Consider the following 72089-nt stretch of genomic DNA (forward strand, 5'->3'; position numbering starts at 1 on the left):
CATTTTGGATGGTTAATCCATGTGATAAAAGATGTGACGTCATTTCTGAGTCACTAGCTTCTGCTGCTTTCCTTGTCGTGTGACGTGGCTTTCGGTGAAAAGCGTCTTTGTATTGTTGAGTCGTAGACACGCGAAAGATAGTGCTTTCAGAACTGTCGTGACCTGGGCTGCTTGGAGCAGCCAAACATCATACTTAAATGCAATGAAATCGTGTCCTCAAACACATGTCTGCGTTGTGTTCGTATTTAAAGGAATTGCTTGCTTGGCTGTAGATATCTCGCTGCAACATGCACTTCATATGAGGGAACCTCGAGCAATTTTAACCACTTATGCGTTGCCCTTGACGATACCTGAAAGGTCAGCCGTCCTTTACAGTCCGCAGGATTTTGGCGAGCCATGGTACGTACGTGCCGTTTCATGGGACAACCGCGCATTGGGTTCATTTAATTCTTAATTGAAACTGTAGTTGGCTAATGCGCGTAATTACGCTACTACTGCTTAAAGCTGGGCGACTTGATTATCAGCGTTGGGAAATGCGGTAACAGCACTGAACAGTTGTCATTACAGACAAGATAGTTATAGCAAGATAGCTACAAACAAGATAGCGCTGTACAGCCTATGAGTACATATGCCTAACATCGCCAGTAGAATAAACGGAAGTCGGCACTCTTTTCACACTGTCTCTATCGCCATCCCTTCCTGATTTTTCGCGCTGTTACAAAAGTTGCAAGTCTCTTAAATGAACGGGAACACACGTGTTATTACGCGCACAGTTCGTACAATACGTATTCAGACTACATGGCACAAGGAAAAAGCGATAGAAAATGGAGTGGAGAGCTAATTTCGAGGTTCCAAAAAAAAACGATTGCTTGCCGGCTCCTAGTCAAATCTTTTTGCAACTAATACTGACTGAAAGCTTGTGAATATCGTAGTACACTTCCAATTTTGTGCTTGGTATCGCTCTCACAATGTTGAACATGTTGATGATGCTGATAATCCTTTAAAACTGGCGCATACGCACAATGAGGAATCATGCTATGGAATCGGGTAATCACACGCACAGTTATTAACTATAAAATGAATTTTACAGGGTAGAACTGCGATTGTACTTGCGAAGTCTCGCCAGATGACTATAGACGGTGAAATTTATAACAAAATAAAAAGATTTATTGGACACTTCACAATGGAAGGAATTTTGAATATATATATATATATATATATATATATATATATATATATATATTGTGAGACTTCCACCGATACGATGCCTTTATTTCCGAGCAGCCGCCCGAGGCAGAGACGAAGCACCGCACGAGAGAAAAGATGATGAGTCGTATGTACAGATGACGACGACGATATGCACGAATAGCGCTCACACAAGATGATGAGTTGTATGTACAGATGACGACGACGATATGCCAAAAATGTGCTCACACTAACTTCCCTCTCTTCAGGAAAGCGGTCAGCAAGACCGCAAGCTAGACAGGGTAGGTACGGCGAATGTAGGGCTTCAGGCGAGATACGTGAACGATTTCCGTAGTGCGGCGGCGGCGGTCAGTAGCTGAGCTGACAGGAGTGACACGGTAGTTAACGGCCGAAGTTCTTTGCAAAACGGTGTAGGGGCCGAGTATCTGTGAAGAAATTTTTCACAGAGCCCCGGTGCGCGAACAGGTGTCCACAAAAGAACTTCGTCGCCTGGGCTGAACGAAGCAACGCGACGCGTCGCATCATAACGAACTTTCCTTTTGTCCTGAATGGTAGCGGTGTTGGCGCGGGCAATTTCACGGCAGCGGGCGATGCGAGCAGCAAATTCTTCAGGAAGAGACGCGGATGGAGCAGTAGGTGCGGAAAAGAGTGTAGTGTCCAAGACGAAAGACGGCGCAAGACCGTACACAAGGAAAAAGGTTGTACGTTGGACGGCAGTATTATACGCAAACGTCACGAAAGGCAGAATGGTGCCCCAGTTGGTGGGATCGGGTCGAACATACATTGAGATACATATATATATATATATGTATATATATATTAGGAATAGTAAGGAAAGTAGAAATTAGCATGGTATACGCATTGTTTCTTTGAAAAAAAGATCCCTCACTGCCTGAGACACGTCCGTGGGGCGAAAACTCAAAACAGGGGCCCCGAAGGAGAGTTATATTAGGTTGGACGTTAAGCGTCACTTCAGGTTTTCCTACCACTTGCCCTTTCCCGGCTCTCACTTTTTTGTCTATTTTTTGGCTTCACTCACCATCGCTTCATAGAGTACAACGCTCGCTAATGAATGGCGACTACTCTATTACCTTTCGACACCTCTAATGTCGTTTTCATGTCAGAGACCGGGAAACTTGTGCAAAATTCTTGCTCCTAGCTTGTGTTCATGCGTAGAAAAGTGCGAGATAAACAATTGGACATAGTTAACCTTCTTGACCAGATCTTTATTTTGGGTTAATTTAGATAACTTTAGCGGTGGAAAATTTCCGTCACGTGCTAGTGGATATTTGCCGAGCCAGGGAAGAGCTTTCCTTGCATGATGCGGAACAGAAGAAGAAGAAGAAGAAGAAGCGTACCCAGGTCATATTGTGCAAGGTAAGAAGTTCCAGCTCCTCCGATTCTTAAATATACATTTCGTTATGTGAAATGAAGCAACAATCTTGTAATTAACTTCCACCACTGTAATCAGATCTAACGCCATCTGAAGCCTCATCTTCCACATTCCGTTAATTATTTATCTTGGAACAGCTCCGCGGCGAGACGTAGAAAGGGATCTCACTCTCTGTAAATAAAAATGCAATCGGTTAGCGAAGCATCCTTAATATTGTGTTAGTTTGACTGCTTCATTGTACGCACGAAATTTGGTTGCCACTTGTTTCAGCCTGCTGTATTTGCATAATTCATGAATCTTCTCTGGTGCGGTTAACTGCTTGCAGAGTATATTTTTTCGCGTGCACTCTCCGCAGGGACTCCTGTTAATTGTGGTACTGGGGACAGCGTCGCAACAACAGCGAGACAAGAAAGCGCTAACACAACGACGCGTTTGTGTATATATCGTTTTCTGGTCCTTGACTTTCGCGCACTGTGAAATAGTGCACGCCTTTACCCTGTCACTGTTCTTATTGCTGTTTCTTGGCCAACAAAGCAAGAAAAGGATGTGATGTATCCGTATTCTTGTCTTAGGTGACCGGCACCGTCTTAACCACGCGGCGGTGAAGCTTTTTTGCGGCCCTGCAGTGGCTCACCGGAAACCTTTGCGAAATCTGAATACGCGCCATCGACTATTAGCTGCGTCATCAGGTAAGCAAGAGAAAGACGTGCCCTGACACGCTGAAATTGGGGTTGGGGTTTTGTTCGATTAAGCGAAGGCAACGCCCAACACATTGGCGCTCCGTGATAGGTCTCTTGTCAAGCTTTACCCTTCGCTCTTATTTATTCAGTCACACTTTATCCTAAACTTCGAAGTACACTGTATACCACGAACAGTCAGTTTTTCAAGAAATAATGCAATGCCGACAGCATATAAAAAAAAGCCGAAATACGCTTGGGCTCCCATAAGCGGAACCTTACTCATTCAAGCGAAGGTGGGCAAGGGTTTCAACAGTGTGTCGGAGTGACTGAGACAGAGCCGCATGCTGAAATCCCAGAAAAATACTCACACAGGGGATCTGAAACGTTTCTGGTTTTGTTGATTCATATGGTCGACATCGCCTTTACCTTTCTGGCTACGATTCCACTTAGCTGCACAAGATTCAGTCTTACTCTTGAAATCATAATCATTGAGCCTGTGACGCAGCTAGTACGATTGTAGATGGTTTGCGCTGAAAATATAGAAACAGCAGCTCGTTCCTGAACGTGCAGCCGATGCGTTATCAGAGGCCGGTTGCCATTGGACCAGAAAGTGTCTTTCTGATCAAGTCTGTCAAACTTATAGAGTTAAGAATCGAATTGATTGCGGTAACGACCAGTGCCATGTGCTTAGTGGTGCACATCTCCAGTTGCGATGAAACGCCCGCGTTGCAAGAAAACACAAGAGGAGTGACGTTAAGCGATAGTAAGATGTCAATCTGGTTTAGATACAAACACAGAAGGATATTATCAATGAAAATGGCAGTAAGTGAAGTTTGTAAACTCACGCAGCACAACGTAAAGTTGGTATTGTATTAAATAGATAAAAATGGTGGAGCGCTGCATGCAAGTAAAAGCGGTGATAAAATTAAATAATCAGCAACTTGAGGTATGGTTCGTCTTAACGCAAGACAGGAGTAAAGCCCTGTTCTTTTGATGCTATTTTGGTGATTGTCGTCGGGGTTTCAAAGGGGGCTTGAACACCAACCAGAAATAAGGGATCGAATGCCTGGTCAGGAGTGCCTGTCCACCTTATTAGTAGTGGGTAACCAGTCGCCACGGGATTTGAACTGACGAGCTTTCATAGACGAATAGATGTTGTCGGTATACAGACAATCGGGTTGATTCCCTGCTAGTTTGCAAAGGTAAATACTCTTAAAACAAGTGGGAAACAAACAATAAGACACTTCCAATGTGCGCGATGATCAGTGGAAGGCAATCAGTATACCGGGCAGGAGACCAGCTCGTCGTGTGCGACTGGTTTATGCTCACGTACCGAGAAACTTGACAATGTGGATGGATATGGATGGATGCTAGGAGCGTCCCCTTTGGAACGGGGCGGTATGTAGCGCCACCAAGGTCGTTGTTATATTGCCTAATGTCCTCCCTGTCATTAAAAACAAAACAAAAAGAAAACACGAAGAACTTTCATCACTAAACTTTCTGCACCCCTATGGGGAACTTTGTTTTTGTACGTTGTTTGTCGTTTCCCTGCTTTTCTTCCACCAATCTTCCAATCGCCTCCTACTAATCTCCATTGTGGACATGTTTAGTTTCCACCTGCTCTCGCTGAGCCCAAGGGCTTCAAGGAGGCCAGATGTGCCTACATCGACCGCTGGGCAGACATCTTCACATTCCGATAGAACATGCTCCAACTTACGCAGGCTGCCAGCGGCAGTCGTCATTTGCCTCAGGTTACCAGACACCAGGTCTGCGGGCTGTGCACGATGTACCGAATGAAGATAAAGGTCCAGACGCATCCGCTTAACACGCGTGTCACCCGATTGCTTCTGGCGGCGACCTGCCTGTTTACGACTGTCATCGTTGGCTTCAAGCTGTACCGCATAGCGTTCCCGCACGGCGAGATCAAGGAACGAGAGCTCTCCGGATGGTGAGCCTGGGCTTCATCTCAGAAAGCATTTACGTTACGGCGATAGCTCCTGCGTGCTTATTGACCTCAATGGGAATGATGACTGTGGCGTTAGTCGATGACGTCGCTAAATTCCTGAAAAAATAGCTGCCCCATGCGCAAAACTAGGCGGTGCTCCCGTGTACGCCGCTCATGCTAGTGCGCAGGCGCAGTGGGGTCACAAGGTCTGCGCATGTTAATCACGAGGTGATTAAAGGAGCGCTATGCGGGGTGATTCCTAAATATCCGTTAACGGCTCGCAGCTGTCGCTGCCTGTATTAGAGTACTGTGAGCTCAAGTTTTTTCGTTGTATTTTGCGGCTATGGTGTAAAGCCGGAGGGAGAGCTGTCCTCAGGGTCCTCTTCTTCTTTGTGGAGTTTTATGTGCCGAAACGAGCACTGATTATGAGGCGCGCCGTAGTGGAGGGCTGCGAATAATTTTGACCACCTGGTGTTCTTTAACGTGCCCAACAACGCAAGCACACGGGTGTTTTTGGATTTCGCCTCCATCTAAATGTGGCCGCCGCGGCCGGGATTCAATCCCGCGACCTCGTGCTCAGCAGCGCAAGTCCTAACGGTCGTATCTTTACTGGCTCATTTTATAAATTAGTGTTAACTTGTTACAAAACATAGGCATTCACAATAAATGCCGATGACGCACCACACCGTTCTCACCTCAGCAAGTCGCTATGTCAGCGTAATTTTACTAGCAGCATTTTAAGAGATCAGAAATGAAAAAGACGCCTTGGATCGATGATAGACATGCAAACTTAAGCTGTCTGCTACCCGTGACAAACACGCACTTTAAAAACCACTGAAATCCCAAAGCATTATGATCAGCGAGCAACATCGGTTCCTTTCTGCGAGCTGCCGCAAAGAAGGCTATAAGATTTGCAGGCCTGAACGGGCTTTAGCTTGAAATCGTTAGCGTGCAGAATTCTAAAGGGTTCCGAATATACAAGGGGCAGGTGAAAGCATTATAAATAAAGGTTAAGCGGAAAAGCGTTCGGTTGGCTAGCCTGCACAAGGAGAAGGACAAAAAACGTTTAGAGCAGAGAGCTAAAAGAAAGAGAGGGTTCCCTGAACAAACGCGCTTATAAGGAAAATTAAAAACCGATTGGTCAAAAACCAAAAAAAAGTGTATTGCCCCCGAGAGCCATCAGTACCGATGAAAGGTGAGGAGTTGCGCATAGTAGAATTTATTTTGAAGACAAAGACAGGTCGCAACCTTTGTTTTGCAACCTTTGCTGGCCACGTGACTACGCACGTGGCCGCTCGCAGGTTCGAGCAGGACCCCTTCGTACCTGACAGGCTTCCAAATGACCTCGTGCCCGACATGTACACCCTCTCGATCAACGCCACCAACGTCACTTTCAGCGGGAACATCACCATCAAGGTCATCTGTAAGAGAAACACCTCGTACCTCCTGCTGCACGCGGCTCCCAGCCTGCACATCTCGTCTGTCCAAGTCGAGGTCAGTGTCTCCGGATTTGGCTCGACAGCGCCCTATTGGCTGACTAGGGCGCGATCAAAGATGTTTGTTCGTTTCGCGTTCTGTTCAGTTGCTGCGACGTCACAAAGTGGCAGTGTGGAAAATTTTTTTGAGGACGGGAGGGAGAGAGCAGCCAATCATCAAGCGGTAAACCATGTCGTGGCCGCAGCAGCCGTTTGGATCCAATCCAATCCACGGGACGTGCCATGCGAAGCCGGTCTCGTAGCGAGCGAATGATAGTTCGAACTTCACATCTCTCGTCGCGTTCTGCTCCTAGCAGACGACGTGCTCGTAATCACAGGAGCGTGTCGTCATTCTGGCGTAACCAAAACGACGAACTCCACGGACAAGAGTTCGCCGCTTGCCGATTGGCTGCTCTCTCCCTCCCGCTGGCACAAATTTTGCCTACAGCCACTGCAACATCAACGGCAACTGCAACATCAAACGAACAAAGTTCTCCAATCGCGCCCCAATTTCGGGCAAACGGGCTAAGTTACTGGCTAGGGAAATTCAAGCGACGCTTCAAAGCCGGACAATTTCAAGCCTCTTTAAAGTTTGACTACAATTTATGTCAATGTAAGGTTAGTTGGACCACAAAAAGAGCACTCAAAAGGACCGCAGAAAGAGCGATGGAACGAAAAATGTTAGGCGTAACGTTAAGAGACAGGAAGAGAGCGGCGTGGATCAGAGAACAAATGGAGGTAGCCAATATTCTAGTGGACATTAACTGGACGAAATGGAGCGGGGTAGGCCATGTAATGCGTAGGATGCATAACCGGTGGACCAGTAGGGTTACAGAATGGATACCAAGAGAAGGGAAGTGCAGTCGAGGACAGCAGAAATCTAGATGGGGGGATGGAGTTAGGAAATTTTCAGGCGCAAGTAGGAATCAGCTAGCGCAAGAAAGGGGTAATGGAGATCACAGGGAGGGGCCTTAGTCATGCAGTGGACATAAATATAGGCTGATGATGATGATGACCGTCAGTTTTGTAGCCGCAGCGGTAAACCAGTGGCTATGGCGTTGTACCGCCACGGCCGCTGGATGAAAAAAAAAATCACCAGCCCGTCCTCTGTCAAAAAATGGGGGTAAGCGAGGCTTGTCGTGTGTGTACCTGACCTTCGTGGTGTTTTTCTTTCTCTTTCTTTCAATTTCTTTCTTTCTCTATCTCTCTCTTTCTTTCTTTCTGTCTGTCTTTCTCTCTTTCTTCCTTTCTCTCTCTCTCTCTTTTTTTTTGTCCCTAGTATGTGCCACCCTTTCTGCACTATCATCAGGATTGGCACACTTTTCCGCGTGACACCACCACCACCGCTTTCACTTGTAAAGTTTCAGCGGTGGTGGTGGTGTCAAACCTCGAAAGCTTCGCTTAAAAAGTGCTGCCTGCCTCGTCAGGCGGGCTGCAACGACACCGAACGTCACAGCCGTACTTGCATTCTCGGCCGCTAGGATGGGCCGAACGGCGCTAGCTGACGGGGATGGGACGCGTCGGCTTCCACGGGCGACAGCGTTCCAAGCGCGTTCCTGAGGCATTTTCCAGCGGCCGTGGCACTACTAAGCTCGATGTCATTCGTTCTATCCTGGCCGTGGAGGCCGCATTACGAGGGAGTAAAATACAAAAACGTTGGTGCGCTCAGATTTAGGAGCACGTTAACGCAACCGAGATGGCCAAAATTAATCCCGAATCCTCCACTACGGTGTGCATCACAATCATATGGAGGAGGTGGGGCGTACAACCCCAGCATAAAATTGAAAAAATTAAAATACAAGATTACCTGTAGTCCTAAAAGGAAAAAATTGGCATCCACCCGAAAGTATAACAGGAAGCTACAAAGCAAACGCGTGCGGGTTTCCTTTTTAGTTTTGGGCTACTTTCGGGTAGATGACAATTTTTTTTACCTTTCATGATACTTCCTCCCGCTTGAGGGATTGTGGACAACTGATTTCCATACTTGTAGTCCCATCAAACAACCAGTAATAGTGGCTATTGCATAAATCTTCATGCTTTCATCTTGGAAACTAACGTGTCATTAACTACAGCGTGTCTTTTTTTTTGTTTCACTTTAGAAGCCGACAACACAAGCCGACAAACACAAAGGCATCTGCATGTCTTAGAAACCATTGTAGACGCAATTTGGAGTCGACGCCTTTGCAGCCAAAGCTGGCCAAGGTGCTATATCCTAATTTTGTGCTGTGCATAGCAAGTACCACCATTTTCATTCACTCGACTTGGTCTGATTTGCTTGACAGTAAGGAGTGATATTAAAAAGCTTAAAATCGCACACTGGGAAAATATATCGATCTTTCAATCCGTTCTCAGCAAGCGCGTGTTGAGAGAAGTCGTACTAGGACTACGTGGCACCAGTTAACATGAAAATTCGGAGTGTGCGCACACTACTATAGTGCTTCAGAGGTGTCATGCACAGGATTGAGCAAACGCAATGTTGAAGGCACGATAAACACGAATTCTCATTACGATCAAACATAGTTTTCTGCCTGTTGCGTAATGAATGCGAAGTACGGATGTAAGTGATTTCAGCTTAGTCGTCGATGACGAAAGGGACGCGTTCTGGAGTACCCAGGCGGGGAGATCGGCAACGCAAACGAAGTGCAAACGCGGTGGATGCTTTAGCCGAGAGGGGAGCGCTTACGTAAAGGCGCAGTCGCGCATACACAATTGCACAGTCCATCGTGGGACTTCCCATCGGGAACATCCAAATCGCTTCCCGCTGATCTAGCGAGTACAGTTTGTTTAGCGTTCACAACATTTTTCACGAATTTAGAAGCATTGACATTGGATGCCTTCTCAAGAAATTACCATGAAACCCAAAAGTTACAACTCAGTAGAACATTACAAATGAATGAGGTGAATATGAGCGTTATGAGAACCAGTCCCCAAACGACCGTTAGAACGCCACAAGATACGCACTCGCACTTTTAGGGAGTAGATATGCGTCAATTTACCGAAATGCAGAACCGGTTCCATCAAGACTTATTTACGATCAAGGCTCCTGATGTTTTAATTAAGCATTGAGTTCGATAATGTGTTTGCTGAACTGAACCTTCGTTAGCATTACCAAGGAGGACTGCGCGCAACACGTATGCTGCGCACAAAAATCTTTCAAAAGTGCGAGTTTAATTTTAGACTGAATAAGAGAGCAAGAGAGAGAAAAGAGATTACGAAAGCTTTTGTAAAGCTTTAATGGAAAGCAAAGGCTAGCGAGGTCAGCCAGACGGACATAACTCTGGCCTGCTGCTACGCACTAAGGTATGAGGAAGGAAACGGACAGGGAAAGGAAATGAATAACCAGATATGCATTGGAATTTGTGTCGTAAGACTATGCCATTCATGAAACCCTTTTCCTTTTCACCCATATTCTCGCAGGATCGCACGGAGCCAAACTTTACGGTGAAGGTGTTCGACCGCCTACGCAGCAACGACATGCTCATCGTCAAGACTACGGGCAGGCAGTTCATACCAGCGCGAACTTACATGGTGGCGATATCCTTCGAGGGAAAGACGCTGCGCTATCCCGAACATAAAACGTGCGTAGGCGCTTCGAAGCGCCAGTCTCCGACGCTTGCACTGTGAGATTTGTGTAACGTGTTGCTTTGGGCTTACCACGTGGGAATTTTACGTCATTGTTGTAGCGCTAGACATACTGCTAGAGCCACAAGTGAACAGGCATGTGAACTTTGGGTTACGGAATGCGAGCGTCTGGGTACTGAATATAGGTTTTTTGAATGCACTCGATGGCACATAAGCTGCGTTCCGCTTCTTAATTGCAGAAAGCTGTAGGCCTCCAGTCGGTAGCCTGCGGTACAACATCTATGCAGAACACTGGCGTTGTGGCGCAAGCACACTCTGACATTTTGTCACGTATCCTGCAGTGGTCTGGTGTGGCTACAGCAACCTGGCGGTTACGAGAGCATCATGTTCCTCAACGAAGGTCGGGCCGCGCGCCGAGTGTTTCCCTCGTTCAACAGGCACAGCTCCCGCGCCGGTTTTAAGTGAGTCTGAGCTCATTTGTTTTTCAGAATTCAGCGAAGCTGTCGAAAAAATTAAATTTAATGTCGGAGTTTTACGTGCGAAAACCACAATGTGACTATGAGCCGCACCGTAGTGGGGGCCTCCGAGTTAATTTTGACCACCTGGGGGCCTTTAACATGCACGTAATTCTATATACAGGGTCGTTTTTGCATTTTGCCCATATTGAAATGTGGCCGCCGCGGCAGGAATCGAACACATGGCCTTTACCTGAGCAGAACGAACGCCATAGACACTGGCCTAGCACGGCCGGTACTAATACTGTCAGTTTATCAATACATTAACTGCTGTTTCCATACCTTTGACGACGCCAGTTCAGCAAACGATTCAAAGACACCTGCATACAGTCGCTGACAGGCTCAATCGCGTATTCATGACGCAGTATATTATTTGGTCGCGTGACAAGTGTGTTTGCGGTGTAATTACAACTATCCAGACACGTTTCGAACAGTGTGTAGGAGAACCTGTTCGCTGCGACTAGCGGCATTCTCGAAACTTGATTGATTGAGTCAACAAAATCGTCTTAACTAATTATTCTGCTGTAACCATCGCGTCGTTCACGATAGAGGAATGCTATTGCTATGGGGCCAGCGCACTAGTGGGTCCCCAAGGAGATTAGCATTAGTCTTCGCATGCAAAAAAATCTACTCTTTTGTTGAATAAAATCTTAAACTTCGTTCTCTTGTCTCGGCTAATCGACCATTCTATTCCATTGACTCACAAATCCACACTGTAAGCGACGTTCGGTTCTGTAAATCTGTCTGACTGAGCTACTTAATTTAGAAGCTTTTAGGGAATCCTCATTCCTGACGTAACAGTAAGAAATGAAGGAAATGGAAAATGGAAATTGACTCAAGCGCGCAACTCCCTTTCCGTTTCAGCCCATTTCGTTTTGCCCCCATGGAACTACGTAGTATCAATCGCCCACTATCAGAAGTAAAAACTCTAGGTCAGTGCTCCCAAATAACATCCGCACTGAAGGTCTTACTGGCGCTACTAAGGCCGGAGCACCAACAACCAGGAACAGGTCACCTGGTTACGGACTAAGGTTCCTGCGGTCTACGGGGCTTCACCACAGGATTTAGGAACGCCGCCCCCTACCGCTTTATATCGTACGCGGTTTGTTTGTGCTCGTCTCTCTTTCTTTCGCTCATCCTTCCACTCTGTTTCTGTTTTTATCCCCCTATTCCTTTCCCCCATGCAGGGTAGCCAACTGGAACCACCTCTGGTTAAGCTACCTGCCTTTCTATGCATCCATTCTCTGTCTCTCGCAGACTGGACGGCCTCGTGCGGCGTGGCATGGTGCTGTGCAGCAGCCAGCGTCCCATCAAAGACCAGGACGACGAGCTGGTCGAAGACCGCGGCGGCCCGAGGGACGTGTTCCGCGTGCGATTCCGAACCATCGACGCCATCACGAGCGACCGGCTCAGCTGGTTCCAGACCAACCTCGCCAACAGCGCTCTGGGCTCGGACGTCGTCATGTGGAACACCGAGGAACGCCTGAGTTTGATGACCGAGCCGCTGAAAGTTTTCGAGACGTCGCTGGCAGCAGTGACCCGTGAGTGTGCCCTTTTCCGGCGCGTATGTGGCCGCACAAAGAACGATGGAACGAAAAATGTTAGGCCTAACGTTAAGAGACAGGAAGAGAGCGGTATGGATCAGAGAGCAAACGGGTATAGGCGATATTCCGGTTGACATTAGAAGAAAGAAATGGAGCTGTGCAGGCCATGTAATGCGTAGGATTGATAACCGGTAGACCATTAGATTTACAGAATGGGTACCAATAGAAGGGAAACGCAGTCGAGGACGGCAGAAAATCAGGTGGGCTGATGAAGTCAGGAAATTTGCAGGCGCAAGTAGGAATCAGTTAGCGCAAAACAGGGGTAATTGGAGATCGCAGGGAGAGGCCTTCGCCCTGCATTGGACATAAAATAGGTTCAGCATGATGCGTCCGACGAATGTTTAAACTGCGGCTTATTGTCCCTCCATGAAGGCTCAGCTACTATGGCGTTCTGTTGTTGATCGCGGTATCAGGGGTTCAATTCCAAATCTCAGTGGCGTCATTTGTATCACGCGGAATGGAAAGGCAACTCTGTAACGTGCGTTTGGCGCAAGTTACATTGTTATGATCGTCATCATCCCCATAACCATCATTATCAATGTTATCTCCACTGTCAGACGAAAGTCTCGCTAGCGATCTCCAATTATACATGTCTTACGTCAACTGACATCATCCTATGCCCTCCTCCACTGTGTTTCGTTTGCCTTAGCACTCATTCTAAAACTTTGTAAGAAAACCAGCTATCTGCCCTACGTATTGCATAGCCTGACCTAACGCATTTTTTCTCGCTCTTAATATCAACTAGAACAATAGGTTACCCCCGTTTGGGCTGTATCATATTTCGCTCCGTCGCTCGTTGCGCGGCTCTTATCTTATTAACGTTACAGAACACCAGGCACCAGTAATCAAAATTGATTCGAAAGAGAGGTCTATATACTCGTACATATATTGTTCCACCAATATTAACCCAAAGGTAGTACTTCGGACGCTTACTAAAAGAAAGAGACATAGCTCTGGGGGAAACAACAAACAGTTCAAGCAATGATGGAGTGAGAAATGATAATACGACTTACGGTAAGGGACAAAGCGACCGCATTATGCATTGCCAGTGAAGCACTAATCGAACATTATTCTTAAGCAGCGCCAAAAAGCACGGACAAGCACGGGACCACGGGAATATAATATAGTTAATAATAGGAAGACGAAGTGAAGCTTTGGAAGTTACATAAGAAGTAAATGAGATAACCGTGTTTCTGTTACACTTATACAGCGAGTAGGAAACGCAGGGGGCTGAAAAAATAAATAGGCTTATAAAAAAAAACATCTTCGGGGTTGTATTGGCAAATCCGAGCATCCCATTCATCGAAGAGAGCGAAGCTATTTCAAGAAGTCTTTGCACCCTTCCGATGTCTTGGTTGTCACTCTGGCAAGCGCTAGAACAAGTATTCACGATTTTCAACAGGTTACCGTACTTCGAAAAAAAAGAGAGAAAGTTAATGGTGCCGATGTGAACGGCTGGGACGTATAGCCAATGTAAAAGGTTTGTTTTCATTAGCATAACATTTGTGCGTTTTCTTAAACGTGTTCTGAAATTAAAATGAAATAAAAGCGCAGGCTTAAGGGTAGAACTAAGAACATTGGTGTACGACAAAACCATCAGGTTGATAAGGGCCCTCGCAATATGCTTTGCAGATAAAAGCTGCTGATGCCGCCTTGCCTGAGTTTTGAATAAATTCGGCGCAGTCCATTATGTTGCAGTGGTGCCGCTGACATGATTAACGAGCCGGCGGTGTGTGTGTGTGTGTGTGTGCGTGTGTGTCGCAAGGCAAGGCACGTCTGCTAAAAAATTACCACTACAAAGAGGAATGCCTATAACCGAGAACCATTTCACGTGTCCTCCATGTACCTGGCTTCCGCCAATCGACATCGTGACCTCATCACGTACTGTGGCGGTGTCCCTCTACTCGGGATATTAAGCACAGCACACGCAGTGAGGCCAAACTCGAGCCTAATCTTCCAGGCAACTAGACCCTTTAGATTACGGACAACAAAAGTGTAAACTTAAAGTAGCATCACCCGCAGCACGCCAGGTGGTATGCTCTTACTAGCAAAGATACCTTCCTCTGCGGCGGCATTTTTTTCAGGAAGTCGAGGAAGTCCGAGAGGTAAGCAGCTTTGTAACGACCTCCTCCACCGTCACGCCTCCGAAGCCCTTCATCTTTGCGCCATTCTTCTTTTTACTGATTCAGGCCGCTACCCGTCTCTGACTATCCCCAAGCGCATTCACGTGGTGCACCTGCCGGACTTCAACCAGACAATGATTTGCTGGGGCATTATCTACTCGTCGCGCTTCGAAGCCAACACTGAACACCTGGAAGAACGCCTTAAGCTAGCGTGGAGGCTTCGGTTCCAGTTCCAGGTCGCCACTATCCTGGCCAGTTTCACCTTCGGCCACACCGTCACACCCCGCTGGGCCAACGACGTTTGGTTCTTCGCAGTGCGTACCGCATGCCTGCATTTGCAGAAATTATGTATCGCGTTATCATATTCTGACTCACCATTGGAGAAACATATTTCCATAATTTTGGTTTTCGTTTGCAACAGATAAAGTTTGCACGAATACGTGGTGCGGTTAAATACTGGAGAAATAATGCATGCACGACCTCGCTGCGTAATGCGCGTTCATTACATTTGAGAGCATTAAGAGGGCTTCCAGGTAGTCTCTTGAGCAATACATGAAATTGAGCAGCAGAACGGCTTTCAAGAGGCCGTAGTTGGTAAAACACATGTCTCGCACATAAGTATCTGATGGCAATAAATGCTCAACAGAAGAGCTATACATGCAAGATATTCAAGTGTCAGATTCCAAAACACCCTTAATCGTGGCTTTAAAAAAAACGGGATTAGTTGTTCCCTCTCATATTTTTTATCACGGGAAAATAAATTTGGATTCAGAATGAATTGGAACTGAAATTCCATTGAAATATTGCTCGTGACTAGAGAAGACGAAGGCCGGCATGTCCTCTGCCGAAGGTTCAATGTAGCGGTGTACAAATATCTTGATTGAGCGTTACGTTAATGTGTCCCACTGATATTGATTGCAAACTGCGTACAGGGCTTGTCAGCGGCGGTAGCGTACGACTCCATGGAGGTTCAAGAGTCGTTCGGGCAACACAAGGCTTGGCTTGTCAGCTACCGTCACCGATCCTTCAATTCCTGGGAGTATGTCAAATGTCTGCATATTATCCCCCATCAGTTGGATGCGGCCCTTGAAACTAGTGCTTATTATGTCTACGTTCACGACGGAGACTGGCCTTTCCTTATACCAGACTTCCAGTTTGTTTTTGCACCACCATCACGCAAGGCGAAAGAAAAAGGAATAAGATAAGAGAATAGAATAGGAAAGGTGAAAGCAGTCAATGTAAAAGCTTGATCTTGATAACGTACATGCAGTGGACAGGGACTCCCACACACAATAAAAGGTTGCGGAATAAAATGCAAGAAAATAAACTACAACGAAAAATGTATCGGAAAGACCAGCAAACAGAGTATGGCACGAATTCTATCACCCCCTCGTTAAAAGGAAAATTTGAAAATGTAAAAAAACAAAGAGATACGTGAAATATTATCAATTAGAACGCAATATACTCTAAAGTACGCTTCACGGTGTGCGGCACAATAGCATTCTTTATGTGAATTTTGTGAAAAGCAACTTGAAACTTGAAAACTTGCTTCGTAACTGCCACAGATTTCTTCCCAATAGGTTCAGCGATTGCCTATATAATGAGAGAATTGCTGCATTTCACACGCATTTGAATAGACTGATCGGAGTGACGGCACACTTAAAGCACCCTCTCCATTTTACCTTTCAGTAAAGATCTGTGATGATGGAAAAATGCAAAAGCAAAGTGCAGAAGGTATCAACAACTATTGTCAATGTAATCGAATGGCCAAACGTTTCAAGAAAGCTATTTGCTTTAATAAAAAAATGATGGTCTCGAAGGCGATTTGTTGCATCGGGGATATTTTAGGTAGCGCTGTATTGTTGCGTAGTTTCACAGCAAATAGAGCCGTTATACAAGCACATCGGTATAGCGCTAGTAGAGGCGCACAGCACGCGCGCGTTTTAAATAAGTATAGCAATTCCGATTCGGCCGCGAACGCACCTGGATACTTGGTTGCGCGAGATCTCTAGCTTTAGACACCGGGCGCCTTTGTACCTGCGTTGAAAGTCCAACCTTCTAAAGGACCGGCAACCAGCGACCACGAAACCGGCGAAAGAACCAAAGAAAGCTAATCGCTAAAAAAGTTCGGCAGGTGTTACACTCTTGTAACACAAGAAGGCAAAAGCCTGCTGCACATTTGATAATACATGAAGTTATACAATCGGGGTTGGACTTCTTTAAAGACATAACGAGCCGCAATAGGAAGTACACGTGTGGCACCAAGGCGGCCGCCTGAACTCCACATATGAACACTTAACGTAGTAACTAAAGTGCACCATGTTACTGCACGCACTAGGCCACACCTTTAGTCGGCGAGATGGCTGCGATGTGAGACGTGACGCACGCACTAGGCCCGCCTTTGGAAGGCAGAACGGCGGAGAAGCCATGGCTTCTGGGAAGCGTGCTCGAATCGCACCCCGGACGCCCTGGTTCGACTCCCATCCAGAACGAAATGCCTCAAATTTTCTTTTCAAACCCACCGATTTACTTTGTTTACCGGAACCTCGCTGAGAAATGTGACGCCAATCCTTGCGTTGTTTACGGAGTCGGCTATTTTTCGCCACGGCGCAGTTTCGCCAAGGTCATCGGCCGCCAAGGACACCGCCAACATAGACACCTATAGCTTTCGCCTTAAAAAAACGACAAGTTTTTAAGCGAGCTAACCGAGCCATATCCGTTCCCGCAGTGCGATGAACAAGCTCACTCCGGACACGTTCGACTCCTCCGGAGGCAGGGACCCTGCAATGCTCTCCAGGGCTTTCCTGCTTTTCCTGCTCTACAAGGATTGCCTCCTCGGAAGGAAGAAGTTCGTAGAGCAGGTAGTGTGGAACGCCAAACTGCAGGTGGCAGAAAGCTGCGGAGGTCGCAACAAGCGATTTCCTCGCTAAACTATGAGCAAAGCGCGACGTTCTCATGAATTCAGTAAAATTGACGGTATGCCGAGATAATATGCGAGATAATTAGAGGTCATGTTGGTGCTGTTGAAGTTAGTAGGAAACGCGCATTTGGAGGCCAAAATGATGATGATCCTTATTGGGATCTTTTATGAAACGGTTTGGCGAAAAATACGTAATAACATAACCTGGGGCGCTATAACGTAAAATGATTCCAAACCGTTTTGATTCCAAACTCCTGACGCCAAATTTACGTAACCACCGACGCAAGCATCGGGCGGTAACCCGCAGCGTAGTCTGAACAACCCAATCAAACACTCTCCTCGTTTATAGGATGTCACCTTTGTTCGCTTTCAAAACCAATAACATTGTCTACACTCAGCGGTTTTCCTTATCTAATTGGCTGACACGATGCGAGGAGCACGCCCTAGTGGAGAGGGTTTCGATGGGGCCGAGCCAGCACAGTGAAAATAGATAACCGCATGAAGAAGGTGGTGCCGGCTTCTCCGATTGGCCCGCTTCGCCTTACTTAGCTAGTGGTGGCTGGTCGAAAATCACGGCGGCGTGCAACGGAAGGATAAGAATGCCGCTAAAACGGATCCTCAGCAAGGAAGAGTTGGCAGAACGATGTCGTATGCATGCCGAAAGGGCTCGATAACGTTTTACTGCCACGCAAAAAGGTTTATCATGCGCAAATAAATACATGCTCACGGGCAGGTGCGAGTAGCGAGGGCCTGAGCGATCGGCGGGCAGCCATCTTTGATTCCTTTGGGAACGGGGCAGTCTGTGGCTATTCAGAAAAATTTTCAGTTTTGTTCGGCATATTAATGCATTTTTTTCCCGTACACGTCACTTTGACGTGGTGAGTTTTCGCAGTTATGTGACGTCACGTGAAAGACAGGCGAAGTGGGCTTAGCCAGATAACATTCTGCCAATAGCAGAGAGCTACTGGTGAAAAGACATTGAATCAGGAATGATTATTTTTCTTTTGTGCGGTTTAATCATGCATAATCAGTGTATACATGGTATATCAGATGGGGAGCTATTGCGGTTTTCGTGACGTCGCGAGACAGACAGGCTAAGTTGGGAGCGGCCCGAAAATGTTTTGACCAATCGTGGAGGCTGATTGCAGAAATTGGAATCAAAACAGTTTGGAATCATTTTACGTTATAGCGCCCCTGCTTGTGCTAATCAGGTCTTTCTAGATCTATTTCAGCCTAGCGATTTGTCGTTATTTACTCGATATTCTATGTGCATCAAAGCCTCTAAATCTATATTTTACAGTCACCGACACGGAAAGACCCCGGTTTCATGTCTTTCGTGTTTTTTTTCTTTTCTATTAATGCCATAAACGTATTTTTCTGATATCGACCGCTGCCAAATTAGAGCTCCAGTTAATCTACCGGAAACGGGAGCCTCATCTCGCGGTGCAGTGACTTGCTAACGTTATGGAGCTGACAGGTGTAGTGTTTGCGTTGTCCGCACAGCATATGGGCCCCAGCGTGTCTTTATCATTCAGTGAACTTCATTAGCCTCATAACGACAGGGAGGATGCATGTTGACGACTAAGAACATATTGCTCAAGTGTTCGCCTGCCTTATTAACTGTGGCGCGTATCTAATACACTACCGCCTTCATTGCAACATCTGTCCTGAATCTTTTTCTCCGTTTTTTTTTTCATAGCATGCTTTATGCACTTATTTTAAGGCCGTTCTAGTTACCAGCGTGCGGGGGATTGCGATGGACAAATGTGACGGGCGAGTGATGAGTGCTTGTTAGCGGAACACGACAGCTCGGCACGGATCTTACGAAAGAACGCGAGATTTAGAGCGCTTGCGTTGCGCTTTGACTGGGCGATACAAACTCAGAGATGCGGAGACCTTGCGCGAGGCGTGGAATGAACTAATGTGCAAGAAATGCAAGCATACAGGCATCGCTAAACATAAACTAGCACAATGTACATGGCAGGGAGAGACAGCCAGCAGCATGAGCGATGCACAACACAGGATACACTTTAAATCCTAACTTGGCCTGTTAAAGATGACTATCCGCCATAACATAATCAAAAGTGCAGTTTTCACTAGATTACAAATTCGAAGGAGTATTATTAGTCTCTGTCAGTTCTACAGACACAACCACTTTGCCGCTGAAAAGTTCGCATTCGCCTGAAGCTCGTCAGCTGCGGTGTCCACAGCAAACAACCTCATCTAGTCGTACTAAATAGCCGTTCCCTCCCACGAAGCGGGAACTGCCACCCACTTTCTATCGGCGAACACTAAACGAACATATACTAGGTGTTCCAGTTAAGAAACGTTGTATATTTATTTACTGATCAGAGCCTTTTTCTATGGGCATGAAACCGACTCTGTGTTTTTGCCAACATTCCGGAGAATAGGTCGGCGTGTTTAGTGGCCTTATTATTAGGGTGATTAGTACTCATTAATAAACAAACTATCCAATATTTAATTTTATAGTCAAATGCCTAATGAGAAGTTTGCAGCGCTGAATTGAAAACATCACTTGCAGTTGTTTACGTAGCGCTTGTTTCCGTTCTTGAAAAACAGCTCGCGATAGTATTAAAAAATAACTTAAAGCAGCTCCCCAACCGGGAACAGGGGTGCACGCGAAGCTTGTTCAGCACTAGGGGAGGGGTTGGTTAGTTTTTTCAGTGTTTGAGACACATTAAGGTTGTTGGTGGATGAGAAACAGTGGAATCGCCCGGCGAGCTCGCGCACGTTCACGGGCCCGCTCCCGTTGTCGTTCTTTGAAGGCTGCTTCCGCGTCGGCGGAGCGGACCGATCGCGGCTTACCCTTAGCACAGCTGGCCTTGAAATGGTTACTAAGTGGTTCGTTATGACAAACGGAAAGGTTGGCGCTATCTTGTGCAGCCCTTGAGGGAGCACGGTTCAGTGCCCACGGGGAGGGGAGAGTGGGAATAGAACTGGCGAAAAACATCGAGCGCTGAGCGAGCGAACCCTCCTTTCCCTTCTTCGGAGGGAGGGAGCGTTGGTGATTGCTTGGGAGAGTGGGGTGATCCGGCACGCCAGCTGATGGTGAGGAGGGTTTCCGGCCATCAGCTGTGGGTGAGGAGGTTTTTTTCGCGTACGACGACAGCCACACCGACGGCACAAGTCAGGCAATACAAGCTTCGCTTGAAAGGCAACTGCGGGCAGCCCGAGGGTTGCGCGGCACCACGGCTTTCTTTTAGACATGGACTACAGTAACTCGATTTAATCTTTGTGTTTCAAACGCCAGAAATGTAAACAAAATTCGGAGCAGTGAACCAAACGATTTCTCTTCTAATGCGTTTTATTAAGAATGGCATAGTTAAAGCTTCCTCCTAATAATACTGAAGCCTCTGCCGAAACAGGTCGCATAAAGAACTCCATCTTCTTGAAGGTGAGCAAAAGGGCCACTTTATGCAAATCTGCAATGCTTCGAAGAAAGATGTCCGCTGGAAGTAATCTTGGCTAGGCTTTGGTGTATAGTATAGTCGCAATTGTGTTCATTCCGTCAGAAATATTCATGCATGTCTAGAGATAACGAAGAGCCTTGAACTGAAGTGGTTCCGGGGTTTGCAATTTTCCGCATCGCTACCCTGAAGTGATGGAGTTGGAGGGTGGCTGGGCTCTGGTTTCGACCTCATGGTGGCGTGGACAACGAGCAGTTCCGAATCGCCAGAGCGCTACCGGGGCCTCTGACCTTCGTGAGAGATTATTCGGGCGCAAAAAATTTGACGAAAACGAGCATCATAATAAAAGCAGCAAACGGCACTTTGTCCTAATAACTAAGCGTAATAGTGTGCTAGTGCTCATATTTTTTTAGAATATAACAATTTTTATTATCATCGCCTGCCGTGGATTGCACAGTTCGAGTCTTCGAGCTGGATTACCCGAAAAGGCGTACGTTACTTGCACGAGAAATCGCGACGAATAATTGACTAATTATCAAAGTTTCAGTAATTAGGTTTTAAACTAGATACATTACGGCAAATATTGGAATTTAATAATTGTAGCCCGTGAGTTCGCGAGATATAATAACCACTTGAAACAAATTGTCAGAGAGAGAGAGAAACGAGAAGGGAAAGGTAGGGAGGTTAACCAAGGACGTGCCCGGTTGGCTACCTTACGCTTGGGGAGAGGGAAAGGGGAAGAATAGATAAGGAGCGAGAATACGAAAAAAAAAACACATAAAGAGTCAGTTATTCACACAGTCAGTCGCAGAGGAAGGTCCACTGTTACAAGCGCTCATATAGTCCAGTCTCCTTCAAGAACTGAAGAAGAGCTATTGTGGCCTTTCGCATGCAGGAATGCGTAGGCCATGGTCCCAGAATCTTTTCCCCTGACAGCACTCTGCTATCTAACATGCTGAGTTGAGCTTGAAGAATCCGTCGTGGAGCGTCAAAAGCTGGGCAATGACGCAGAAGGTGCTCTAGCGTCTCATCGCAGCCGCACAAATTGCATGCTGCACTGTGAGCCATTCCTATTAGGAATGAATAGGAATTCGTAAATGCGACGCCCAACCACACGCGACACAGTAAAGTTGCTTCACCACGGGAGAGTCCAGGTGGCAGGCGAAGTCGCAATTTAAGGTCGAGAGAATGCAAGCGTGAGTTGCTGAAACCTGGTGAATTCCATCTTTGAAGTGTGATGTGGCGAGCAAGTGATTGAAGTTGCCGCGCAGCGTCCGTTCTTGAGTGTGGTATAGGCACTCGCTGATGTTTTTGATGAAATTGTCAGGATAACATCTGCTCGCTTACAGGTGTCAGGCTTACCTCGATTGTATACGTAAGGTATGAACGTACTGTTCACAAGACAATGGCAACATATATTTGCGGTAATGTGCAATCAGTAATTTTTGTACACTATAGACGTTCTAACAGACGCTACTTAGGAAATAGTGATCTGTTTTCGCTATGAAGTTGCAGAGACTCAAAGTTGGGTCTTTTTAGTTTTTGAAGCGTCCCTACATTTTTCGAATTTTGTGCTAGAGAAGTCGATAACGTAAACAATATTACTTCCTCTTGGAGGGCACTAGAAATTTCTTGTTTAAATTTTGTCTAAATGGACAAATACGTTCACAGTGGTTTACGAAGTTTGCCCTTGGAAGTACATATGATATATAGGGTGTTCGACATGAAGCTTCTCTTAACACTTCTTCATTTTTACACGATTCGAAGTGTTAGCCATTTCTTCCAATGAATGGCAGACAACTTCGACCTCTATTATGGACGATGAGCAGGGCTGTCAGCTGCTGGCAGCATGAAAAATGTCATTCCGCCACCTTATATTGCGAACTGTTAGACAGAGCACCACAATCTTACAGTAAGCTGCGAGCAAAACGCGAGTTGCTAAACAGCAATCTGCCTCGCGCTAAGAAAGATCTCGACACAAACGATCTGTTCAACTTACGTATTTCCCCTAGAAACACGACAGGAATTGTTAGGCCACATGTTGTTTTATTATTGCGTTAATTTACCTTACTGCGTCAAAATTAAGTGTTGCATATAATTGTGAAATTCTGTCTCTTGCATAAAGTCCAAAAAGAAGCGGCGATGAGGGCCAAAGATCCACTTGTGTAAGTCTGGCAGCCGATTAGGGTGGAGACCCACACGGCTCAGATGTCGTCGACGAGCCGATTGCAGACCAGGGCATGTCTATAGCAAGTCCTGTAGGTCTGCCTCCCGTACTGGTGCATGACAGTACGGGCATCTAGAAGAGGCGTTGATATATCCCCACTGCGCGCGGATGGACTGTGTGACAGCCGCTCTCACGCGAACTCCTGGGAGCGATAGCTCCTCTTGACGGGTGAGGCCACCTGGGAGGCCAGAACCACCCGGATGTATGAGAGCTCGCGTGGTGCGCCGAAGGATTTCTTTCTGAATGTCCACTGTTTCGGAGTGCGGAAGCATCATCAGAGGCAATGGGTGCACGACGGTGAAGGGATGACACATAGAGTTTCATATTACTATAACTAGAGGGCAATGTGGCGCTGCGATCGTTCAACTATCATGGGAATGATGGGAAGTACAGGCTACGGATTGGTATTCTGTTGACTGGCGAACTAGTCTACAGGTATTTTTTTGTCAGTTTTGGTTTCGCTAGTTTTGCTCCAAGCGCAGTTGCTACAATCCGTAGAACACAAACTTACTTGTGGTAGGAAAGGTTGCTGCTTCCTGGCTGTAGTCTGCTGTCACAAAACGGGTAAGTGCAAAGCCACGACATAACAGTTGCTGGCGCGCACTTCAGAAGAAGCGGTACGTCAACATAAAATATAGTGAAGCATGCTCGTAAGAGGCCACAAGCGTCCAAGATAGCACTGCAGCAGATGTGTTTAAAAGTACTCGAAGACGTTCATCAATCGTGACAGCCGATGCAGCCTTTCGAAAGAGCGAGAGAGTTCGCAAGTGCGTCTGCGCAGACGCAAGTGCGTCTGCGAGAAAAGTTCACTTTCCCCGCGTTCGCAGCGAGCAGGCGTCTCTCAAAGGCGCAACACTTTTCTCATAATACAAAATTTGATGACATGCGGCGTCTGCCGCGGCATGAGCGGGAACACTTGATCGACGAATCGAGCAGACTCGAACCGGGCATGGATAAGTCGTAGTGAAGCGGTGAAAGTCCACCGCTAAACCAGCTGAACGATCGACGCGACAGAGTGAGCGGACCGCTTGCGTCAGAATGTTGTGGACGATCACGCTTCTTGGGCCTTTCCCCTTCGCGATTGGCAACATCGCGGTCAGGCCATCGCGGAGTGCAACTAGCTCCGCCAGTACCGTGGTAATGGCTGTATCTAACTCATAATAACATGTTTGGTTTACATCTGGATAGGAAGGGCGCTATAAGGAAGCATAAAGAATTTCTCAACTCAACCCGGCATCCACATGCGCAGTTAGGTCTAGTTCCTGGAACTCCGAACAGGAAGGCACAGGCGCAGTGGTGCTCACAGAACCTGAATTTCGATTAGTCTCCTGCCGAATGCAACCAAGTGGCTTGTTGGTAGTCACCTCGCAGTGTACCTATGGTGCTAGCGGCCATAAGGATTGATCCACTAAAGGGAAAGTCGGGTCCATGTAATTCGCCAAGGTAGCTGCAGGAACGCTGCTTCGTTTTATCGGCTTTGATGAATAAGCTCATCAAATCTGCTCACCTCAGCTTCGGCCTGAAGTATCGTTATAGGTGTGTGCCTTGGAAGGTCTGTAATCACACGCATGGCTTCGCGGTCAAGGTTTTCCGTTCGAGCCGCTTCTGCTTTGGTAAGGCGATGAAACTGTGCTTGATAGATCAAGCGAGGCTGGAGTACGGGGCTAACCAGCCGCCGAATGATACGATTGCGAACCCCACCCGACCTCTGGGCGATGCGACAAAAGAGATGAAGCAGGCAAGAAGCGGATCTGCGTCGGATCTGTGGCTAGAGCGCAGCCAGGGCGATGCCGATCAGCATGCAGAAAATTCCACTCCAAGCACTCGAACTGCGGTGACTTCTGCCAAGGCGCGACCAACAAGCGTAAGTCCAAGAGGGGCTAAGTTAAGCTTTCGACGGCACCAGCTGTTAGCAATGCTTATGTAGGAGGTCTTTTCAGTTGAAAGCTTGAGCCCCACTGACGTACACCAAACACGTGTTGTTTCAAGTGCTGCCTGCAGTGCCCGCTCTTAATGCTTCAAAGGGAGATGGGTGGTCCATACCGTCTCATCATCAGCATACATTTAAGAATCGTACGTCCGGAATATTTGACAGCTCCAACGTCATCGGCACTAGCGCAACATTAGACAATACCGGCGCAAGGACAGATCCCTGCGGCACTCCACGCTTCGTCGTAAAGACGGATGGAAGACGGATGGAAAACGAGCGCTCACAAAGAAATGATTGTATGAATGCGCAAGCACGACAAGGCAAGTTATTCCACTGCAGGATCTCAAGCGTAGCATCATGGCTCACACTGTCATAAGCTCGATGTATGTCCATTGCAAGCAGCGTCCGCACGTGGTGGCAGCGACCACCAGTGAGTACGCAGTAGAAAGGTATTCTAAGCCGTCTTCAGTGCCTAGCTGAGGTCAAAATCTCATCTGGGCTGGGCGATACCATCCGAAACGCTCAAGCCCGCAGCTGAGGCGTGTCGCCACCATTCGCTCCAGCAGTTCACATAATGTCGCGGTAAGGGCAATTAGTCGCAAGTTCGCGAAAATGCCAGGTGGCTTGCCTTGCTCCGGAATGGCCAGAACAGCCGTGTGTTTACACGATGTCGGAACTTCTCCGCAGTTCCACACTGTATATATATATATATATATATATATTATATTATATATATATGTCAAGAAGCCAGTCAAGAGTAGGTCCCTGAGTCTGTTTGTACACTTCGTACGGTGTCCCATCAGGTCCAACGTAAGTCCGCGGTTTAGGCAACGTCTTAAAACGCCCATCATGCGTCGGGACACTAATGCGCCTTTCAGTGGTAACGTCGGTTAAATCAGCCGTGAGTGATGTGTGTTTCTTTGTTCCACGTGCGTTCTGGCGCGAACGTTTCTTTTCTCACGACCACGCGCAGGTTCGTGACTTCATCAGCCAGTACAAGTTCACGACGACAAATTCGGATAGCGCCGTCGACATCCTGACGGGCAAGTCCACGTACCAAAAAACTATTTCGGCACCTGGGCCAACAAGCCGAGTCACCCGGTGGTCATTGTGCAGGTAGCGGGACGTCAACAACTCTTCTCAGAATATATGTACGTGTGTGTGTGTGCGGGCGTGCGTATGTGTGTTCTGGCGAAACCGACATCATCGAATATACTGTCGCCATGAAGCAACATAAAGTCACGTCAGCCGAAAGTTTCTTTCACAAAAAACGCAGTAGACGACAGTAATCTGGCAGCCCAAAGAGGACGTTGTTGATACTGGATTGATCGGAGATTCGTTAGCTTTGGGTGTTCTGAATTAAAAACGAGAGTACTATCTCTTGAGCTTGCGTCTACAGGATCATTATTGACTTGGAAGCTTCAGAAGAGGTGTAGAGCATGCGAAACTGTGACGTTAGAAGCCAATCGTGCGGTTAGGGCACTTGAATATACAATTGACGTTCGTAGATAGTATAATATATTGACACACGTAATTTCTTTGTTTTTTGTTTTTTTTTCTTCGGTGACCATTCTTCCTTGGTTAACCACTGTTACAAAGCTAGTGCTTGGTGCAAGATGCGCCTACGCGTATCGGGACTTTACTGAATGTTAATTCACTCATTCTATAGCGATCTAATGTTGTCTAATCAGATTGCTCGTGCGACGCGAATAGTGGTACATACATTCTGTAACGTACAACTGCAGCAGAAAAACTTTAGCACAAGTGGCCGATGGTCCGAGCAGGGAAATTGCGGTACGGGGCGCTCTTGTTCCCGTGCACACCGGTATCTAAAGTGCCACGTGATTCATGTTTCAAAGAGGGGGTGCCTGGTACTCTCGTGTTCGGCGTGCTACGGAACAAGAGCGTCCTGTGCCGCAATTTATCTGCTCGGGTGATCGGCCACTTGCGCTAAAGTTTCTCCGCTGCAGCTCTACGCTAGCACCAGATGTTACGGCGGAATGTGCTATGAGTCACGAATAAACAGCCCGCGCACTTGACTCGTAGATAAGGTTTCGGTGACTGTGCTCACCGCTGTCATTGTGCTGTGAGGTATTCCTATTTTCTGGCCAAACGTTTGCCCGATAACGAGCAAACTCCAAACGCAATTGGCAATGTCTTATCTGTCATCGTCACGATCGTCGTGAATATATATATATATATATATATATATATATATATATATATATATATATATATATATAGCGCCCGTGTTTGTCGTTTCATTGCTCGTCCACGTCCTTTTCGCGCTACTTTTTTATTGCGAAAGCAATTATATGGACACTCCAAACCAGATTTCTGCCGTCACCGTCGCCGTCGCCGTGAGGTTCCGTATGACGTCAAATGCGATGAAATTGTCGCCACGCGCCGAATGCTGTATGTGCGAGTGAAAGGGAGCGAGGGACGCGCGCTTTCACGGGGAGTGAACGCACGGCGGAGAACAAACGCGCGTTCTGCGCCGTGCTCCCTTAAGGTCTGCAGAGTTAAGCGTCTCTTTCCTCCTTTACAATCATCATATATGTAGAGCAAACGAGACTTCTTCAGACACGCGAAAGGCCGTGGGGGGGGGGGGGGGTGAGGCGACGTTTACCTGCGGCACAAAATGCCTATTTATATACAAACGTTGTGAGGTGAGAAGGTGGTAAAGACTTCCGACGCTGCTCGACGAGTGTCCCGTTCTGATCTCGTCGAAAACCTCCAAGCCGCCCCCAGAGGCTCCGGCAACAGTCACCAACGCCTCGCGCGTTTTGTACGAACGCGGGCAAAACGCCAACGGCGTCGACAACAGTTCTGTGTGTTGCCGGTGCTGCGGCATGTCCAAGTTTGTACAGCTGATAAAAGTAATGTCCTTACTCTGTATAGCTCTCTACAACTTTGCTATCGCAATTGATGCTTCGCCTTTCAGGTGAAACTGCGTCATTTATTTTGTTAAGATGTAACCGTACCAAATCGCCCTGCTCTCAGCTTGGACGATATTGTGATAACATAACTTCGGCTAACGATCGAGTTCTAAGTAAGCCGGTTAGATGGGGTCTGAATTATCGGAGTGCATACAGTGTACTGAATGTACCGAACTGACACGCTAAAACAAACAAAAAAAAGGAATGTCTGTTTTCGCCCCAGTGCAGTGGTAATGCTAGAAGCTCATTCACACTAGGCGGACACGACACCGACTTTCGTCTGGCGACTATTGGCGACAGCGTTTTCCATCCTATAAACTGCTGTCGCCAACAGTCGGCAGACAAAATCGGCGTCATGTCGGCCTAGTGTGAATGAGCCTTAAGGGTGAGGAAGCGGTCTGACGACTACAAAGTGACATAACTGACTGTAAGAACGGTCGTCGTCAGTATAACGGAATGGACAGACAGACAGACGAACGGATGGACGAAGCAAACCCGCTTTAGAACACTAAACTGCTCTCACTGTTAAGTGTTCGCTGCCAGTGATGTGTTATTGAGCATCGGTAGCAAGATTCGAGACACAGAAATCCCCGTACAGTGTATGCTTTTACACCTAGAGACGTTAAGCTTCAATAAGCAGTAGGCGAGTCGAAGCACGAAAATTTAGTATTAAGTTTTCTTTGTAGCACTGAACACTCACACTTACTGCAGAGTATTCTATTGCACGTTTCGACCAGATAGCTTAGCTGTTGGACAGAGAACTCGGCTGGTGGACAACAGACCCTTAATTACATTCTAGGTTCCCTATCAAATATTATATATGGCGGTGATCTTTCTTGAGGCCTGCGGCTCATAACGATTACGTTCATAACGTCCTGCATATTCGTATCCCATGAAATTGTCCATAATGGCTGTCGCTTCAAGGTACCCCCCGTTGACTGAGAATGTGACAGTTCAAGGATGACACTCACACGCAGTGTGGCAGCGAAGGCGTCATTGCACGAATCCCACGGTTCGATATTCCGCGCAACTTTTGTGCACTTGAATTTGAACTTATGGCATAAAAAATCCGCCAATTTAATTGAATTATTTTACTGCCACTAATAACTTAGTTGCGAAAGCACTGCGACCCATTTCGATGCTGCTTCTTGAAAACGCAAGAAGAGACGACGCCACATGTAGTTCATGTTAACGTTGCCTTACCACAGAGAAAAAAAGAAAAAAAAAGATATTGTATGTGAAATAGAAGCATTCTGAATTAAAGTTCTACCACTGTGCACAGGCAATATTTGTTTTTTCGTTCCTGGTTATCTAGGAAATAACAGGTGAACGCTGACGAGAATAACGGGGCAAGAGCGGTGAACGCATTCCGACGCTAAAAGCTATCCTCAGCACGACAGTTTCCGACAACGGATGAATTAGCCAAACTATCAGTGATAACAAATCTCGTATTAATATAACCCCAGTATTCGGAAATGCATCTTAACTAGAACTCCATTATTGACATGATCTAAATGGCGTCTGTCGTTAACGTGCCGAAGGATACTCAATCAGTGTCGTGGGCGTTAATTAGGTCACGTGAAGCATGAATTTAAAGTTAAGATGCATTTCACGATACGGGGTAAGTTTGTTTGCGTCTCTCACCCGCGTTCTCCTGGCGCATGTGCAGTTGACGAATGGTGAAACGGAGAAAACTCTGGTGACAGTACGGCAGGGGTACTTCAACAGCACTTTCGTGAACGTCAACGATACCTGGGTGATACCGTTCCTGCCAGCGTGGATATACCTGAACGGCACGGTGAAACGGCTAGAGCGCCGAATGCTCATCGGAGACCTCAACACCGTTACGAAGTACGTACACAGAGGAGAACGCAACGCACTAGTAATCTCATGTACACTGCCCCCCAAGCAAAATACAAAAGGCCTCCTTTTTTTTCTTTTATTGCGATAGCAATTATATGGACACTCAAAAGCAGATTTCTGCCGTCGGCATCGGCGTCGCCGTCGCCGTCGCCGTCGCCGTGAGGTTCCGTATGACGTCAATGGAGATGAAATCGTCGCCGATGATAAGTGGTTCTTGAGGGAAAGGGAAAGGTTGGCGCTATCTTCTGCAGCCCTTGAGGGAGCACGGCTCAGCGCCAAATCGTCGCCGCGCGCCGAACGCTGTATGTGCGAGTGAAAGGGCGCGAGGGGCGCGCGCTTTCACGGGGAGTGAACGCACGGCGGAGAACAAACGCGCGCTCTGCGCCGTGCTCGCTTAAGGGCTGCAGAAGTAGGCGTCTCTTTCCTCCTTTACAATCATCATATATGTAGAGCAAACGCGCCTTCTTCCGACGCGCGAGAGGCCGTGGGGGAGGGAGGGGAGGGAAGGGAGGCGACGTTTAGCTGCGGCACCAAGTGCCTATTTATATCAGAGGCTCCGGCAACAGTCACCAACGCCGCACGCATTTTGAGCGAACGCGGGCTAAACGCCGACGGCGTCGACAACAGTTCTGCGTGTTGCCGGTGCTGCTGCATGTCCAAGTTTATACAGCTTATAAAGCTAATATCATTACTCCATATAGCTCTCTACAAATTTGCTATCGCAATTGATGCTTCGCCTTTCAGGTGAAACTGCGACAACTTTTATAAGCACTTAACATTTCTGTGGAACCTAACCGCGGTTTCTTGCAACCGTGTAATTATTTTCATTACACGTTACGTTTACAGCGGAAAAAACCGCGCGCAGCTACCAGTAGAACGCTAGAACGTTTTTATCATCGGCACCAACAGTATACCAGCGTGCGATGGTACCAGCAGCCGCTGGTACTGCTGGTAAAGGGAGCGTTCTCGCAATTATTCACTAGTGACAGCTAGTGTTTTGAGACTTTGTCACTGAGACAGTGCGCTTATGGTCGAAGACGCAGACGCTGTTGTTTGAGACACCGCGCTTGTGGTCGGGGCCAGAGGCGGTTGCCGACGCTATACACCGGGTAATGAATTGGTCATTGGGGAAGTGGCGCTCGAAGCACCTTTCGGCTTCCGCCATACGTGTACGGCACGCTGGTAAGGGGAGTGCCACCCATAGCACATAGTGCTACATGGTACCACAAATATAACCACCTCCCAAACGATGCTAAACGCATTCTTGGATAGCTACTGGGTTGGTTCTTCATAATTTTCTTAAACTACGCATAATATTGAAAAATTGACAGTCACTTTAGCATATGCCAAAGAGGGTGAAGGCGAAAGCCAGCGCGCTCAAGAGACATTCATTAAATTACTTTACATTCTCATTCGAATGCGTTGTTACTTCTTAACACTTGTTTTCTCCCACCAAAGTGCCTTAATTGACACTAACTTAATAATATGTGCCTTAATTAACCTCGCCCTAATTAGCTCCAAGTGTTGTAGGTTTGAGGGCCTTAACGAACTTTATATTATATACTGTGCCTTAATTCGCCTTAACATAAGAGGTGGTGGGTCCGACTCCCACAGAAAGTCGAGGGTTCGACTCCCACCGACGGTCGTGGCTTTGAGTGCCTGAATTAACTCTATCTTAATTAACTTTGCCTTTTTTGGCATGATGAACAGCATCGGGGCCAGCTGTGGAAGAAGACGACGAACGCGCGAGAAGTGACACGTGAGCGCCTCTGTGACCACGTGACTTTTTGTACCTTTCGCGTAGAGTCGACGCGTTTTCGCTCAAGGACTTTGAAGATCGACTGAAAGATGAGACATATAAGGCCTTCGCTTTAATAACCACCTCCCCAAGCATGGTAAACGCATTATTGGATGGAGACCGGGCTTGGTTCTTCATAATTCTTTACTAAACTACGCAGAACACTGAAGAATTGCTTGCGACTAGGGTTGCCCCTAGGTCCATGCTTCATCGCCACAGTCGGCTTTTCGTGCACGCTGCTGGCTGCCAGTTCGAATCCCACACCGGCATGCCATTTGGCAGTTTACCGGCTGTCCCTGGATCGGGACACACACACCGCAAACAGCAAAATGGTCGCAAGGAAATTCCTCCCTGACTCCTTAAAGTCTTCACTGTCGTGAAATGGGCGTGTAATTAAGGCGAAAGCCTTAATAACAATCCGATGCTAGGCGTTGGCACCAAAATTCATGGGGCCACTATGTCACATGGTGCCACTGTAGTACCACTAACAAAGGTCGTGAGTTCTAGTGCCTTAATTAGCTCTACTTTAATTAAGATAGAGTTAAGGCACTCGAGCCTACGACCTTTGGGGGGAGTCAAACCCACGACCATTTGTGGGAGGTAAACTCACGACTTTTGTAGTTACTTAAGGTAAAGTGAAGTAAGGCACAGTTAATCAAGATATAGATAATTAAGGCACTCGAACCCACGACCTTTATTGGGAGAAAACAAGTAATAGGAAGAAACAACGCATTCTAAATGGGAATGTCAAGTAGCTGAACGACTGTCTCGGGAGCGCGCAGGCTTTCGTCTTCATCCTCTTCAGCCGTATGCTACAGCTACTTTGAACTTTTTCGATGCTGTTAGACTGAGCGGTCCCTTTTATCATTATATTTTTTTCTGCTAACATGACTGCTATGAGTCCAAGCGCAGCTTCTGCATCTCTCCAATACGTCTTGTCGTTGATCGCCCTCTGGTGGCGCTTATCAGCATGCGCGACCAGTTCAGGCCACATGAACCAAATGGACACATATTGTCTTGCTCTCCGGCACCACACATCTATTCGGTAAGGGAATAATGCTCGGTGGACTGCTTTTTATCACTGCTCGTCATTTTTAGTGCAAAATGTGTGCGAATCTTTGTGAAAAGCCTTTCAATATATTTTGAGAATGGAAAGTTTCTACACTACTTGTCGCCACATTTTCTGCTATATTTGCTGTTGTATTTTTGCATACAGTACTTCTCAGATAATAGGTGGCGGCAGTTGAATTTTTCATTTTCAGCCCGCGCTTTATCTCGTTTAAGTTTCCTATGCCCGTGACAATCTTATGACTATCTCTCCCCTGCCTTTTTTTTTGTTTCACCAATACTCCAATCGCAACTCCACCGCCAACCAGCCAGTGCTCCCACTAGCTTCGAAAACGAGGGCTTCAGAAAGGTGCTCGGTCCCTACGGCTCTGGCTAGAGCCGTAGGGACCGACCACCTTTCTGGACATGGCTTTCTGGACCACCTTTCTGGACATGGCAAATGCTTGCGCATTTAAAGCCTGGACATGGCTTGTCCCATTGCAATAACCTTTGCATGTTATTGCAATGGGACAAGCCATGTCCAGGCTTTAAATGCGCAAGCATTTTTATGCTAGCCGACGAGGAAACTCGTCCGTCCATCCTCCCGTCCATCCGTCACGTAAGACGCTCGCTTTCAAGATAGGGCCTACAGCAGCGAGCAAATTGTCCTTCGTGCTGCCTCTCGTTTCAACGCGAACTAAGCGGCGAGAACACAGTGCACTCGAAGGTGTCAGCATTCGGCGCGCTCTGTCCCCATCGCAGATCGCTTTCAAGATAGGGCCCGCGTGGCCGCGCCACACGCAGCCGCTGCCGGAGTGCGGTTGATCACCGTTGATAACGCTTCGCATCGAGAGGAGGCAGCGTCGTCGACCATGTCCACGTACAAGGTCTACCAAACGTGGCACTGTTCAATTACGTCACGTACTACAGCACGCATCAGCCGGTTCTCATCTTCCACGAAGCAACGGCGTCATCCAAACGCACCATCATATGACATGAGTGAACATATGACATGAGTGAAGTATGACATGAGTGGTAGACATGAGTGAAGATCGCTACCACTCGTCTCTTCGTCGTACCACGCTAGTCTCAGTTAAATTTGGTGTTACAACCGCCTTTCTACCATTCACGATTCTTTCGCGGTGCTTCCCCGCGATCATATCAAACGCAGCAGCATACGATGACGAAACAGCAGGTAAATTGTAGCAAATGCTTCCGCATGATTTAGATAACTTCCACAGGAGATTCTGCGTGTAATATTTTTTTAGGTATCGCGAACAGGTTGCCACTATTTTTTCGGTTATGTCCCTGTCCTGAGGCGCTCAACTTAGGCAGAGAAGCAAGGCACTAGCGTTAGCGTTATACAAAAACATTTCTCTCCGCATTTCTTGTCTTTTTTTTCGTTTTTGTAAATCACCACTATACTGTCTTTTGTAAGCGCCCTCTCAGTCTCTCGCGCTCGCCTGTTCTTTCCAGGATTGGATATTTCGAGCAGGGTGCGCTGCTGCCCTTCTACAACGTGGCGTCGCTGTCACGCACCCTCTACGACTCGCAGCTTTGGAGCCTGCTGTTTGCGCTGCTCGACAGCCCCGAGTTTGCGGCTGTTCCCACGCTGAACCGTGCCTCGTTGCAGCAGGACTTGGGCGCTTTCCTTCGCAACGGTGACGTTGGGCTCACGCTCTACATCGCCGGCATCCGGTACATTTGGCGAGAGACCAGTCGCGCCGTCTGGAGGGCCTTCGCAAAGTGAGCAGTGTGAACGCTCAGCCCTTATGTTAACCCTTTCATGACGGCACATAGAAACAACACACATAAAATGTCTATATTCTATCTAAATGTGCAAAATACATCGAACATAAGCATAAACAACCAAAACAAAAAAAAAACATTTTGGGAAATATTTTCCAGAATGAGGGGGCAATACGAGGTCGAAAACTGAAAGTGGGGTTCAGCCAAAGATACCCACGGATTCGTTTTGAACCTGTACAGACAGCTTTCGTCATAAGTGAACCGTACGTGTACATTGCATCTTTTACATCATGTGTGTCACACCACTGCAGCCTGAGATTTTGCATCTGTCTGTCTCATCTGAGGGGTTTTTGAAAGAAAGCGAGTAACGTGTCAAACTTCTTCCTCATCCTGTGTTCGTGATCTAACCCAACAAATGACGCTTGCTGCCTGTCATTCAGTGTGGGCCGAAGACAATTAGCCAGGAGCTTCGTACTCAATATCGAAACTCGGTCAAGAATTTTTTATTTGGTATGTTGCCTGTAGGCAGGATCGTCAATAAAGTCTTGACTGTTAGTGGTGACCGAAACAGGTGGCAGTGGATCGTAGTCATGGCTGCATCTGGCCTTAACAACAATACTCACCCAACAAGCCGTGCTAAGTGCCGCTGAACTAATACAAACTTCTTTAATTGGCACTACGGAGGAATATATGATATAAGCCTAAATTAACAAAGTTTATACAGATGACTGAGGATCGGTCAGTCTAACTGTAAGTCTAAGGGGAGTCTAGGGCCAATTCACACTTGCGACTAGGCGACGTCGCGCGATCAAGTTAGTCGCAAAGCGACCAGTCGCAAGCAATCGCAAATAGTCGCTTTTCTCGAAAGGCGACCGTTTCGGGCCAGTCGCTCGCTGCTCGATTTTTTAGTCGCGCGACCGCAGTCGCAGAACAGCTGAGCCAATCAGATGCGAAGCAACAGGACGTCCGTATACGCTGACGCTTAATTTACGCGGACATGACATTGCAAGCAGACGTGAACAGCATATCGCGAGACATTTCGGTTAATTTTAGCGACTCGTGGGTCGCATTTGTCAGTGTGAAGATCGTTCGTCCTGAGTCGCTTTCTGTTGGCCAGTCGCAATCGGTCGCGGGAGGTCGTCTAGTCGCAAGTGTGAATGCGCCCTAAGCCTAAAGTAAGCCTAAGTAAGTGAAGCGAAAGCTTCAGAAGACGTAATCGTTATCAGTATCATCAGCTTATGTCCACTGAAGACATCTGTCCATTTTTCTTTTCTAGTGTGACCATGTGTGTTGTGTACGCTGCCTGTATATATGTTGTGCGCGTGCGCACGCATGTGTGTCGGCGCTTCCTTAATACCTCAACTGTACACTGACAAGGCCCACAGCAAGTCCTTTTATTAACTCATCCTGCATTAGGCTTAACTAATGCAGGATGAGTTAGACACAATTGTAAGTGTGAAACGCGCTCGCCGTATGCCGTCACGAAGGCGTCCAGACTAGCGAAACTATAGTACAAAGACGCAGTGTAAGAAAGGGACACAACCACAGCACTGTTTGAGTGTCCTGTTCTTCTTCGGCGTCAATATTCTGGTTGCACTGCTCCGGACGCCTTTGTAGTAGCACAAGCTCTTGGGCGAACAACGCTTAATCGTCTTGAGCGTGCCGCAAGCAGCGCTTAAGTATCCCAATGCTTTCTGAATACTCTTTTACTTGGTCAGTGGGCCGCCTAGCATGATGCCCACTTCGCGGCTCCCTCCTTCCTAGCGAGGGAGGCCTAGTTGCTGAGCGTCTCACGTAAGTGGCTTTGGAGACTCGAGAGAGAGATAGAAAGTGATTGTAGCGAGGAAGGGCCGCTCTTTCCTGCAGTCTTTTAGGGAGCACGTGTCAACGCCTTGGGGGAAAAGAGTATGCGAGAAACAAGACCTGTGGTGACGAGAGCCGAGGGGCGAACTGGGTTGGCGGCATTGTGGTGTGAGCGTCCGGTCTTCGGTTACATGGAGGAAGAAGAATTGGCCACATATCTGCTTGCTTCGCTGCAAATGACGTCGAAAGACGATAGCCTTCTGCCGCCCCTGATACGTAACACCCTCTCCTCTCTTCCCTCCCACCACTCACGCTCTTCCCCTCTCCTCTCACTCATCCCATGATGGATGCAATGGAGCTTTTGCTTAATTCAATTCAAATTTCCCGCGTTCACCCTGCTCTCGTGCCATCTGTTGAGACCTTTCATTACTGTTAGCTAAAGCCGCCTACAGAGCCGCGGCTTGAGTCGGCTTGTTTTTAACGCGTAGCGTCTCTTCGACATCATTTCCAACGGTTTGATTTTTCATTTACTAACGCGAAAACCAGTCCAATGTGTATTTTTAATTGAATGAACGCTGCGGATCACGGTTATGTACATATATTTTGCCTCAAATAGGCCTTAGGTTTCCTTTGCGCTGTATAATGTTGACCTGTGTGACCCCGCGCCACGAGTGCTAGTAGCTTGGTTGGTTTTGGTCGGCCGGTTGAATCGAGTGGCAGACAGACAAAGTTTTTCGCGTTTAAGTAGCCGAAGAAAGACTATCGTCTGTAAAATATTACAAGACAGCATCGAGCAACAGGAGTGACGCCAAAATTATCGGTTCAACGCATGATGGATACGTCAGAGCGCGCGGCAGGTTTTAGTGCTCCTACTCTGTCTGCAGAGGAGCTATGGCAGCGCAGCTACGGCAACGAGTGCGCTACGATTAAAGACTACCGTGAACCAATCGCTCTTAGCCAATACGCTGCGTCTCAGAGGTCACGTGTTCGGTCGATACTACGCGAAAAATAGTGAGGAGGATGTACGTACGATGAAGCCCACAATCACAACCCTGATTGCTTTCTTGCAACGTGCGGCGTATACGCGTCGCTACGCAGGGAATACCGGGAGATCAGGAAGATGGCCGCCCAAGTGCCGCTGGCGCAGCTGGACGGGTTAGTCTACAACATCACTTCCTGGCACCGACCCCTGAACACGACCTTGGATAATGTCACTGCCTTCGACAGGGACACTCAGCCCTTCGTCGAAGAGGTGCTGTGCCTTGGCAGTCCGGAACGCAGGACTGCGAACAGCACGACACTGGTTTCGACGAGTGGAGCTTCGACATATGAGCGCCGTTCTTTTAAATGTTCGGCGCGCAGAGAAACACTCGGCGATGGCCCGCACTTTCTCAAAAAGGAATGGTTATTCTTCTGAAACATTGGGAAAGCCGGACTAGTGGCAACTTATTGCTCTATGTGGTATGTTGATTGGTAGTTTTTGCAAAAGTTGTTGCGCGTTCAGGGGCTTTTCGTTTTCTTGTACATTTATCATTTCAAATACGTTCCTAACGGTGAATGCAATGAATTCGTAATTTTGTGATTTCGTTATTTATGGCATTTACATTTTAACACGAAATGTCGCAGTTATTATTGTGCATTAGCAACCGCTCACACACGACCAAACCCCGACGTTCGGAATAACGATTCTGTTTTGCGGGCACACGAAAAGAAAATATAGGGTCGTGCTAGAGATTGAAGTGTTCGGCTTCTGTAATAGTAACATCCTCATTCGAAGCGAGAAGAAAGCTGTTGCGAGGTAAAAAAAATTACTAACCTAAAAAAAATTGAATTGCGCCAGCTATTTTGGGTTACAGTACATGTCATGCGAAGTCGCCAAAGCCGGACACAGAAGGCGACTTAGAATAAAGTCACGTGGGGAATATTACGTAAACTTGTGCGGTCTTGGCGCGGGCGATTTAAATTTAGGAGCAGCACTGGCACCTTCAATGGAATTATCTTACGCAACAAATGATTAGAAGAACATTATATACCGATAGACGATAACTTTGTTGTTCTGACTCGGCTTAATATTTTCCTTTGCTTTCCCTTTAAAAATGACACGATTTATCTTTGGACGTTTGAAGTACAGACTAGAGGTCAAATAAAGACTTCGGCAGAGACACCTAAGACTGCTTACGTGTGGTAATGCGAAAGCATTATACCGTTTGTAGCCCTCGGAACGTTATCATTTTATGCGCTCACGACGTGGCGCCACCTCCTTCCCATTGTCCGCATCGGCACTTGTCCAAATGACGCACGCACTAGGCACCACCTTTAGCCAGTCAGATGGCTGTGACGTGACGTGTGCAATGACGCACGCACTAGGCCCACCTTTATTTAGCCGAAACCATGGAGCTGCTGTGGCGTCGGGAAATCGTGCTCGTTTCGCACCCCTGAGGCCCGGGTTCGATTCTCTCCCGGCCGGAAATGTGCCGAATTTTCTTTTCAACGCCGTTTATTTACCTTGTTTACATAGAAATTTGACGTGTTCTTGCTCTATCGGGCATTTTGGTACAATCTTTCGGTACATTACTTTCCGTTGCCGGATAAACTGTAACTGAAAACCAGAAAGCGAGTTTCCCACCCTTCGCCTTCTTTAGGGTGTCCCGGTTAACGTTAGCCTAACCGTTCAACGCAAAAAAAAAAAATAGGTTAGAAAACATGGTGCAAGATGCGATCTGAAGACCTACGGTGTTTGGTTATCAGAATGATGACCGAACACCGTAGGTTTTACGATCGTATCTTGCATTGTGGTTTTAAATATTTTTTCCTTTGATCATCTTGACTGGGACACAAGGCAAATGGCTACCAGTTACTCAGTATTGCAAGGACTTTCAGGTAGCCTAATCTTATCTCCCTTTCATAAAAGATCGCTGATTCCACCGAATTGAGTACACCACCACCCTTCCAAAGAATAAGCCGCTGGAAGAAGCCACAGCGAGAGGTTGTTTAAAAACGCACTCTCACACGAATGCCTTCCGTCAGACATTCAAAGCACCCGGTAACAAAATTGGCGCTCAGGAATAACTGTAGAGTCATACTGAAGCCCAGCGACAAATAAATAAATTCAATCAATCAATCAATACAAACAAGCAATCAATCGAACGATCAATTATTCAATTGTCGCATGAATAGCAGTGCCGGCCACGTTCTTGAGTATAGATGAAGTCTTGAGCGGAGGAACTTTATTGAATACCGGTTCGGAGCCACTAAATTATTTGGGAAAGAAATGGAGGCACTGATGTTACTCTCATGTCTAATGACATGACATCCCTTATGGCATTTAACCATGTCATAAAATCATGCTGTCTATCCCATGCAATATCAGCAAATGCCGACCTTACGCGACGGATTGACAGTTTGCGCTTTTATTTTTGGTTACCATCCTTGCAACTCCGAGGCGACTGCCTTGCAAGTTGTGAGTTCTATTGTTTATTGTCTCTGGACGAGCGCTTCTCATGGGACAAGCAAAGCTGTAAGCACTCAGTTCCTGTGCCCCTGGATATATTTCGTAAATGTTCGAATAAACTACAATTCTATTCTGATAAGCGTGGTCCTGCTAGCTGGAGAATTACTTCGCAAGTTGATCTGGAGCCGCAGCCATAGCCGGAGCCATAGGCGTAGCTGTAGTACGGTCAGTTACCGTAGCCGACTTCTTAGTGACGCAGCAAGTGCACTCCCCCAACTCGTGGAGCGAAAGCTGTCATGGAGGAAACAAACAAATAGAAAGCTGTGAAGACCTTGCTCGACCTTACACTGAACTGATTTTCAGCGAAACTGCTACTAAATGTGCGAGAAAAAAGAGCTCTCCCTCCGGTCCGTTAAACTGACGCTTGTCGAACACGAGCCTCTCCAGGCTACACTACACCAGCAACAAACTTTCCGTATGTGTTTCGAGCTAGGGAAAGCAACACTCTTCTTGCGCAATAATAAATGCATGCAGTTTATCGTTTTTTTTTTCGTTTCTTTCTTCTTTTTTTTACGCGATGCACTTTTGTACGATCAGCAACTTAATTATCACCACAGCTGACGATAACAAGAGTGCTGCCACGTTCTGAGACTGCGCTGCAATGCATTGTAAAACATTGCTCCATGAAGAAGAGCTCAGCGGCGTCATAGCCTGAACACGTTTCTTTCACGCCCAATGGTAATCACGTGTCACCACGACAGCAGTTGGTAGCAATTCGATAACAACATAAATGTTTATGAGTTTCTTCACCTCGGTCGGCGTGACTTCAGTTTTATTCATGATTCTTCTCGTTTTCCGGCAGTTTAGCACTCTCGCCTTGACCAGAAATGTGATCGAGGATGTTAAATATTAAAGGTTTCTTTGTAAATTTTCCCGGACCCTTCTATCCGCACCTGCTATGTTGTCTAATAGCTCATACTTTAAAGAAAAAAATCCCCAGCCCTTCCCGTGTCCAGAAAATGGAGGTAAGCGAAGCTTGTCGTGTGTGTATCTGACCTTCCTGGAGATTTTCTTTCGTTCTCTCTCTTTCTCTCTCTCTCTTTTTCTCTCTCATTCGTTCTCTTTCTCTCTTTCTTGCTTTCTATCTCCCTCTCTTTCTTTCTCTCTTTCTTTTCGTTCCTGGTATGTGCCATTGAGCTTGGACCCTTTCTTCACTACCACTAGGATCGGCCCACTATTCAGCGTGACACTACCACCACCAGCTGTGAGCCTAGAAAGCTTCGCATAAAAATTAATTACGTCCGCGATGACGGGATTGAACATCTGTCCCCCTGCACAGCAGCGTGATGCTTTAAACATTCGGACGCAATCGCTGTTTTTTTTTATTTTTCTAATTTTTTATTGGCAGGTATATCGTACTTTTATCGCGTCAACGCGAAGTAACTCTCGGAGACGATCGCCTCGTGTGTCCCACTGCCTAGCACGTGTGCGCGAGAGCCCATGCGGGCTCGCCAGTTTTCCTTACGCCAAAGACACCCAAAGAAATGGGCAAATCGAAAGAACTTTGATCAACCGCTTCCCGCAAATTCCGTTTCACATAGATTCCAATACGTGCGTTCGATCCGCATAGTTCTTTTCTTTAAGTATTTTACTGAACTCTTTTTCGATGTGCCCGTGTTGTTTCAAATTGACTGCCAAATGTACTGCCAAGATTTCTCTCGTTTCCTGGGCGCGTCGCTGACATTTGCTTTCTATTTTGCTTTTTCTTGTTTTCTCATGAACGCTGTCAGATTCTGTTCTTGCTCAATGCTCTTGAATTTCGTTGCACGCCCGCCTGTTTGTTCATCGGACTGCAGTATATCTTAAATAAATAAATGAGTCTCTAAGTAGGAAAATTAAAAAAATGCACCTCGAAATTCGTATCTGGCTACCACGGGCGTAACTAGACACGACGCCGATGCTTCGATCAGGGCTGCAACAGGTGCGTGTCAGCCTGACCCTTCCTAATAAAATCCACTACTGCGAGCTGGGGGGGGGGGGGGGGGCACAAGCTTCGCGCGCGGCAAGTGTACGTACGACGACGTTGCCCTCGCGTGTGCGCGACAGCCTCTGTGACACTCGTATCCCGAGGCGGCACCACATTGTCGCTCCATGCGGCGAGATTAATTATTTTGTCCGGCAGCTCTCCATCCAGAGCACGCGGGGCTTCGCAGAAACGACAGACAGCGGTCGATGGGGACGCCACGTGGGGAGAGCAAAATAAAAGGGTCACTCGCGGCCTTCAGCTGGACGCACCGACAGATGTGGCGGGCTGAGTGCCCACTGAGAGCTTTCGATGTGGCTTTCTCTCAGTTTCCTAAGAACTAGGGCCCATGAGGACAAAGTAGCCCGTCTCTGTCATTTCTGTCATTGACATTGGTAGGGTACGAGCTAATGCTGTTACGCCGCAAGGTATTCCCTTTGTTAGTACCTGGACAACTGAGAAGCAGTGTGGTCGAAGAGTTTGCTAACGGCTACGTTGAAGATTTATGTACCTTGAAGTGTTGGCCGCACCAAGGCGACACTCAATCGATCGGTCCGACCAACTGAGGAAATATCGTTGGGCTAGCTAGTTGTCCGTTGTTGATGTAAAGGCAGCGTGCTTAACAAAATGATTTTCCAGTAGTCTAAGGTCACTTTGATGCAACTAAAAAAATGCCTTTGCGTATAATGCTTCACTTCAAACTTCTACTTCTTGCCTGATGGGAATCTTGTAAAGGTAGTGCATTTACATAATCACAGATGAACACCAGCAGATGCAAGCAGACGAGCGTTGATCGGCACTCCTGATTGTCTCGTTCCTCGGTGCTCAGTAACTTTTTTGGCAACCGTGCACTGCGATTTCACTTGATACTTAACGTTGCCGTGCTTGGTACTAAACAGAGCACACTCCGGTAAGGAATGGCGACGAACTCTCCTAAGCACTGTATCGTCGAAAAGTTGGACCTAAGCATTTAGCACGCTTAAAAACCTTTCTCTGAGGGAGTGTGGCCAATGTACCGGAAGCCTGTAGTGAATTGCATACAGAGCTCTCGCTGTAATTCCGCGAAGTTTTATAGAAAAGCAAGCAAAGGTTGCATACATACGGGAGCTGCAAAAGAAAAAGTACCATTTCATCACATTACGGTACTATTGTGTATTTTATTTTTAATGTTTGATATCTTGTTCGAAAGTTGTATTCCTGATGCTGGCTGCAGAGCTTCAACCTGCTCGCTTGTTTCTTTTGCTTAGATTTTGCCAGTTTTGTGAAACTGCTTAATTCTTTTTCCCACCCTGCTATAATCCCGCTACCGGGATTGCCGTATCAATAAATAAATAAATAAATAAATAAATAAATAAATAAATAAATAAATAAATAAATAAATAAACCAATTCTTACCGAAGGCGATACGAGCGCACGAAGCAGATCTCAGGTACGGTGCAGACAACAGGCACAGGCCCTGACAAAGCTGATATATATATATATATATATATATATATATATATATATATATATATATACGCTTCCATTGAATTGATGCTCTGGGTTGGCTATATTTGGCTATATATACTTTTCGTCTTCCCTTCTCTTGATATCCATTCTGTAACGCTAATGGTCCGCCGGTTATCCATCCTCCGCATTACATGGTCGGTCCAGCTCCATTTTTTTCTTTTAAGGTCACTTCGAACATTGGCTATCCCCGTTTGCTCTCTGATCCACACCACTCTCTTCCTGTCTTTTAACGTTAGAGCTAACACGTTTCGTTCGTTCTTTCGCGGTCCTTAACTTGTTCTCGAGCTTCTTTGTTAACCTCCTAGTTTCCGCCCCATATGTTAGCACTGGTAGAATGCATGGATTGTACACTTTTCTTTTCAACGACAGTGGTAAAGTCCCAGTGAGGATTTCGCGATGCCTGCCGTATGCACTCCAATCCACTTTTATTCTTCTGTAAATTTCCTGCTCATGATCAGGGTCCCCTGTGAGTAATTCACCTAGATAAACCTTTACAGATTGACCTTTACAGATTGACCTTTACAGACTCGAGTGGCTGACTGGCAATCCTGAATTCTTGTTCCCTTGCCAGGCTATTGAACATAATGTTTGTCTTCTGCATATTAATCTTCAAGCCCACTCTTACACTTTCTCGGTTAATGTCCTCAAGGGAACTCACCTTAACGTGGGAAGCGCAGTCGAGGACGGCAGAAAACTATAGGTGGGGTGATGAAGTTATAAATTTGCAGGGGTAAGTTCGAATCAGCTAGCACAAGACAGGGATAATTGGAGATTGCATGGAGAGGCCTTCGTCCTGAAGTTGTCATAAATATATGCTGATTATGATGACGTTTCGTCTTACGTTCTTTGGCATCAATCATTTCCTCTAGCCAGTTCTCCATGTTTGCTAGAAATTGTGCGCTTTCTTCATGCGGATTATGAATGAACCCTGTAAATTATAACTAATTTACATTGTGTGTCTTCCCAAGGCTGTAGGAACGCCACACGATAAACTGTAACGGAGGTTGTCTTGCTGATTCTGACGAGGTGACATTCTGTGACGAGCAGGCGTTTATGAACACGTTCGTACCACCGCGTTTTGAAAGCACCCTGTGCGGTCATGAATTGAACCTGCAACCTAGCGATAAGCAGCAGAGCGCTACAAGCGCTAACCTACCGCGTCTGCTTCTGTTCTGACTACTGACGTGTCTCTATGTCTGCCTGCTCCGACAGTCAAAGAATCTACACGTCGAAGCACAGAACGCATCAAACTGATTGCTACGTTCATACATTCGGTCAAGAAAAAAAGTTGTCGCAGTTTCACCTGAAAGGTGAAGCATCAATTGTGATAGCAAATTTGTAGAGAGATATACGGAGTAATGATATTAGCTTTATCAGCTGTATAAACTTGGACATGCAGCAGCACCGGCAACACGCAGAACTGTTGTCGACGCCGTCGGCGTTTTGCCCGCGTTCGCTCAAAATGCGTGCGGCGTTGGTGACTGTTGCCGGAGCCTCTGATATAAATAGGCACTTGGTGCCGCAGCTAAACGTCGCCTCCATTCCCTCCCCCTCCCCCACGGCCTCTCGCGCGTCGGAAGAAGGCGCGTTTGCTCTACATATATGGTGATTGTAAAGGAGGAAAGAGACGCTTACTTCTGCAGCCCTTAAGCGAGCACGGCGCAGAACGCGCGTTTGTTCTGCGCCGTGCGTTCACTCCCCGTGAAAGCGCGCGCCCCTCGCGCCCTTTCACTCGCACATACAGCGTTCGGCGCGCGGCGACGATTTCATCTCCATTGACGTCATACGGAACCTCACGGCGACGGCGACTGCGACGCCGACGCCGACGGCAGAAATCTGCTTTTGAGTGTCCATATAATTGCTATCGCAATAAAAACTGTTCTACATATTACATTTCCTGCAAGGCAAGAATTGCAATTTCAGGGCCTAATTGCCAAAAGTTCTGGTTCAAAAGCGCTCTTTGTCATTTGGCTGCCTTCGCTGATATGTGCAACATCAGGGTTGGCTCGCGTTTGCTCTTATGAACAAATCTGCGTATAAGCTGTTTTGTGAAAACTGTTTATTTTTTTATTTTTCTCGTGTTTCGCAGCTCTTCTCTCCTTTAGGTGCACGCTGGCCACGCTTTCAGTGGTCTTAAGAAAAACAAAAGAGAAAAAAACATTTATACTTGCGAAAAGATATCGCCAGGTTGCTGGCGCGCTCAGTAATGGTTGCATTGACGGCACTCAGAAACAGCTGAAACGAAGTGAGTCGAAACGGTGCACTTCCCACGTGACCTCCACCAGAACACAAAGAAAAAAAAAGAAACGAGGAAAGTGTTGGGCCGTCCAAAATGAATGATCGTCGCTCGCCAACAGACGCTAAGTGCTGTTGAGTGCAAGAACGCCCTCACGTGACAAGTTAAAAGGAAAACAAGAGCCAGAGAGAGAAATTTCGTCCTGTTGATCCTAGAAGACTCGGCGCGCACCGTGCCACGCACGTTCAGACTTGTTTACGCATCTCGCTCAATGTAGGGCCTCGAGCTATGTTTACAAAATGCACTTGGGGCTGGAACCAGCGATGGCTTATTCGCCTTATGGCGGCGCCAAAGGAACACGAATATTTTACGTTAGCGGAATTGCCATAGTAGCGTAGTCGTTACGTGCTTAGAAGATGGTGGCGGGCACCCACGCTCGGGAAAGTGTACAGCCGCGCATGGCACAGTAGTGCCAAGCAATTTCACTATGCTAATAGCGGATAACTAATTAGGTCTGGCCAAACATCGAGGACACCCCCAATCAGCTTCCAGGCTTTGCCATGTGCGCTACTGCATTCTATGCAAGCAAGCGTGCTTGACAACTTTCGCTGGAAATTCGCGTTTAGGAGCTTCTTATGAGCGAAACAAAAAATTAAAGAAGAAAGCAAGACACACACACAAGCAGACACGCGCACACACAAGCACACAGACACGCACAAGATTTGCTCGTTCGGTGCATGAGCCTGGAACGTTCACCAACTCGACTAGACAGCTACACTCCTCAGCCTAACGAACTCTCCCCTGCAAGAAATCTCCTTTATTATTGCGATAGCAATTATATGGACACTCAAAAGCAGATTTCTGCCGTCGCCGTCGCCGTGAGGTTCCGTATGACGTCAATGGAGATGAAATCGTCGCCGCGCGCCGCCGAACGCTGTATGTGCGAGTGAAAGGGTGCGAGGGGCGCGCGCTTTCAAGGGGAGTGAACGCACGGCGGAGAACAAACGCCGCGTTCTGCGCCGTGCTCCCTTAAGGGCTGCAGAAGTAGGCGTCTCTTTCCTCCTTTACAATCACCATATATGTAGAGCAAACGCGCCTTCTTCCGACGCGCGAGAGGCCGTGGGGGAGGGGGGGAGGGGGAGGGAAGGCAGGCGACGTTTAGCTGCTGTACCAAGTGCCTATATCAGAGGCTACGGCAACAGTCACCAACGCCGCACGCATTTTGAGCGAACGCGGGCAAAACGCCGACGGCGTCGACAACAGTTCTGCGCGTTGCCGGTGCTGCTGCATGTCCAAGTTTATACAGCTGATAAAGCTGCTATCATTACTTCGTATAGCTCTCTACAAATTTGCTATCGCAATTGATGCTTCACCTTTCAGGTGAAACTGCGACAAGTTTTTTTCTTTAGTTTCAAGATGCGAAAAGCTCCAATCAACTGTATTTGAAAGCACCATGATAATAGCCCTATCTGCAGGAGACATTTTATCCAAGAAAGCAAAAATCGTTGTCTCAGATTGTGGGACGCCGATTGTGGCTGCAGAAATGTGAACACCATTGTGCTTGCAGATGTACTACGACTATTGCGTTTGTTTACGATATAATTCATGATCAAAACTCAAAGAATTCATTTAGACAAGGCACCGCTTGCTGAGTTGTCAACGCTCGTGCCAGCCTTTTGCGTAGGCCTTCTTTATGCGGTCATTTGTTAGGCGCTGTTATCGAGAACAAATCGTTACCAACCTGTTCAAATTAAAGCTCTTCTAATGGCAATATCAGCTGCGCAAAATACTCAGGATGGTGCGTAGACCTTCGCTTCAATGGCCCTTAGAATTGGGCTTCCTTGGCATCTGTCAAGAATGGCTTTCGCGTTATGCCCTTTCTCTTCCTATACTACTCTTTCGCTCTTAGAGAACTGCTTGTTGGCCTAGCTGGTGTTTGCTGAAAGACATAATTACTGCATATACGATACGCACAAGAAAGAGATACACATAGAGGACCGTTGGTTGTCTCGAGTACCGTGGATTAGACTGTGAATGCGTATATTTGTCTATTTGTTGCGAGTCTGCAGCCTAAATAAATCAGTGGGAAGTGCCTTCCGCGTCGTTCTCTTTTTCTGTCTTTTTTATTCTTGTCTTATTTATGGTCATTGTGTTTTTCTTTCACTTTATTAGCCTTTATGTTTTTCCGGGAGAAGAGGGGGGGGGGGGGTGTTGTAGTGAGAAGGGAAAGCGGTGTGTAGCTCTCCACCGGCTTCGCTTATTTCACGCCAGTATACGACTGACTCGTCCTTCACCGTGTCAGTTCTTCATCGTGACAAAGTTCTTTGTAAAGCTTGACGCAGCTTCTCGTTGTAAGCGCGACAAGAAAGCACTACAGAAGAAGGTAAGGGTCACTTTCTTTGAAAAAGGACACGACAGAACATGTAGGGACTCCGAATCTTTAAGAGCTATAGCTTGCAGTAGTACGAAGCACATCAATTCCTTCCAAGAGGAATTTATGTATTTGAAAGTCTATAGAAAGATGTCAGGTTCGAAACCACTTGCAATGCTATCATTTTTTTCCAGCTTTTACATATTGCGTTACTTTATTGTGTTACTCCGCAGTGATTAATGAGAAGAAGGGAAACATGGGACCGCCAATTCTTGCAATCACGACCATATAAAGTCAACAGGCAACGAAGCCAAGGAAAGCATAGGGGCAATTGTGGTGGAAATTGCAATGTGGAAAATAATGAAGAAAAAAATGTCGCAGGTTCACCCGAAAGGCGAAGCATCAATTGCGATAGCAAATTGGTAGAGATCTATACGGAGTAAGGACAGTAGTTTTATCAGCTGTAAAAAAGTTGTCGCAGTTTCACCTGAAAGGTGAAGCATCAATTGCGATAGCAAATTTGTAGAGAGATATACGGAGTAATGATATTAGCTTTATCAGCTGTATAAACTTGGACATGCAGCAGCACCGGCAACGCGCCGAACTGTTGTCGACGCCGTCGGCATTTTGCCCGCGTTCGCTCAAAATGCGTGCGGCGTTGGTGACTGTTGCCGGAGCCTCTGATATAAATAGGCACTTGGTGCCGCAGCTAAACGTCGCCTCCCTTCCCTCCCCCTTCCCCCCCTCCCCCACGGCCTCTCGCGCATCGGAAGAAGGCGCGTTTGCTCTACATATATGGTGATTGTAAAGGAGGAAAGAGACGCCTACTTCTGCAGCCCTTAAGGAAGCACGGCGCAGAACGCGCGTTTGTTCTCCGCCGTGCGTTCACTCCCCGTGAAAGAGCGCGTCCCTCGCGCCCTTTCACTCGCACATACAGCGTTCGGCGGCGCGCGGCCACGATTTCATCTCCATTGACGTCATACGGAACCTCACGGCGACGGCGACGGCGACGGCGACGCCGACGGCAGAAATCTGCTTTTGAGTGTCCATATAATTGCTATCGCAATAAAACTTGGACACGCAGCCGCACCAGCAACGCGCAGAACTGTCGTGGACGCCGTCGGCGTTTTACGCACGTTCGCACCGAATGCGCGCGGCGTTGGTGACTGTTGCCGGTGCTTCTGGAGTCGGTCCGGGGGTTTTCGACGAGATGAGAACGGGGCACTCGTTGAGCAGCGTAGCAAGTCTTTACCACCTTCTCGCCTCACAACGCTTTTACATAATTACGCATTTGGTGCCGCAGCTAAGCGTCACCTCCCCTCCCTCCCTACCGTCCCCCACGGCCTTTCGTGCGACGGAGGGAGTCGCGTTTACTCTAAATATATAGCGATTGTAAAGGAGGAAAGAGACGCTTACTTCTGCAGCCCTTCAGGGAGCACGGCGCAAAACGCGCGTTTGCTTTCCGCCATGCGTTCGCTCCCCGTGAAAGCGCGCGTCCCTCGCATGCATACGGCGCGCGGCGATGATTTCATCGCCGTTGACGTCATACGAAACCTCACGGCGACGGTGAGGTCGACGCCGACTGCAGAAATCTGCTTTGAGTGTCTATATAATTGCTATCGCAATAAAAGAGAAATGAAAGTGGACGAAAAGATAACGTGTCACTGGTGGTGGTAAGTGCGTGCGTGTGTGCGTGTGTGCGTGCGTGCGTGCGTGCGCGCGCGCGCGCGCGTGTGTGTGTGTGTGTGTGTGTGTGTGTGTGTGTGTGTGTGTGTGTGTGTGTGTGTGTGTGTGTGCGTGCGTGCGTGCGTGCGTGTGCGTGTGTGCGTGTGTGCGTGCGTGCGTGCGTGCGCACGCGCATAAGTGTGTGTTCTTTTCTCTTGTCTCGCTGTCAAAGTGAGGTCAGAGTGTCATCAATCTATGTAATAAAGGCAATCAATTATACCAATAATTCATGCCATGTAGTTTCAGCGAACTCGGGTGATGGAGCGGATCCCGAATTCCACGACAGGCACAATAACAATATTCTTGAAAAGTTTACAATCATTGTACTTCCTGTCAGTACAGAACCAGTAGACTGAAACTGAACATAAGAAGCTTAAGACGATGCTCAAGACGTGGAAGTAAGCGATAGGAAGGAAAAAGCAATAGACATACCCTCAGCAGGCATGAAGACAGAAATCTATTTCTCTCTATTTTTTTTTCCATGGAGGTTTCTCTATCTCTAGTCACTTCACAAGGGATTTGTGTTTAACAAGAAAACTCTGCACCACACTCCACTAGCTTAGTCTGCTCCAGCCCTTCTTCGATAAGAAAGCATTCCATTTATTTATTCTGTTTACTTAATCTATGGAAATATGACGCATATGGCCCGGACTGAACCATACAATTATAGGTGCTGATTGCAAAATAAGTTCCCCTCAATTATTCTTTTATAATAGGAAAAAAGTCTCACATAACAATGCAGTCTGCAAACGGAGAACATTGCACGGCTCTGAGGAGTGTTTCGCGCAGAAAGAAAGCGATTTTTTTTTCAAGGAGGGAGAGAATGCCAATAACAGTTTCAGGATTATTGGTGAGCGCGCAAAAGTGGCTTTGCCCGACGAATTCGCTTATTTCCGCTGCACGCAACGCAAAAGCCTCCGACAGGCACACACACACACGCGCGAAATAAAATAAAAGAAAGAATCGAACAACTGCGGTATATAGAGGATTCAGCGAGTGGATTTAAGGCCCGTCATGAGAAGTTAAATGAGCCGAAGAAGCGTAGGGAACGAGATGAGACAGGTTTGTCGCGTGGAAGGTTTGCAGCGATGTTTTTTTCTTTTGTTTGACTATTTTCGCCGAACCGGAGCAAAGTGCTTTTCATATGAAAAAAGCTTAACCCACCAATTTTCGTCTCTTCCCTTCCCGCTCCCACGCACTAAAAGAAATTCACAGCTCCTTGCGAAACGCGCGAAGGAAAAGTGTCGTAAGCACTGTCAAAGTTCACCACTCCGTAAGCGGGCAAACGAACGTTTGACAAAAAAGAAAAAAGAACGAAAATCCTAAGATTGGGCCGAGAAAGAGGTAAACGGTTTAGCCGTTTGCTCTAGAGAAAAGCAACCGCTTTCATCGAAAGCCCTGGGCACACCGCTTACCGCTCAACACGCTGGCCACAAGACATTCGTCCTGATTTCAACGCCTTCATCAAGACTTGAGCTGTCACGCGAGCCGTTTCATTCAAGCGTGGTGCCGGACGATTCAGCGCTCGGTGACATGGCAGCCCGTCCTTGGTGTCACCCGTTCTTCGCGCTTACGTAAGACGTGGGAGAGCATCGTCGCAGAAGCGGTGTCATCCCGAATCGCGGCCGAGAGCTGTCATTACAGTTCGATCAGGCGAATTTTTCCTGACGCATTCGTCTTGCACAAGAGCGGACGCGGCAGAATGAACCCCGGCTGTTGAAAGGAAAAATGCAGCTTCGCGTAGTAAGGTCATATATTTTTTTCTTTGCGAAAAGGTATGCTCTGAAATATGAACAGCATTTCACAGACAATACACTAAAGCTTGTTTTACTTCACTAATCGCGATACATGAACTTGCGCCCTTGCCCGTCAAAATGCGCATGCTGCTTTCCACCACAGAAAAATGCGGATACGGATATGCGGATGTGAATATCCGATATGGTCTCTTGAGTATCGGTAGCCGGAGCGGGCGAGGGTGATTGCCGCCTTAGCGCTGGTAGACAAAGTATGCTATATGCTCGCACTGTATAGGTGCATAGCAGCCGCTCTCTCTGAATCCGGTAGCTGACGTCACATATGAGAAGTACCATTGCCCATAATAGGTGGCGCCAGCCCGATAGCGATATTTTGTCACTTTGTCGCTTAAGAAAACTCTGCTTTTGTCACGCATGACAAATTCGTTTTTCTAGAAACCTAGAATTTATATCTAGCTCGAACTAACTCAAATGAGAAAGAAGACTTGTTGGCAGTTCCTCTTGTGAAATCCTAGCCATAGTGCACAAAAAAAAGTTTGTAGGCATCAGCGATTTCTCCCACTCTGAAGACCTTTACTGCGAAAGTAAGAGACTCTCACCGTGAACACCACAACTCCCTTTCAAAGTCTTCTTCTGTTCGAAACGGACAACGAGGAATTCGTCCACTACACGTGGTCTGTTGTGGTCTCCCAAATGCGTGCGCAGGCGTAGAATATGCGCTTATTCGTGATCATCATCATCATGGTTATTATCGCAATCGTCATCATCCTATGCTATGCCCACTGCAGGACGCAAATCTCTCCCAGCAATCCCCAATTACCACTGTTGAACAATTACCAAGTTCAGGGGCTGCGCGACAGTGCCTACTAGATATCTTGAAGAAAAAAAAAAAAGAAGAAACCGCACAAAAGAGACTAGCACGAAAAGGAGACAGGCACAGCGGACGGGCGCTAACTTCCAACAAAACTTTATTTGAAGAAAGAAGGTTTATATACATGCGCTCTTTTTTTCCTCAAGTATGTCACACCAACTCGCCCACATCAAGCTCCTGCTACTAGACATCGCGCGAATTAAAATAGTTATATACTTGAAAACAGAGATGTTTGTTTGCCCGTTTAGAGGCATTCGTCTACGTGTTACTCTGTAAGCGCGATAGGAAGGAAAGGACCCAGAAGAAACAGGGCAAAATAAAGTGAAAAAATAAAATAATAACCCGACTGTATAACACAACTTCGGCGCTTGGTGTAGCCTCCTAATACCCATTGTACAATACGTCGCTCAGTGCCTTCAACATTTTTTCGACATTCACTAGGAAATGATTACGCAAAGTATTTAGCCTGGGTATCAACCACGCTGCACGTGTAACTGTAAAGCAGTGGTTTATTCATATTCTTGTCAACCGCTTTCAATAAATTGGACACTAAATTGATTTCGATCTCCACGTCGCCTCAGACGGCCGAAAGCAAGCTTGAGGTGTGTTTTGAAATCACTGAAATTGCGTGAAGATACCGGACGCGGCAGCAACATGGCAATCTACTACACGAAGTTCCATCTTCTCTGCGTTTAGCGAATGAAATGCAGTTTTTAGGATCGCGAATAGTGGGAAGATGATGGAGATAATGATTTTTTACGTACATGGAGACGCAGCTCTTGGCATTTACCCGTGGTATCTAAATTTTAAAAATAGTTTTTCACCTTCAGAACATAACAGTGGGCAACAGAAACCACCTTGAGCAGCGATAGCTATATTCGGGTCTCAGGAAGATAGTCATCGGTGTTGTGTTTTTCATATAATGAAGAAAAAAATAGCCTTGCTGTGGCGCAGTGGTCAGTGCGTCCATGTTCTAACTGACCACTGCTCTGGCACCATGTGCTCGAATCCCGTTGGTCGTCGGCAAAGTTCTGTCGCCGGTGAAAGCGAGGATGAGTGGGCGTCCTGGCAACCCAATAACGACGTTCATTCGATGAGTGTGATAAGTACGGACGTCGGCGCAAGTGAATGGTGAAGCTCCTCGTACCTGCCGCCGTAAGAAGTCACGATAACTTATATGTTTTAGCTGATCCCTTTAACTTTACGAAAGTTGTGGGTTTCTGTTCTGCATCTCAACTGCTGTGAGGAGACTGGGGGAAACATTCCATACCTCGGCGGCTGCATTTCTATATGATTTACCGTAAAAATAAATAAATAAATATCTAAATAAGTAAACAAATAACAATCAAACTAACAACGACGCAGCGACAAGTTCTATCGACATCTTTCGTGGTGTCGACTGTGATGGTGCTATGTTAGCTGCCGCCACCTGCTGGGAGATCGGTCATATTGGTGTTACGGCCACGGCCGCAACTTACCGGGAACATAGCGTGATCAACTTTCTTGCGGTTGCATGACGTACGTATGCATATTTATCCTGAGCCGTTGCGACGTCGTAAGTGAAGTCGGCCATTTTGGCCACTGCAGATGTTAATACAAGTTTGAACATGGTGCAATAACTTTGCCGTCTGATGTATAGAAAGCCAGATCTTTTATTGCCAACCTGGTCGCTGCGTTTTTACGCTCAGTTTCCTTCCAAAAGCCCGACACACGGCACCGGTGCTTACGAAATGAAGAACAGAAGCTATATGTATAAGTACAGGAAGTTCTCGGTAGCGCATTTCAAACGGCTGACACGGATCTAACTCTAAGTACAGTGTCACCCACGAATATGCGCAGTTTCCCTTCCTTTGCAGCGAAGCTCATATTACAAATAGACGTTCTCAAACACCTAAACGAAAGAGCGTTAAGCGCGTTAAGGAGAGACGCGTAAACTCCAACGCGTAAGGGCGCACTTATCTGAGGAAACAAACGTTGCAGCATCCGGCGCACAACATCGGAGGCAGCGTGGGAGTGACTGATAAGCGCGTTGTCTGAGCCAAGTCGTAATTTTGCGGGTAAATTAATCGCATTGCAGGAATCTGCCAGTTAAGAAAATTGCTCACTTATGCTCATGTCGAGGCGATATGCAGGCGCTGGCGGCGCATGCGCTCCAAGAACCGTTCGATAGCTTCAGGGAGAGCGCTATAGGCGCATTAGCAGCGTGGAAGATTCACCCGGTAAAGTTGTATTATTTCATTATCCCTAAGTTATAATATATACGGTAGTATACCTAGAATGTTTGTTAAGTAGATGGCGATTCGTGATCAGCAAACGAGAAAAAAAGAGAACTTCGCGTTGTTGCCGAATGACGCAGGTCGAAAACCTTTAAAATGATTAGAACGGCTCAATACGCCCTTTGTCTTTCTTTAATGTAAGATCAGCATTTAGGAAATTATGAGGCGCCAGGTAGATCGATACTCAGAAGCAAGCGCTTATATAGCCAATAGCAATAAAACCAAAGTGTATGTCTGAAAACACCGTAGCTCTGTTTGGCGTAAATATTTCGCACAGTTCTCGCAATTCTGTTCTGTCCTTATTTGGTGATTTGTCTGCTTAAATTGATTATATTATTTTGCCGCGCATCCCAAACCTCACTTCGTCATTGTTCGATTGAGATCTGCACCCCCGACTGTGCGATAAGATTCAGATACAATGAATACTCACATGCATGGCTTTATAATAGGCGCGATCAACTGCCTCATACGCTGTTCGGGTGAATAACAGAGATATACATTCCACACAACGTGCCCCATCTGCATAAGCCACAATCTCTTTGCTTCGACAAATGCGGAGCGTTTCGGCATGCAACTACAACGTTTCGCAATCTAGCACTTACGATTATATTGAAACAAAGCAGATAAAGAAGTGGCAACAGAAGGCATTTTAGCGAGAGAATTCTTAGCTCATATAGAGACCACGCCGGGTCGTTGAGAAATTTGTGGTTATCGCATAATAAATGACATCGCGCTTTCTTCGCAAGCCTTCGATATTTTTACGGGTTGTTCATTGGCCGCCGCCGCCATACGCATTCGCCTTGCCGCTGTGGGCTGCTTCCCATCGACGTTGTAAATTTATATCTTTGATTTCATTTTTTTTCTTCCCGCGCAAGGCACGCACACTAATCGCCTCGTAAGTACTCTTGCTACACTTTCTTGTGTACGCGGAGGTAATTTATGAGGGCGAGAAACCTTGATTAACACGTAATCACCGGGGCATTGGAACGGGCGTTCTCTGTAATGGTGGTAGCTGGGGTCCCTAATTTCCATAGCTTGGCTCTCCCTAAAGCGCCTTTATTTACACGCACGCTACATATAGCTTCTACTTCCAGCGGGTCTCGTTGCTTCGGAGGCAGCTGCGCCAGCTGAGCACAGCGGCCTTAATGAAGAGGCAAGAACTCGGAGAGAACAACGGTGGGAGGAACTCCGGCTCAAGCGCCGGAGAGTAAAACGCGTGCTGCGCGAATTGTGCCGGCGTAGCAAAAGAATCACGAAGCGATCTTGCAAGATAAGGAGCTGCTGTATGGAACTGCGCATGCGCTCTTTGCTTCTCTGTGTGCTGCAGGATTATTTTGCAACGTCGTATGCTCCCATGTATAAGGCGACATAGAACAACCAATGTTTTCTTGTAATGCCGCGTATTGTTATTTATTTTTGTATGGCTTTGACACGAATTAATGGATAGTGCATGGCTCAAAGCTGGTGGTGCAAGCGCGCGAAGATTAATGTTTTACTCTCTCCCTTTCTTTTTCTTTTCTTAATGGTGATATTTGTTCACAATGCGTACAAAGTACAAATAAGAGTGCTTAGGTAGTGAAATAGGGCGCTTACTGAGTCATTGTTTCGGGTTAATTTAATATTTGGACTTACCGCTCAAACGCTCGTGACCCTGACCGCTTGGTCTTTAGCACGCATGGAGCGTCTCGCATTTAATTGCTACATTATAGCATGAACGTTAAGAGATAGTTGAGCGTCGGTGCCCTCCACTTCGCATCCTCCTGTCCTCCTTACTGTATTTATGGGGCTAGGTTAGCGCGTTCGTCTACTTTGGGACCAAAACGGAAGCGTAGAGCTCTCCTATTTGTTTAGTTTATTTTCTTGAGGCTCATTAGATTCGCCTGCGCTTTCTGAACTTAAGCTCCACCTCGCAATTCGCTTAACGAGTACAACTTAGCGTCCATCTACACGTGCTCTTCGTCTCACTTGGCATAGGCTTCGTACAGAACGAGTTGCCGGCATTTCCCCCACTTGTTGTTGTGGTTTCCTCAAAACGTGGCTTATACCAGCGAGGGGGATTGGCCACACTGGATGGATTGAAACGTACCCCCTACAACATAGCGAAAGGGGTAAAGTCGAACATTCAAAACGAATCATTTGGCATATAAATGATAACACAAACATCGAGAGGACCTATACATCAACTTAGGGAAACAAAAATAGTGTCCCAAGCCAACGCCTCCTAGAAGGCACAAGGACTGTGCACTTCGACCCATGACGTGATGGTACCTTGTCCGACTACCATAGAATCTAATGGGGATGGCCCCGAGTAAGCCGCCATGACTTTGACGTCACCGCTTTCATCCCGCCGGGCTTGACAGTGGAAATTTCGGTCCCAGTAGCGTGACGTCATAAAGCAGTGTACACAGGTCTGCTATCTGGGATGCGTTGCCCACGGTCGGTACCCTAGCAGCGTAACCTTCCGGATGCTTCAATGAACTTGTGCAGAGCAGTAATCATCGACCCATGGCTTGTGCGTAATTGGTGGGAGTTGTAGCGCACGGCTCGCGGAAGAGGCTCCGAGCCGGTTCTGCAGGTGCACGCAGCTGGCACTGAACCTCAATGAACTAGTTCATCAAATGCAAGGAGAATCGAATGGGCCTGTAAACGGGACGATTAGCGCCGCGTCATGTGATGGTCACCGGCGAAAAAGAGCAAGCGTCCGCACATGCGCGCAGAGAGTCTGCCTGCCTGACCATCGTTAGTGAGACTCATCCATGCACCTGTAGATAGAGCCTGCCGTTTATCTGCATGCTGCTTATCTGCTTATCTACGCACACGTGCTGTTTGAGTGACAGTCGTAAGTATCGCCGGCCGGATTTCACCGTCGCTGGACCACGTTTGAACAAAAACAAAAACGTTGTTTTAGTTAATACTTGATTAGTATATAATTGATTAATTTACCAACTGGTTTGCTGAATTATCCACCACGGAAACCTCACTACAGAATATCAAAAACGGCATCACGGAGTTTGGATTAAGCTTCCCGCGCTTAAGTCATAATTTGTAGGCGTCAAACTCGGCACAGCGTATCATACACTCTTACGCTGTGATGGGTTAACGTCAATTATAAAGCTAAAGAAAAGTCACTATCAGTTACATCCGAAACATCTGTGAGCAAGTAATGGTGGTAACGCGTTCTCCGACGGTCGTTTTCTTTTTAAAATAATTTTTGCCTCCATTCCATTTTGTTTTCCTTTCGGTGAAGGTTTCCGTGAAGGCATCTACCGAGTAGTGCATACAAGTAGTTAGTAGAAGCTGGCCTTCGGTGCGAGCGACACTGTTTTCTTCCTCTCCTAATGACGCTAATTAATCTTGCCTGTCCATTGCATCTACCTAACATCCATGTCGGGTAATGAGTGCAGCATGTTGAAAAAACAAGCGAGGAGTTTCCCTGATGCGGGCCATTTACTTCCAGTTCCAAAAGGCGACGAAGCAATAATTGAATCGAATAAAGGGGGAAAAAAGACGTCAGATACTGACTAAAGCAATAACGTACAAAGGAAGAAAGTGTGCCATAGCTGCTGGGGTATTTTTAAAAAGTATACACAGCATGACCATTTAAGAGGTGCGCTTTTACACTTCTGTGATTCTCCCAACCAATAACGTACACGACAAAAATCGAGGCTACTGAATGTATAAATATCAAAAACTTCCCATTCTTCTCAACTATTTCCCGTGATCGTAAGATTACAGATCATCACACGCTTGCAATGCACTGTGCCCTGCTTGTAATCGGCGCTAACCTACTCTGTGAATTGATCAGCCTGATCGTTGATAAGTTTACCCCAATCGGCTAAGCGCTAACTTTACTTTTGGTCTGTGTTCATGAACTCGTGCGCTCTTCAACGCCAAAGGCCTCTTCCTAAGTCTTTGCCTGTGTGATCTCTTAACTTTCTTGATTAGTTGGCTGCCTTAGATACGCCCTAATGATATTGATCAGGTCAGTCAATTTCCTTGCATCTTTTGCAACTCGTTTTTGTTCACTCAGTGAATTGATTCACTATTTCGCATGGAGAGTGGCCGTATAAGACGTGAACGTACAACCTTTTCCAAAAGTATACAGCCTGCTACTGCGCGCTTTCAACGTTATATCTTTCAGCTGCGTGAAGCGTTTCTCGTAGCGCTTCCGACTATCCGGGCCTGTGAATAGAAAGTACGAGGTTCTTGTTTTTGTTTTGATTCTTTTCCTTTCCATGGCAATCGAATATGCTTCACACCATGGAAACTCCTTTAAAAATCCTGTAGCGAGCATAGTTGTAGCAGACCACGTAGCGTGTATACTTTTGACGAAGAATATTTATACCGTATTCGCTTAGACGTCACCTATACGAACTTTGCGCACAAACTGCAGTTGATGAGTTTGGTAACACTCACCATAGTGCATTGAGTACAATGCATGCGATGGCTGCCATGCTTCTTTTATGCATGTGCACGCGCTATGTGGACTGAAGGAGAGCTCTAAAATCTGCCTTAAATTTATGCGGCAGCTCCCTTGAGTTGCGCCATGTAGTATTTGGACATATAGCAGTACCACTGGCAGGGCTTCGAGCACAACGAAGGCGCTCTTACCCCTGTGTTTCCAAATGATTCTCGACTAGGTGTCTTCGGAGTCTTCGCAGTCTACGGAGCACGATAGCACCACGTCTTGACGGTACAAGACGCTACAATTCTCAATAATTGCCATGGAGTGTGAATGAAATGCAGCGAGCACTTCTGTCGAAAGGGGTGGGGGGGGGGCTCGATTCGAGCCATTAACATTTTTGGTCGAGGTGCAGTGCTTATTGAAGGAACAGGTCTAGAATATAGTTTAACCTTCCTCGACCATACACGATAGGTGATTCATACCATGTGTGCTTGTGATTATTATTTGTGGACGTTGTGCGAATGGGACCTATGTATGAATGTGTCATTTCGTATCACGCATACATTGCTTTGGTGTTTCACGGTGGCGATTTTCAGCGAATTGTTGCTTTATTGATTTACTCCTCCGTGCATGGAGCGCATACTGTATTCAACATTTCGAGAATGCTGTCACAGATTGCATACCGAAAGATATACATATAAAGAGAAACGGGGTTGGAAAGGCAGGGCGGTTAACGCGGAAAGATTCTGGTTTGCTACCCTGCACTGGGGGAAGGGTAAGGGGAAATGAAATACCGAAAGAATAGCGGAGAGAAAAAGCAAAGTTAGAAAAAAAAATAGAGGACGTTGGAAACGTCCGTGAGAACTATAGTCTGTCAGATAGTCCTCTCGAACGCAAAATCTTCAAGAGTGCCATGGCTGTCTTGTTGCGTGATGACTGTATAGGCCGGCGTTCCAAGACTGTCTGCTACAAAAGCAGCCGGTCGTCAAGACGCGCCAGCGCGGTCCCGAGTGGCTACCTGTGTGCGCTGTATTGGGGACAACGGTGAAAACGTGTTGCATAATTTACTCGGTGCCGCAGTGGTAACACGCAGCATTATCTTCCCTTTTGATGCGGAGAGCGAAGGATTTGGTAAAAGCGACGCCAATCCACAGCCGGTAAGGCGCCGAAAGAGCATTGTCGAATCAGATTATGCACGCGACAGGAATAGTATTCTGGATTCTCGAAAATAATATACGCGAGCTCCAGCGATCAATCTAGATTGTACGGTCACCTGTATGTACACAAATGCCCCAGACGAAACGTCAGCTCCTGCGACATTCGTTGTCCCACCATTGTTATTCTTCAAGGCTCCATCTTCTCCTGCAAACTCATGTCTTGTTTTACTCGTCCACCGGAGTAACATACTAAGCTGTATGGCTAGAAAGAACATCGCCAACATTCACCAGAGAGTGTTTCTCTCTTTATCTCGTACTTTTCAGCATGCTCTCCGCGATATCGACCGTCCGAGGAAGGCAGCCAGTTGAGAAATCGACGGGCAGAGGGGGGACAGAGCCAACGAGGAGCGAGAAAGCAAACCTGCCTAAAAAAGCAGCCGACGAGCGAGCGAGCGGCCGAGCTTTGGCCCACCAAGTGCGGGGAAACCCAATGCGGATGCACGGACGGGAGGTCCAGCCACCTGGGACGAAAAGCAGGCGGCAGCCCGGGTCCCGGCCGTAGACCGGATTACCCGTGGACGCGGTGGGAACGCTATGCGGAGGGGGTAATCGAATCCAGACGTTGCTGCACGCTTTCACCGGAGCTGAAGATAAGGGGGGGGGGTCCTGGGCACAGGCGCGGTCGCACCGTCTCCATTTGCGCCATTTCCTCCTCTCTGCTGGAGGAGAGATCGAGAGCGTGCTAACAAGGGCAGGGCCGAACGCTACACAGTGCTAGGACCAAAGGAGTTAATGGCCAACGGTGAGAAAATTTCAGCTCAAGTTACGGCAAAACAGATAGCCGATGCTAAAAAATTTGTTTGCGGCAAATGCCTAGGCCTACAACAGTAACCTTTTAAATGCACACCGTTTCAGCGAGACTACAGACCAACGCTAAACAGCGTAGGCTGACAAGTATTCCTCTGAAAATTCATGCATTTAGCGGAAGACGGTTTATTGGTCAAGGAGAAAGTGAAGGTCAGACATTCCTCACTTGTACATCGCACCAAAATCTCAGCGTCTTCACATGAATTTAACGTTACGGGTTTGAAAGACTGTCCCTTCGTGTTCTGACCGCTATAGGGGGGGGCAAAGGATAAGATATAGAAACTTGTTAGGCTGAGTTTCGAGTTCCCATAAAAGTATTATTTAACTATGCACCAGCTATTGCCACAGACGACGCGATGTCACACTTCATGACATCACGGTGGATTAGTGCGTGAATATTATGGAGGCGTCGCCACGCAGCTTTCCCGTTCGCGTCTGGCCAGGCTCACCAAGCCTCTTCTGACCGCAAGAGTGGCCGTTCTGCTATTACAAAAGCGAAATTTCCTTTCAATTTAACTCAATATATCTCTTTCTGGTTGCCCCGTAGCAGGCTGCAGGCATCCCTATCGGTGTACCGCGCAACTATCTCATGAGGCGGATATGGCGTCGATCCCAGAATTAATCGTGGCCTGCTCTGAGCTGTACCATTGGCTTCAATATCAAATACTGAGCAGCCGAAATATCTACACGTCGTTCTCTAAGTATTGACACATTGCTTGAGTACGGCTGCTACAATGCGTCCGGCAATCCATGTTACTAAGCGTCTGGCACCGCAGTTACTTACAAAGCTTTCCAGTAAATTCTATTCCAGTCATCGGTACCAAATAACATGAATAAAGAAATGTTATAGCCACAATAACCCAATCATAGCCCCTCTACCATTCCTCAGTAATACGAGCCTGATTTCAGCGCTAATGTCAAGTTGCGTACCTCCATGAAGGTCAGCGTGATAAGAGCGCGGCAAACGCGTGATAACCCTGCATTCATGATGGATCCTTAAAATGCGAAATGTCTGTCAAGTGAACAACCACATGTGATGACACCATGATAAGACATGACAAACGAAAGTTCCTATTTCTTGGCGGAGGTCAAAGAATTAAGACAGACTATATTGACGTTCGGTAAATCACAAGACCGGTATTCTTATTAGAAAATGCCACAACTTCCAGGTACGCGATCTTCAATGCCGTATATTATAATACGGGATGCATGTTACGGGATATTCACTCTACGGCACTTGGGTGTTTCTCAGTACATAGAAGTACTCTGAAAAGAGGGGGTCACAGGAAGCCATTATAGGCGAGTGCTTGCGTGCGCTTCATCTGAAACCACAGCGGCTGCAAGTTTTCTTACAAGGCTCACGTACTGCTGCAGGCGCACTTGAAGGCTGGAACCGGATCATTTGCTTTCCGGGCATGCCCTTCGGCCGCTGACGTTACCACTACATCAACACTGCGGCACCGTACTAGGCCTCTTTTTTCATTTATTAACTTTCTTTTTTTTCTCTCTCTACTAAGCTCGTGGCTTCTCCGGTGTGCTATCTGGCCTCTCGTGTTTATCTCGTGGCCTTTTTCTATCGTTTATTTCTATCGTTTTCTCTCCAGACTTTAATTCTTTCTCCTCAGGACCTAAATAAAGTTCGTACTCACTCACTCTCCAGACTGTTCGTATCCTCTTGCTCGTGGTCTCCTTTATGCGTGATAATTTTTCTGCCTCCTTAATGCTGTGTGCCTGTGATCCTCTGACGCTTTTCTTTCGCCTTACTTGCTTGTGCAATTTACTTATTTATTTCGGGAAAGCGAAGGAATACAGTTGATAACGAAAGCGGCAGAACAATCTGCGTCTGCCTGACGAACCGGTGTTCTCGCGCCGGAAGTGAGCCTAATCAGAGCTCCGTGTCTTCGTGAGAAGACGATCTTTCTTCGCGCGGTGCAACGGCTGCACGTTTTTTTTTAGCTGGACGAAGACGTTGCGTCGATTACTCCGTGGAAACAATACACCTCTGTTTCTTATCGCACCTGGTATAACAAAAAACGTTTAGATTGAATTTTTATCTACAGCCATGTCGACAGTACGGTATTTTCCCGGGAACATTAGGGTGGGAAGCGGCACAAGAAAATGGGAGTATACCATTGCTATGGCGAGTCAAGTAAAACTTTACTTATATTCCTTACTTACTCTACGTATTTGCTTAGTTTACTTACTACTTGCATTCACCAATCACGTACATTGCAGCGAGGCGGCTAAAAATTATTAATATGCTTTTTCTTGGTCACGAGTCGACAGAAGGCATTTTAAACATTTAAAATGCGTCCAGGCCTCCTCTTTCCAGATAACCTAAAAACGACTCTATTAGACGACACTTATTTTGCTCTCACTTACGCCCAGTGGTGCTACAAACGTTATTGAAACGTTATTGAATTCCCGAAATTAGTTTACTAAGGCCGAAAATATGTAACATTTTGTACTGCACCTGCTTACAGTGTCGATGAAATCAAAGTCGCTCGCTGACTGACGATTAGCTATCAGTACTTGCAGCACTTATCTGAGCTGGCCGGCGGCGGTAGCGTTTTCTCATTCCACTACACGTTTGCTGATCAACTAGCGCAGTGACCTGACTGAAAGTGACGTAAAAACTACGCTGCGCGATTTTTTTTTTTTGTTATGGCAATAAATTTCGTCACATGAAAAGGATCGTGAATGTGGGCACGCAAGCTAACTTCTCCGCGTTCGGAATTGTAGCGAAAGCATGCTTTATGAGCAGCCCATGTAATGTTTTCCGACCCGCCGCGGTGGCTCAGTCAGCTAAGGCGTTGCGCTGCTGAGCACGAGATCGCGGGATTGAATCCGGCCGCGGCGGCTGCATTTCGATGGAGGCGAAATGGAAAAACGCCCGTGTGCTTGCGTTGTAGTGCACGTTAACGACTCCCGGGTGGTCAAATTGAATCCGGAGCCCTCCACTACGGTCTGCCTCATAATCAGAACTGGTTTTGGCACTTAAAACTCCAGAAAGAAGAAGAAGAATGTTTCTGAGAACCCCGTTCATAAACCATGAAGAAGAACACTAACCAATTTGCATCACCAGGTTCTAAATAGTGACATCGTATTAATTTTTGCTAACCCTTTATCTTGTTCGTTCCAACGAATAAGAGAATGGAACGTTGTATTCAGGGTGTATGTACATATATATATATATATATATATATATATATATATGCACGGTATAATAACTCCCCAAAGCCCGAATGCCATTCCACATCAAAGAAAATACAACAGCTTATTCACATTTATTTACGGCTATAGGGTGGTATATTGGTACAAAGAAAACAATGAAACAATAATTGTGTACACATTCATTATTACGGAAATTACTTAGTAATTGATTTGCAGAACTATCCACAACTGAGAACTCCCTCCGGTATATCAAAAACACGTGTATGGGCCCTGCATAAGGTTTCCAGTGCTTATATCAGAGTTTTAGGTGCCAAAATCAGCGTGTCAAAAATGACACATTGGGCTTTGTGGGGTTAAAGTGAAACTTTCTATGTCTCACTGATTCGTCCGTGAGCGCCACAAACGCACTGCCGGAAAGCCAGCTTAAACAATGGAACAATCTGCGCATCTGCGCACACAATAGAACAACGGCGCACGGCATACGTATCGTAGAACACTACAGTTTACATTCGCAGTTGTACCGATAAGAACAATGGGAACTGCAACGCCACGCTTCTGCATATATCTGCATTGCATTACGCGCGTCACGCAATGCATTCCCGGCCGTCCCCATGGATAGGCCGCGGGTGCAGCGCACGGCAGAAGAGGCTGCCGTACGCGAACGTAAGAGCGAGTGCGATCGTGCCCGTAAGGCCGATCCCGTGTATCGGCAACGACAGAGCATCTGACCGTCTACCACACCGATCACAAGGCAATACTGTGCAAGTGTAAAGTCATCCGTGAAAGTTTGAGTGTGTGCGTGTAATGAACGGCTACATGATCTACAATACAGGCTACGGAACTTCAAGAAATGTGTCTTCATTCAACTTCAACGTTGAATAAATGCAATCCTAAACAAGCAATCAAATCACATATGCATCGCATGGGGTCGCTCAGCATTTCTTGGGTTCGTTCCGTGGTCGTTGGCTTTGGACTTTGACTTTGATTCAGTTTGCATGGGAGAAAGCTTCGCGTTAAACCATCTTTCTTTAAAAAATAGGCTTTTTTTTTTCTACTGATGTCTTCCGAAGCCATCTCTGCTTCTCTTGACCGCAACTCTCACTAGCATCTGTGAGTCGCATTTTTTTTCTACAGCAGCAAATGATAGCAAACGTACACCAAATGATTGATTTATTGGACCATTATGTATTCATATGCAGCCTTGGCAATCGCGTATGAACTGATTTATTCGAACGCAGCAGCAAAATTAATGGATATGGGGTGCGGTTTTGGCTGCTGAAAGCGTGCATCTTTAAAAAAATTGTCATAGTTTCGCCCTAAGGGCGAAGCAATGAATGCGATAGCAACACAGCAATGTCATACGAAGTAAGGTGAGCGGCTTTGGTCGCAATATGAATTGTAGTAAACATGAGCTGATTAAGTAAGCAGGTGTGCTGCGGCGTAAGTAGAACGACATGAAGATAGACTCGATGACCACGAGAAGGCGCGTGTGAAACGGTGGTGTTGATGAGAAGCGCTGCCCGTGGGCAGCACGTGCGAAGGGACACACCTGTAGCGCAGCACTGCCGATCCGGGCAGCATTGCATGTGTAGCGTTCGTTGGAAAATGTGGCCCGACTATTACTAAATGTGGTGTGAGCGCGCACAAACAAACATGAATAGATCACACTGAATGACTGCAGACAACGACTGTCAAAACGCTGGCAGCAAGCGCATATACGCCGCAGCGGGCGAAGGTACGTGCGGTCTATCGCTTCAACGGAAACTGAGCGGCGAATGCACAGCGCATAAAGGTCAGAGCCGTGTGGAGATAAGAGACGGTGCGAGCGAGCGACGAGCGCGGTTGTTGGCAGAGTAGAAGTGCCCCCCCCCCCCCCCCCCGCTCCCTCCGGCGCTCGCTTCCCGCTTCCTTGCTTGCGCGTGGAAGATTGAGTGCGTTCGCTCTCCGTGACAGCGTGCGTCCCCGCACGCTTCCGCTCGGGCATACGTCGCGCGGCGAAGATTTTATCTATACGGAACCTCACGGCGACGGCGACGACGACGGCGACGCCGACGGCAGAAATCCGGTGGAAGTGTCCATATAATTGCTATCGCAATAAAAAAGGTGCATGTACACTTCTGCCTTGCAATACGAAGCAAGTATTTTCAAAGTAGCCATTCTCCCCGTCGGAATCCCGCAAGAAACAAGACCAAGCACTGCGGTCTCTCGGCTTGCAGCTCGAGATTTTGTATTGCATGTTGTGTTTTCTTGCAGGTTTTCACCGTCACAGGAGACCTCTTAGGAGAACCATCCTTCTGCTGCGCATGCGCACAACCGTAAACATGCGCGGGCATTGCGTACCTTAGCATATAGACGCGAAAATTAGGACGTACGGATCACTTGTGCAAGCAGGGACACACGCATACTCGAGCAAACGGCGCATCCGAGACCGGAATCCCTCCACGGAAACAACATCCGGTAAACAGCCGCCGGTGTTGGATTGAAGGAAGAAAAGCATAGCGAAGAGCAAATTCTACATCCGCTTAGGGTGCCCGGATAACCAGAGTTATGGGACTGGGCAGGAAGACAGATGATCCAGCACCGACATTCACTTGCCCATTGCGGTGCAAGAAAACAGAAATAAAAAAGATAAGGTGCCTGGAAGAACCACGGTATGAGGGCATGCGGGCTCGAGGTGGTCGGCCGTTTGCTCTGGCGAGAATTCTCCTGTCTTGCGCGAGAAAGAGCAGGGAAAACGTAACGGCTCCCGTACGAGCAAATATGATCCCTGCCCAATGCCGCAGAAAGCAGCTCGGTGCAAGTCGTATTAGAGGAAATTTTGACCTGACTCGGATAGCCAGCCACACACTGTTTCATTGCACACTGGTGCAAAGCTTCACGCAGGACTCGGCATAACGACGCGGCTTGCGAGTTGGTCATTGCAACCTGAACGCGACCGCGCCGTCACTTGTCTACTCTAAGGATAACCAAACACGGCATCACAACAACCTGCAATCAATGCGTTTATAGGCAATTTTGGCATAGCAAAATGTTCGTAAGTTTTACGATATTCTGCTTCATTATTGTCGTCAAGTCATTTGTGCGTTATCGTTTATGTGATATTCGTATGTTCTAAAATCGTGCATATTATGTGCTTTTTTTGTGTACTGCTGGCAATGGTGCACACGCAATCTGTGTGTAAAGAAAATCTTTCGAGTTTCGTGACGTCTGTTCTGCTAAACTTCTAAGAATCATGTAGGCTAGTGCGATCAAGTAGCATAGAGACACAACTTTTTTTTTTTTTTAAAGCAACGCTGTTAACGGCTCACTCTTCGATGGTCGCGTCTGCCAAGAGAAAAAAATGACAGCAGATCCACGAGGTGAATGATGATGAGTGGGCGAAGCTCCGGAGGGAATCATCGGATCTCCCGCTTAAGGGGACGCTAGCACAAACGCGTTAGAAACGTGCAGTACTCTCTAGTAAGGGGGAGCGGCCACAGCGTCTTACGCAGCCATTTACACATGCCGGAACGTGCACCGCGTTTGCCCACGCCATCACATGACTGCTGAGAGAGTATACCCCCCGTATTCATAAACGCTCCTCGACTTGAACTTGACTTGCCACCGCTTTGGGCAGCGCGTTCGAAACGCGTTGAAGGTAAGGTGGAGAGGCCACAGCGTCTTACACCAGCTTCTTACACGGGCCGTAACGCGCTAGCACAAACGCGTTAGAAACGCGCTAGAAACGCGGCCTTTCGTTAATGTTGGGTATTTATAGCCATCGTGGTGCGTTTGTCCATGTCCGCTTCGTGGCGTAGTGGGCTAACGCCGCGCGCTCGGAAGCGAGGGGTCCCTGGTTCGATTCCGCGCTAGGGACACAACTTCGGACATTTTTCCAGCTCTGACCCCGAGGTGCAGCTAGCACTTCTCGGTCACGTAAGGCAGGCGGCAGAGGCCAGTGGAGCCCTGGACTTGGGGCCCCACCCATCGAGCTCATAACCTTTCACCCCAAGCCCTTTTCAATAAAGTTATTCCTCCTCCTCCTCTCATTTTTCTCAGACTGGTTACACACTACTACTACGACGGGGACGGAACGGGTGCCGCCATAAGGAGCTTCGCCCCTAAATAACCTCTCATTGGCCGTATGGTGTATGTGCGAGTAAAGCGCGCGAGGGCGAGGGACGCGCGCTTTCGCGGGGAGCGAACGCACGGCTGAGAGCAAACGCGTCTTCCCAGTGGAAGGGGAGCGGTGGGTGAGGAGGGCATCCAGGCACCCTATACAACGGGCGCGTTAAGTTAGCGCGCTCCGAACTCCAAAGGAGCACGCTCGAGTGCGCTCGAGTGTGACGCCTTCAGAGATTAATTCAACGTCATTTTTCCGGCAGCCGTCGCCTGCGCGCGCTCTCGCGCACAGTGTCCAGGGTGGAGCGCGTAGAGCGCGCTCCGTAATCACGCACCGGAAGCCACTTTTTAGCCGTGTAAGTTTAAAAGAGCGCACTTTGCTGCCCTAACGGCGTCGACAACGGCGTTTAGCCGTTCCGTCGCGTAGCCAGCGTTTTGACAGCGGTTGTGTGCGATCACACAAAAAACGCGCACAAATGTTGTCGACGACGGAGGCAGCGTTTTTGCCGCGTTCGCACCGAACGCGCGCGTCGTTGGTGACGTGTTTATGACGAACGTGCCAACATTTGCCGTACAAACTATGTCGGTGTACCGTAGCGACCATAAGGTCATAGTCCCTGTGGTCACTAAATAAATGAAAACCACCGGATCATATATATTTCTCATTCTTTATTAGTTCAAATAACCAATTACACCATCACATCTTAATACTTATAATTGGAAATGCATAATTCCCACTATAGCACAGCTTCGCTGGTCTTCCATCTCCACCCAAGTGGAAGCTGACAGTTTTTTTTTCATGGTTTCCCCTTCAGGGCATGTACACAGGTGTGCTTGCTTGCGCGAAATAAACCAATCTCAACTCAAACAGACGTCATTATCGTGTACTGACCATACGGTTAGCGTCACAGTCTCAATGCTTCGTCACAAACTGCGCACGGACCCGATATCGTACATTGGTGTTTTGTACCGCATTACCGTCTAAACTTGGTAGTACTGCTAACAAAAGACAGCCGGAGAGGGTTCGTTACCAGGTCCCAGTCTCCTTAAGACGTGAGTGCTCCGCATTCAAAACGTGTTATCGTATATGCTTTACGCAACACTACTGCCCTATAGGACACGCAACACTCGTGCCATGAATATCGACATCAAAATTATTGGACACAGATTTATCAACAAATTTTGCACTTGCGATACAAATACGACTTTCCATAGGCACTTTTTTTTTTTCATAAGCACACAAGTGAGCCACTACAGAGAAGGTTCAAACAGCAAAGTATCAGCACTCGTAATGTTTCTCAACTCTGTCTTTCGCTCTGTGTCTAGACAGAGAAAGAGAAAATTGCACCACAGTGGTAGTGACACTAGTGGGCGCTGCATCAGGTGAAGTTAGTGCGGCGTGCTCACCCAACTATTCTTCCCGCTTGAGCAAGTCTTACGCTATTACTACGGGTGCTTCGCCAAAGCTCCATCAATTCAGTGTCTCTTAAGAACACAATCAACAAGCGTAGAGTACTTTTCCTGATTACTCCGGGGAATGCTGGGAAACCTTCAGCTTAGCAGAGGTCAGAACTTTCTTTTCTTTCTTTTTTTTTTCGACGATGCACTAACTTACTCGTTGATCAACTTACTTGAGACACTCACACTGATACATTCTGAAAAGATGATAATTAAAAACATGAATTCAAGAGATATACAAATATAGCATGTTACCTGGAATAATAATTGAGTGTCATTTAACGAGGAGGGGAAGGAAAACGCCAAGAACGTAATGCATTTTTAATGAACAGCAGTCATCCTCGTACACACTATACGACTGTGCCGATGAACGCGCCAACGTAGTGCGAGAGGTATGCGTCGAATTCCCTCTAGTTAACTTCACTGAAACATAGGTAACCTTGTTATGCAAATTTCTGTTCCGCAGCATAGATGGTGTCCAAGAAATATCGAACTTTTCATCTTTGGCTTGAAGTTTGGTTCGCGAAATAGACTAGGAGGACTTCAGCAGCTCGGTCCAGCTTGATTTTTGTTGCAACTCTGCAGGGTCATTATAACGTATGCAATTTTCTTCGAAGACGCAACAATATTTCTTAAGAGTACCAAACCAGCAATAACCAAATAAGTATACAAAAAATGGAAGCGACAACGACATCCATTAACGAGCCGAAAGATATCGAATTCTAACAGTAAAGAGGGGTTAATAAATTCTTGCTACAGAGTTTTTTTAAGTGCTAGAAAGAATGCAATCTAATACAAAAATTCAGGTTACTACGACTCCAAATTATGTCTAATGTATATTCACGATAACTACTTACATCACGCTATTGCTAGCTTTCTTATTTTTTTTTTGTTTCTTGTGTAATCTATTCCAGAAACAATGCACTTACCACAGTCGCCGTCAATCAGTCGTTCTAGCAAAGGAACGAGAACAGTACTGGTGCCCACGACCGCAAGGTTCAATAAAAACAGCTTCCAACTCGACTCACCTGCAAAAAGAACAGAAAAAAATCAAGATCAGCTTCGAATTTTGAACGTCATGTTAGTGTCGCCTCACAATTGCGCATGCGCATAAAAATTGAGTGCAATTATTCTAAGAGCACTCGATGCAGTTAGTGATCAGCAGTGGTAGAACAAGAGTTAAGTTGAAGCCCACGTTTCGACAAGGCGGCTTGCCTAAGTCACGGCGCTAGTCGAAACGTTTCCACGAAGGAGCTTGCCTTTGTATTCATGACGTAGGCAAGTCCCCTTGTCGAAGATCTGGCTGCCAACGGAGACATAAATTGTGCATTCAATGTTAATAATGTCAAGACTCCGTGTTCCTATGAATCTATAAATTGCTTGGAAACAGTTTGGTTGTAAAATTCGTAGCATCAATTTTTTTTTACTTTTGAACAAAGGGCATGTCGTGTAAAGATGTGGCGAAGAAAACACCGGAGCAATTAAGACTGCAAGAGCTCTACTACTAACTGCATCGGATATCGTGACAATCAAACTTATGCACAAAAACTTATCCACACTCACTAAGGCAACAGTAAATGACTTAAAGGAAAAGCCCAATAAAACAAAGGTGATAAACCTAGGACGCTGACACAAAAGAAAACCTCCGTTGTACACTCAGTCAGATAAGCGTCATCAGTGAAATAAACGTTTATTTTTTAATGTGGCATGGTGCTATAAACACCTGAGGAAAATTTTTCAAGCTAGGCACCGATGCTACACTTGAAGGTGTGTGCGTTTTAACTACGAAAATTTATGATGAGACCGATCATTTGTCTTGTCATTTACTATCTCTACGCGCCTCCAGCTCACGTTTAGAGTGCTAAAATAAAGACAACTTAACATTTTCTCATAGTAAAGCATGGCCGAACCTTCGTAGGCGTGCCATCCGTGCACGAAAATAGGCGCGTCGGGAATTTTGTTGACGGTAAGGGAGTGTGCTCTTTGCGCCTTAGAACACACTTTTCTAAACTTCAGCTTATTTATTTGTTTCGAATTACCTTTTCCTCAGCCAAAAAGTACATTTCAGCTTCGAGTCATCATTACAAGTCCTATAGTTACCAACATGCATAACTTCTGTCCAGATCCAGAGACATTCCCTCGATGACAAAAGTTCCGACCATGCGATGTACGCCACAGTTCAATTTATTTGCTCAGGCAGAGCTTTCGACATTCGCGTTGCCGTTACATTAGAACGTAGCAATGAAAGAAGACATTGTTAGCGAGTGAAGGTTTTCGTTTGGAAATGTGCTTTTCTAGTACTGCGTCGTTTCTACTTTCTCCAAGACACTGAATAAAAACTAATGGAACAGCGGCTGTGGAATGCTTCACATTCATTCTGTATGCGTCAGCAGAAGTTCACAAGACGCCACCGCTACTAGTATTGCCTTACGCTGTGTTTTCCCCTTATGAATTACTAAAAGTTCATTCAGGCTTCGCAGAGTG

General features: G+C 46.9%; 2 protein-coding genes and 1 long non-coding RNA gene across 3 annotated transcripts; all 3 read left to right on the plus strand.

Moving 5' to 3' along the window:
* Nucleotides 1-5063: 5063 nt before the first annotated feature.
* LOC125941068 (aminopeptidase Q-like) lies at nt 5064-15474 on the plus strand. The gene is made up of 7 exons (XM_049657989.1): nt 5064-5227; nt 6526-6718; nt 10117-10277; nt 10623-10742; nt 12054-12337; nt 14590-14827; nt 15456-15474. Exons 1-7 carry the CDS (start codon nt 5064-5066, stop codon nt 15472-15474), a joined length of 1179 nt encoding a protein of 392 aa, XP_049513946.1.
* A 23-nt stretch (nt 15475-15497) lies between these two features.
* On the plus strand, nt 15498-26063 carry LOC125940795 (uncharacterized). Its single transcript, XR_007463998.1, has 3 exons — nt 15498-15562; nt 17252-17384; nt 26002-26063. It is a non-coding gene; the product is annotated as an uncharacterized LOC125940795 (long non-coding RNA).
* A 3506-nt stretch (nt 26064-29569) lies between these two features.
* Nucleotides 29570-37932, plus strand: LOC125941069 (uncharacterized). The gene is made up of 4 exons (XM_049657990.1): nt 29570-29588; nt 29674-29818; nt 34152-34421; nt 37326-37932. Exons 1-4 carry the CDS (start codon nt 29570-29572, stop codon nt 37642-37644), a joined length of 753 nt encoding a protein of 250 aa, XP_049513947.1. The 3' UTR covers nt 37645-37932.
* The last annotated feature ends 34157 nt before the right edge of the window (nt 37933-72089 follow it).

The sequence above is a fragment of the Dermacentor silvarum genome, chromosome 10 (genome assembly GCF_013339745.2).
Source record: "Dermacentor silvarum isolate Dsil-2018 chromosome 10, BIME_Dsil_1.4, whole genome shotgun sequence".
NCBI lineage: Eukaryota > Metazoa > Arthropoda > Arachnida > Ixodida > Ixodidae > Dermacentor > Dermacentor silvarum.

What these genes read in the sequence shown, in the direction of transcription:
- LOC125941068 (XM_049657989.1), top strand. Translation starts at nt 5,064, where the DNA reads ATGTACCGAATGAAGATAAAGGTCCAGACGCATCCGCTTAACACGCGT. An exon ending in TCTCGTCTGTCCAAGTCGAG is followed by an intron (nt 6,719 to 10,116) that starts GTCAGTGTCTCC and finishes ATATTCTCGCAG; the next exon opens with GATCGCACGGAGCCAAACTT. An exon ending in AGCTCCCGCGCCGGTTTTAA is followed by an intron (nt 10,743 to 12,053) that starts GTGAGTCTGAGC and finishes TGTCTCTCGCAG; the next exon opens with ACTGGACGGCCTCGTGCGGC.
- LOC125941069 (XM_049657990.1), top strand. An exon ending in GACCTCAACACCGTTACGAA is followed by an intron (nt 29,819 to 34,151) that starts GTACGTACACAG and finishes TGTTCTTTCCAG; the next exon opens with GATTGGATATTTCGAGCAGG. An exon ending in GTCTGGAGGGCCTTCGCAAA is followed by an intron (nt 34,422 to 37,325) that starts GTGAGCAGTGTG and finishes GTCGCTACGCAG; the next exon opens with GGAATACCGGGAGATCAGGA.